At 43.4% G+C, this 71007-nt stretch overlaps 6 protein-coding genes and 2 pseudogenes across 7 annotated transcripts; 7 read left to right on the top strand and 1 right to left on the bottom strand.

The window, feature by feature from the left end:
• Positions 1–3431: 3431 nt before the first annotated feature.
• LOC127777624 (cytochrome P450 CYP72A616-like) lies at positions 3432–6596 on the top strand. Of its 2 annotated transcripts, none has more exons than XM_052304228.1 (4): positions 3432–4048; positions 4818–5062; positions 5523–5907; positions 6016–6596. In XM_052304228.1, exons 1-4 carry the CDS (start codon positions 3500–3502, stop codon positions 6439–6441), a joined length of 1605 nt encoding a protein of 534 aa, XP_052160188.1. In that variant the 5' UTR covers positions 3432–3499; the 3' UTR covers positions 6442–6596. The 2 variants fall into 2 exon arrangements, with proteins under 2 accessions (XP_052160188.1, XP_052160194.1); XM_052304234.1 differs by having other exon boundaries at positions 5523–5879; positions 6016–6110.
• Positions 6597–9673: 3077 nt separating this feature from the next.
• Positions 9674–12833, top strand: LOC127777616 (cytochrome P450 CYP72A616-like). Its single transcript, XM_052304216.1, has 4 exons — positions 9674–10263; positions 10768–11012; positions 11758–12142; positions 12253–12833. The coding sequence occupies exons 1-4, from the start codon at positions 9715–9717 to the stop codon at positions 12676–12678; spliced, it is 1605 nt and encodes a 534-aa protein (XP_052160176.1). The 5' UTR covers positions 9674–9714; the 3' UTR covers positions 12679–12833.
• Positions 12834–23167: 10334 nt separating this feature from the next.
• LOC127760260 (receptor-like protein EIX2) lies at positions 23168–26617 on the top strand. The gene is made up of 2 exons (XM_052284487.1): positions 23168–24479; positions 25720–26617. Exons 1-2 carry the CDS (start codon positions 23245–23247, stop codon positions 26576–26578), a joined length of 2094 nt encoding a protein of 697 aa, XP_052140447.1. The 5' UTR covers positions 23168–23244; the 3' UTR covers positions 26579–26617.
• Positions 26618–31729: 5112 nt separating this feature from the next.
• Positions 31730–34284, top strand: LOC127756470 (uncharacterized). Its single transcript, XM_052281801.1, has 2 exons — positions 31730–33174; positions 33874–34284. The coding sequence occupies exons 1-2, from the start codon at positions 31772–31774 to the stop codon at positions 34058–34060; spliced, it is 1590 nt and encodes a 529-aa protein (XP_052137761.1). The 5' UTR covers positions 31730–31771; the 3' UTR covers positions 34061–34284.
• A 7954-nt stretch (positions 34285–42238) lies between these two features.
• On the top strand, positions 42239–43335 carry LOC127760337 (receptor-like protein EIX2; annotated as a pseudogene).
• Positions 43336–54652: 11317 nt separating this feature from the next.
• Positions 54653–58287, top strand: LOC127760407 (receptor-like protein EIX2). Its single transcript, XM_052284660.1, has one exon. The coding sequence runs from the start codon at positions 54739–54741 to the stop codon at positions 57634–57636; it is 2898 nt and encodes a 965-aa protein (XP_052140620.1). The 5' UTR covers positions 54653–54738; the 3' UTR covers positions 57637–58287.
• Positions 58288–65912: 7625 nt separating this feature from the next.
• Positions 65913–66511, bottom strand: LOC127760408 (uncharacterized; annotated as a pseudogene).
• A 1261-nt stretch (positions 66512–67772) lies between these two features.
• Positions 67773–69172, top strand: LOC127780787 (receptor-like protein EIX1). The gene is made up of 2 exons (XM_052307793.1): positions 67773–68155; positions 68832–69172. Exons 1-2 carry the CDS (start codon positions 67936–67938, stop codon positions 69170–69172), a joined length of 561 nt encoding a protein of 186 aa, XP_052163753.1. The 5' UTR covers positions 67773–67935.
• Positions 69173–71007: the final 1835 nt, after the last annotated feature.

Raw genomic sequence — 71007 nt, 5'->3', positions numbered from 1 at the left:
ACGCATAATAGCCTTTGAAATTAAAATCGGATTAGGAAACTTAATTTACTGACACAAGACAATCACGTCATGTCCGCATAGCTAACCTAATTTACATGCACAATTGACACGCCCTGTACAAAATCATGTGCAGGGGAGGCAAACCAGCTAGGCATCCAAACTCTTTCAACCACATTCAAGTTTTGCACTATCGCATAATCTCTAGAGATAGTATGTTTTTTTAAAAAGAAAATTCTAGGTAACAAGATTCCCTAATAGTTTTTTCTATATTTAGGGTCCATATGTAATAGCTCATACTCCACAGATAAGGCAGAGCTGAGAAGCGGCGTAAATTACCATATTAATCAAAAAAAAGTGAAATATTTAAAGGATCTAGATTTTAATGGTGTATATTGATCGATATAGTTTTATACACATAAAATATATCTATGTTTGCTCTTAAGGCTTACAAATTCTCAGATTATAAAAATCTAAATGGTTTGATCATGGTCATACATGTAAAGAAGCAGAGTGGTGATGGCTGATGGGACATCTAAAAATTATAAACAAAATCCCAAATAGAATCCCAATAACGATTAAGAGGAGGGACGACGGACAGGCCATTAAGCAACATGATCATAGCGGTTGGCGGGACTTCTAGAAAGTAAAAAAATAAACCACAATGACAATCGTATTCATTTTTTAAAATATTAATGACAGTAAAGAGATTAGACAGCGGGAGAGCTGTAGAGGAATACATTGGCAAAGCCACAGATGGTTTGGCACGGCTTCTAGAAAGTAAAAAATGAACCAAAACAATAATTATGTTCTTTTTTAAAATCCCAATGATAATAAAGAGAGTAGGCAGTGGACGGGTCGTAGAGGAGTACAGTGATGTCAATGACGGGACTTCTAAAAATTATCGACGAATTCACGTAGGAATAGAATTAATAAATAAAAAATATCAGAATAAAAAATATGGAATTTTCCAAAAACAAATCCATCTAGAATACAACGATGACAACCGACAATAAAAAAGGGAGAAGCAACATGCCTGTAAAGAAATAGAGCAGTGACGGTTGATAGGACATCTAAATATTATAAATAAAACCCCAAATAGAATCCCAATAACGATTAAGAGGAGGGACACGGATAAGCCGTTAAGTAGCACTGTCACAACGGTTGGTGGGACTTCTATAAAGTAAAAATAAAACACACCAAAAGATAATTATGTTCAATTTTTAAAATATCAATGACGACAAAGAGAGGATGCAGCGGATGAGCCATATATACTCTAAAAACTACAAGTTCCAATTTTTAAAGATTTCAAAGATAATGAATAGAAACAATGGTAGATTGAGGAAGCAAATAAAGGAGATGTGACAAAATAGTAAGTGGTAGTGACTTACGTGACTTTTGTATACTATAACACTAAAAACATCGGGATGATAAGGTTCGGTCTAAAGTTCTAAGACAACGAGATAACTATTTAACAAATTTTAAGTAAAATATATGTAAAAGATAGATAATTTTGTATATATGCTAGCCGCGCAATTGCGCGGGCCACCCAGCTTATATAGTAATCCAGGGTTTAGCTGTACTACATACTATATAACACAGGTAGATGCTATATGTAGCCAAAATCAGTACACTTGTCAAGATTAGATTGGAACAACCCATTCCATCTTTTAGTTGTGTCGATCATCAATTTGATAACTGGAATCTCATAAGCTGGATTTGGCATCGATTCTCAAAAAACAAAATAAAATGCAAAAAGAATAACATCGATTTTCGCTATTCTAACGTGTCGTGAACATCCGCATGTCACGATCTAAATGTGTCGTCGGTTTAACTCCACGTATTTTCTTTAGGTATCCACACAGACCATATTCTCATAATTAAAGTACATAGAGTACCATAAAATTTCATTTATCTTTTTATTAGAGTTACCTACTTAAAAATAATATCAATATTTTTATTCATCACATAAATTCCCATCAGTCGTCTTCTGCGCAAACACAATTACATTGTTCTTCCATCCATTCCTCCAACACTACAACCATTTGGACCACATGTTAGAAACATTATCCACGTCCCGCACATGTAGGCAAAATTAATTGTTCAAAATCAAACACGACCTTTTGTCACCGAACATATCTCCAATGATTATGATTATGCTTGGGTGCTTTGTTAAATTGTTAAAATCATACTTCAGTTATCCCGCCATTACCCAGTGCAACGCACGGGTATTTTTGCTAGTAATAAAAAATAAACAAGTGATACTAAGATATTTGATAAAAATATTTTACTATATTTTTTTCTTCTGTCCATAGTAAAGCTTGAGAATTTTGCCAGTAGTTGAAAATAATAAGTATAAAGGGTAGAGAAGAATTAATGAAACAGGTCCTAAAGAGTGTGCAACCTTGAATATAACTGAAAGAAGCTGGTGACCTCCATCTCAAGGTGATGCAGGCATAAAATCCTCCCTGAATGATGTTTCCAGGAATTTCATTGTGGCTAAAACATTCTAGAAGTGAACCATTCCACGTGTATCTGTCCATAGTCCATAATCCATAAGACCATAACCAAAAGGTGTTGCATATGAAATGGCATAGCCAAAATTTCCTTTAAGGGTGGTCCAACTTGACATTTTGTTTTTATAATTATTTATTTCATGTTCTTAGCTCTTGATTCTTTATTGCATATCACTTTTTTATTCAATTCCACACATATATTTTCTCAGTTATTTCATATATAGACCTTTGGGACAAATGAATTTTTGGATGGTCCATGGACCTACTGGTTCACCCCTTGGAAACGTCGTGCATATGTCCATAGTTGTATCCATAGTTGTATTTAATATATCTTGAGCCTTTACTCGCAAAAAAAACATGAATTAATTTTTCAAAATCATGACCATTGGTAATCGGTATAGAGCTAAATATAGCTTGAAGCAGGGTACTTAAATAGGCAGAGATGAATAAAACAAAAGGAAGCAGCAACGAAGCACCACCTCACACACAGCAGGCAACGTAAGGACTCACACTGCCACAGTCACACTCACATGTACAGCAGGAAACATCCGGGTAACATCCGTCGCTTCGTCATATCAGACTCCCCACCCTGGAATTTTCTTCTCTACCAAGTTCCTTGCGACCTTAGCGCTTATTGGCGCCAACAAGGTAACTTAATTGAGGCTGTGTTTAGTTCCTGAAAAAAGTTATGTTTGAGAAAGATGGAAGTTTGAAAAAAAATTAAAAATTTATATATGCACGAAAATTTTGGATGTGATATGATGTGATGGAAAGTTGGAAGTTAGAGTAGTTGGGGGTGAACTAAACACGACCTGAGTTACTTACCTTAGCTCAAGTAACTAATGCATCTAAAGCATCCCTATTTAACCTGACACCCAGCACAAGCTGTACCACATCCATCTTCCACTGCATCAGCTTCTTTTCACTTCACTCCCCTGTTCACTAGCTTATACTTACAAGCTGATCACGGCCAGTAGTAGTAAGTAATGGTTCTTGGAGGGTGGCTGTTGATGTGGGCTCCGGCCTCATCGCCAACAATCCTCGTGGCGTTCGGTCTCCTCTTCGGCCTCGTCCTCGCGTGGCAGGCCGGCCTCCAGCTCCACCGCCTGTGGTGGCGGCCGCGGCGGCTGGAGAAGGCGCTGCGGGCGCGGGGCCTCCGCGGCTCGCGCTACCGCTTCCTCACCGGCGACCTCGCGGAGGAGAGCCGGCGGAGGAAGGAGGCCTGGGCGAGGCCGCTGCCGCTGCGGTGCCACGACATCGCGCCGCGCATCGAGCCGTTCCTCCACGACGCCGTCGTCAGGGATGAGCAGCACGGCAAGCCGTGCATCACCTGGCTCGGCCCGACGCCGGAGGTGCACGTCACCGATCCCGAGCTGGCCAAGGTCGTCATGTCCAACAAGTTCGGCCACTTCGAGAAGATCAGGTTCCAGGCGCTATCGAAGCTGCTGCCCCAGGGCCTCTCCTACCACGAGGGCGAGAAGTGGGCCAAGCACAGGAGGATCCTCAACCCGGCTTTCCAGCTCGAGAAGCTCAAGGTACCATTTCTTGCAACCAATTTACATATTGAATTTGAGAGAAAAAGTTGCACTCTCTTATGCATGCAAAAATATTAAGGGCCCCTTTGATTCAAAGGATTTATGTAGAAATTTCATAGGATTTAAATCCTATAGGAAATTTTTCTATTTGGCCATTTGATTCAAAGGATTGAAGCTTTCTAAATCCTATGAAATTCCTATGAAATGGCACATTGCATGTGGATTTTAGAGGAAATTTAGCAAGAGCTCCAACCTCTTGGAAAATTTCCTTTGAGTCTATCTCTCTCATCTGATTTCTGCGTTTTTCCTGCGCTCCAATCAAACGAACATTCCTGTGTTTTTCCTGTGTTTTGCAATCCTCTGTTTTACACTCCAATTCCTATCAGAATCATGTGTTTTTCCTATTTCTTCGTTTTTTCTACCCTGCGATTCAAAGGGGCCCTAAATGTTACATACTGTTCTAGTAGTAGCTATTCTTATGTTTCATCGTATATTATAAGATGCGTTGATTATTTTTAAGTCCAACTTCTCTTAGCTTGATTAAGTTTTGAAAAAAACATAACATTATTTTCAACACAAAATGAACAAAAATATATTTAATGTTGGATTTAATAAAATTAATTCAGTGTTATAAATTTTGCTATAACTTTTTATTATTAAACTTTAAAAAGTCCGATATAGAAAAAAAACTTATAATATAAAATAGATGTATATTAGCCAATTTTTTTCTTTGTCTGATCATTGAAATGTCGTCGGAGAATGTGTGCAGCTCATGCTGCCGGTGTTTTCTGCGTGCTGCGAGGAGCTGATCAGCAGGTGGATGGGGGCCATTGGTTCTGATGGCTCGTACGAGGTGGATTGCTGGCCGGAGCTCAAGAGCCTCACCGGAGATGTCATCTCGCGCACCGCGTTCGGAAGCAGCTATCTTGAAGGAAGAAGGATATTCGAGCTGCAGGGCGAGCTATTTGAGCGTGTAATGAAATCCGTCGAGAAGATTTTCATCCCGGGTTACATGTGAGAATTTAATACTTAAAAGTACCGACTAATTTAATTTCCCTGGTTCTTAACTTAATATCGAGAGCATATTTATTTGGTTACACTGAGCAGTCTTAAGTACGTATCTTATTTCTCTCAGTCAAAATATCCCCTATCATTGGAAATATATATATCTCCTCGTTACTTGCGGGATACATGATCTCCAAAAAGAGAGTAAAAAAAATAATCGGATTGAAAATCCAGTTTAGTATTTGATATTGAGTTTTTCTTTAGTCTTCGAGAGCTATGGGTAATTAATATTAGTCGGGAGGGACATATCCCTCTCTAGTCTGTATACCTCCTAATGGTTAGAAAAGTTTTGACATCATCGACCATACAATTTTGTCCTAATCCGTTCAGCTAGTTTAAATTTTTAATTACCACTCAAATAAGGATGTGACAACCTCAAATTATTGATTGGATATATTCTCCATTTCAGGTATTTGCCTACTGAGAACAACCGGAAGATGCATCAAATTAATAAAGAGATCGAATCGATTCTAAGGGGTATGACTGGGAAAAGAATGCAAGCTATGAAAGAAGGTGAAAGCACAAAAGATGATTTACTTGGCATATTGCTTGAGTCAAACATGAGACACACGGAAGAGAATGGTCAATCAAGCCAGGGCTTGACAATCAAGGATATCATGGAGGAATGCAAGCTGTTCTACTTTGCAGGAGCGGATACAACATCAGTGCTTCTCACATGGACCATGTTGCTATTAAGCATGCATCCCGAGTGGCAGGATCGTGCCAGGAAAGAGATCCTAGGACTATTTGGGAAGAACAAACCTGAGTACGATGGCTTGAGCCACCTCAAAATTGTCAGTATCTTGTAGGATTTAATTGATAATACCATTTCGTTCACATGAGTTCAGATAGATGTAATTAACTTGTAAGTACTAAATCTCATTGATTTGTGCGTCATGCAGGTGACAATGATCCTCTACGAGGTTCTTAGGTTGTACCCACCGTTCATCGAGCTTAAGCGGAGAACATACAAGGAGATGAAGATAGGAGGCGTCACTTACCCTGCTGGTGTCATCATTAATCTTCCCGTGCTGTTCATCCACCATGATCTGGAAATCTGGGGAAGTGACGTGCATGAGTTCAAACCAGAGAGGTTCTCTGAGGGGATCTCTAAGGCGTCTAAGGATCCGAGTGCGTTCCTCCCATTCGGTTGGGGACCGCGAATCTGCATTGGCCAAAACTTCGCGTTGCTTGAGGCCAAGATGGCGTTGTGTCTGATTCTTCAACGCTTGGAGTTTGAGCTTGCGCCAACGTACACTCATGCGCCACATACTATGGTAACTTTACACCCGATGCATGGTGCACAGATTAAAGTTAGAGCTATATGATCGTTTCAGATCTTAGCATGTTTTTTTCGAGGACCTAGCGTGTTGTATTAGTACAACTCTTGGTTGTGAGTTGTGATATTTGTACCTTTGGAATAAAAGTGGCATAGGAGATATATCTAATACTCCCTTCGTTTTTTAATGTATGGCGTCATCGATTTTTGTGATACGTTTGACCGTTTGTCTTATCCCCTTCGTTTTTTAATGTATGACACGGTTAACTTTTTACAATGCGTTTGACCATTCGTCTTGTTCAAAAAATATGTAATTATTTTTTATTTTATCGTGACTTGATTTATGATCAAATGTTTTTAAGCATAATTTAAACAATTTTTATATTTACACAAAAATTTTGAATAAGACGAATGATCAAACGGTGATTAAAAATTCAACGGTGTTATATACATTAAAAAAACAAAGATAGTAATATATTATTACTATATCTGATTGGTCGCGTTCCGTATTCAATGCTCTTTTCACCTTGCCGTGTTTTACATGCCCAGACACTGTTATCAACCGGCCACATCTGTCGTCTGTTTGCCTCTTCAATCAACATCCTGCAATAATGTGTCAAGACCGTGCGTAATCTATCTAAATAGGGCTCGTATCCTCTGCATTTGGGACCAAAGGCAAAGTTTGCCGTTGGTTCCATACGTCAATCAACGGTTCTATAGTTTAGCAGTTAGTACCCTTTTAGTAGGCTGAGATATCTCAAGTTGTGCAGCGAAGATAGGAACTCTGGTACTTGCAGGGCACTGAACGTGTTGCAGCTGAGGTCGAGATACTGCAGGTGATGTAAATCATACAGTGAATCACTTATGTGTCCTCCCATCCCCTGCTTACTGATACGGAGTAATATTTTGGCCGCAATCGGAGCCTTGGAGAGCGAGCTTGACGATGCGGCCGGCAAACCTTGCCTTTCCTTCCAAAGGCAGAGAATAATGACCCATCTATCCATTATATACTGAAAGTCTATTAAATTTCTTTAAAACGTTTTAATGGTCTCATGTGGCAATTCTTAAAATGCTCTCAAACTGACATGCGACGTTAATAAAATCCGATCCTCACTTTTCATTTAACTCGGTAGATTCAATATTATGAGCTGTTGATTTGGTTGAGATTAAAACAAACCAGAGAGCTATCCCGTACATCTGGAGCAGTACCCGGGCCGCACGTCCACGACGCCCGTGGCGTTCGCGGAGAGCGGCACCGCGCGGGTCAGTATTGTCTGCCTTTGGGAGGAAAGGCAAGGTTTGCCGTTGTTCCATCCAGACCATCCGTACTTCAATCAACGGCAGTATGGTTTAGCACCACAAAGACGATTAACAGCTAATTAATTAATATAATTATTTCTATATATTAGTCCAATTAATTAACAAGATCGGTTCTATATATTATTTTTTATGATAAAATACTCTTGTACAACAAAAACAGTTTAGTTTTTTCAAAATAAATGTTTAATTTTTTGGAGGATTTTAACAGTAGAGTTGCTAGACTTGGGATAATTATTTTACTACTGTATAAATAAAAGATTTTCTTATCCTGAGATTGTTTGCTTCTTGATTTTTATCTTATTTTTTGAGTTGGTTTCAAAAGGCGAGGGAGGTATTACTTGTATTTGATTTACCGCTGGAGTTCGTTTCCTTATTTTTTTTAAGATTGAACAAACTCTATTAGTTAATTAGCTACTAATTAGTCAGTAAAAGGGTACTAACTGCTAAACTATAGAACCGTTGATTGACGTATGGATGGCCTGGATGGAACCAACGGCAAACTTTGCCTTTGGTCCCAAATGCAGAGGATACGAACCCCTGACGGGTCTCGAGCTTCATCGGGAGGATACCACCGTAGCTCGGTAATCTCTCCAACCTGCGTCATTTCAGTATTGACTTTTTTTTTTAGCCGGGCCGGCCAAAGATTGATCGACCAATTTCATTAAGATTTAGAAAAAAAATACAGTAAAATGTTACAACGATATTACCAGTATTGATTCCATTTTTGATGACACATATATACTCCACAGATATTACCTGGTTGTCACTGTTAAGTTCCCTTAGGTATCTGGATATGAGTTGGGTGAACCTCAGCACTATTGTGCAGTGGGTTCCGACGGTGAACATTGACAAGATTTTTTTTTTTAAAAAAGAAAAGATTGGCACATAAGGTGAAACGCCCTTTCACTCTATTCATCTCACAAAACTGGGACTTATAGAGTTACCAAAATAGTTTAGAAAAAGTTATCTAAACAAAATTTTAGAGATATCATACCTCAAAAAGTGTGGCATCAATAATCCGGAAGATATTGTAGCCTAGATAGATGCTGGCGTATTTGTGCAGGATATTGATATACTCCCACCATCCTAAAAAAGTCAAATTTTGGGGTCGAATGTTTGTAAAATAAAAAACTGATTCCCACGCAGAGATCAATAAATACTAACTTCATCTTATTTTTTCCCTGTCTCGTCTTATCACTTGTCTGGTACCGAGGAAAGAGCTGGGAACGATTTAGTGTTCACAGGGATTTTTTTTAAAAAAACAAAAATGCTAAACATGGTTACACTTGATGAGAGTGTTTTGGTCTTTCACTGCTTGGACTAAAACTACATGGGGCTTCTAGGATTTGATATTTTGTGATACGCAGAAAGTAAATAACTAAATAACTTGAAAGTTACATAAATAGGCAGAGATGGATAAACAAAACGAATCGGCAACGAAGCACCGCGCCTCAAACAACAGAGCAGGTAACAGACCTCACACTGTCACAGTCACACAATTAGTAACATCCGGCGCGTCTCATCATATCCGCGAGAGAGCAGACTAATCACTCCCCACCCTGGAATTTTCTTCTCTCTAGCAAGTTCCTTACGACATTAGCGCTGACCGGCCCCAACAAGATAACTTAATTAAGTTATTACCTTAGCTCAAGTAACTAATTCCTGATGCATACAAAACAGAGTAGCTTATTAGCGTATGATTAATTAAGTGTTAGCTAATTTTTTTTTAAAAAATAGATTAATACAATTTTTTAAAACAACTTTTGTATAGATTTTTTAAAAAGAAAATATATTCGTTTATCAGTTTAAAAAACGTACGCGTGTAAAAGAAATAAGGTGAGTTGGGAAAGAAGGGAGAAAGAACTTTAAAATAAGTGGCACCCCTATTTAAGCTGACACCCAGCACTAAGCAGTACCGCATCCATCTTCCACTGCATCAGCAGCATCTTTTCACCCCCTTCTCACACTGATACTCACAGGCTGATCACGACCGGTAGCAACAATGGTTTTCAGAGGGTGGTTGATGTGGGCTCCGGCCTCAGCGCCAGTCCTCGTGGTGTTCGGTCTCCTCTTCGGCCTCGCCCTCGTGTGGCAGGCCGGCCGCCTGCTTCACCGGCTGTGGTGGCGGCCGCGGCGGCTGGAGAAGGCGCTGCGCGCGCGGGGCCTCCGCGGCTCGTCCTACCGCTTCCTCACCGGCGACCTCGCGGAGGAGAGCCGGCGGAGGAAGGAGGCCTGGGCGAGGCCGCTGCCGCTGCGGTGCCACGACATCGCGCCGCGCATCAAGCCGTTCCTCCACGGCACCGTCGTCAGGGAGCAGCACGGCAAGCGGCGGCAGCCGTGCATCACCTGGTTCGGCCCGACGCCGGAGGTGAACATCACCGATCCCGAGCTGGCCAAGGTCGTCCTGTCCAACAAGTTCGGCCACTTGGAGAGGGTCAGGTTCAAGGAGGTGTCGAAGCTGCTATCCCAAGGCCTCACCTACCACGAGGGCGAGAAGTGGGTCAAGCACAGGAGGATCATCAACCCGGCTTTCCAGCTCGAGAAGCTCAAGGTAGTTAACCTACATAGAAATGTGACAAATTTCCTTTTTTCTACACAGAAATGTGATAAATTTCCTCCGTTCCAAAATAAATTAACCAGGAACCTAATTAGATACAACCTAATTTTCATCGTTCATACTATTAGTTTGTATCTAATTCGATCTTTGGTTGTTACTCTCTTTGGGTTGCAGTACTTATTGTTTTGAACAAGCATGATATTAAATTTTAAAATATTTGACTATGAATAATTTCTAAATTATTTATCTTAGAAATATGTAAGTCATGGATATAGATTGGTTTTAACCAGTATTTCAATAAATAACATATTTATTGATATTTATGTATATATTATAATAGAAAATAATGATCAAAGTTATTTTTTTTTAAGACCGTATCCATCTTCAAATCGATAAATATTATAAATTGAGGGAGTTCTTTAATAGTACTAGCTAGCCTTTTTTATTTTCTTTCTTTATCGGATCAATATAATGGAATGTCGTCGGAGAATGTTGCAGCTCATGCTGCCAGCGTTTTCTGCATGCTGCGAGGAACTGATCAGCAGGTGGATGGGGTCCATTGGCTCTGATGGCTCGTACGAGGTGGATTGCTGGCCGGAGCTCAAGAGCCTCACCGGAGATGTCATCTCGCGCACCGCGTTCGGAAGCAGCTATCTTGAAGGAAGAAGGGTCTTCGAGCTGCAGGCCGAGCAATTTGAGCGCGCAATGAAATGCATGCAGAAGATTTCCATCCCGGGTTACATGTAGGAATTTCTAATACTTAAAAATACCGAGTAATTTAATTTCCCTGGTTCTTAACTTAATATCGACAGCATATTTAATTGGTTACACCAAGCAGTCTTAAGTACATTTTTTATTTCTCTCGGTTAAAATATCCCCTATTATTGGAGAGCTATGGGTATTTAATATTAGTGTTTGTTATTGAGTTTTTCTTTAGTCTTTGGGAGCCATGGGTATTTAATATTAATCAGGAAGGATATACTACACCATAAGGTACATATACCTCTCTATACCTCCTAATAGTTATAAAAGATGGCATCATCGACCATACACTTTTGTCAATCCGTTCAGCTAGTTTAAAATTTTAATTAATTACCAATCAAATAAGGATGTGTCAACCTTTAAATATTGATAGGATATATATTTTCCATTTTTTTCAAACGGCCAATCAAATTGATTGGCTTTATATTAATAGAGGGGAAGAAAGTTACATAACCAAAGGCTAACATAAAGAAGAAAAATGTTGTACACGCCTTACCACAAAGAAAATGTACACGTCGGTCCTCCTTACTTCTCATGACAGCAATCTCCCAATGTATTTTCCATCCGCCAAACCCAAATATCTTAGCTTGTAATGGATGCGAATAATTATTTAATTTGTTGGATTGTGGCTTCCTTTCCTCTAAAGATTATCATATTTCTTTCATTCAATATTTCTCAGGCGATGAGCAAACAAAAAACTGATTTAAGATATATTTTCCATTTCAGGTCTTTGCCTATTGAGAACAACCGGAAGATGCATCAAATAAATAAAGAGATTGAATCGATTCTAAGAGGTATAATTGGGAAAAGAATGCAAGCTATGAAAGAAGGTGAAAGCACAAAAGATGATTTACTTGGCATATTGCTTGAGTCAAACACAAAGCACATGGAAGAGGATGGTCAATCAAGCCAAGGGTTGACAATCAAGGATATCGTGGAGGAGTGCAAGCTGTTTTACTTTGCAGGAGCGGAGACAACATCAGTGCTTCTCACATGGACCATGCTGCTATTAAGCATGCACCCGGAGTGGCAGGACCATGCAAGGGAAGAGATCTTGGGATTATTTAGGAAGAACAAACCTGACTACGAAGGCTTGAGCCGCCTCAAAATTGTCAGTATCTTGCATAATTTCATAATTCTATTTCGTTCATCATGAGTGCAGCTAGATCTAATTAACTCGTATGCGCTAAATTAAATCTCACTGATTTATGTGTCATGCAGGTGACGATGATCCTCTACGAGGTTCTTCGGTTGTACCCACCGTTCATCGAGATTGGTCGGAAAACATACAAAGAGATGGAGATAGGAGGAGTCACTTACCCAGCTGGTGTCAGCATTAAAATCCCCGTGTTGTTCATCCACCATGATCCGGACACCTGGGGAAGTGATGTGCATGAGTTCAAACCTGAGAGGTTCTCTGAGGGGATCTCTAAGGCGTCTAAGGATCCGGGTGCATTCCTCCCGTTCGGTTGGGGGCCACGAATCTGCATCGGCCAAAACTTCGCGCTGCTTGAGGCCAAGATGGCACTGTGCCTGATTCTTCAACGCTTGGAGTTTGAGCTTGCGCCATCGTATACTCATGCGCCGCATACTATCGTAACTCTGCATCCAATGCACGGTGCACAGATTAAAGTTAGAGCTATATGATCATTTCAGATTATAGCGTGTTTTATTAGTACAACTCTTGGTTGTGAGTTGTGATATTTGTACCTTTGTAATAAAATTGGGATAAGGGATATCTATATTATTAGTATACTAGCAAAAGTGCCCGTGCGTTGCAATGGGAAGAAAATGCGAGAAAATTGAGGAACGGTTGAGAAAGATTTACATTATCTAATTAATTGAAAAACATATTTTCCAGAATATTTGAGTATTTTTTAAGTAGGTAGGTATATAATTAAATTAATATACAGGTAAAGTAAGTGGGAGAATAGAATGATATGGTTGGATTTAATTTTTATTAAATTCTCTATATTAGTTACACTCTTTGAAATTTTCTTCGAATTTCCAGAGCTTAGTTGCTAATTTTGATAATACAAACATCATGTCAGCATTTATTTAGATAAAAATCCTCCTTTCTCTAAGGGCCATTTTCAACCCATTTTTCTTCTTCAGCCCGCAACCGAGCCGACCTTTCCTCAGGCCGCAAGCGACCAAAGTCGAATTGAAGTCCACCTACTCCTCCTCACTTGTTGTGTGAGCCGTAACCGAAAATCTAACCACGTTTATGTTGGACCGCCGCCCCGGGCGCGGCCCAGCAGTGTTGCGGTCCAGTGATGGAGGCTAGCCCGACACTCGATCGATCTGAGCCGTTCGTTTTGATGGACGGCTTAGATCAGTTCCGAATCAATCAAAACCCGGTGCCAAAAAAACCCTAACCCTAGATTAATTCCCCCCCACTGCCGGCCGCCTCCGCCTCTCCCCCTCCCCCTCCTCCCACTGGTGCCGCCCCTTCCCCTCTCCTTTCCTCCCATCTCCCCACCGGCGGTGCTGTTAACAGTGAAATTTGGTAATCCCAAAGTTACCATCGGTTTAGAGTCAGTATCGGCTTTAAAGTTCTAGAATCAGCCGATGGGAGTCAAGTCGCCACGATGTCATGTTCTTGGTGGAGTCGGATCAATCAAAGGAAGCTTATCTAGAAGAGTTCGAGTTCAAGAAGGATGCGACATGACAGTTATCTATTAATTAGGCATAGTTTATTAGTTTTCTTTTATCTTTAGGAAAGTGTGCTTAGTGTCCGAAAAAGACTTTATCTTTTCCTTTTTAGTTTCTTTCTTGTCCGACAAGGACTAGTATCTCCCTATAGGTATAAATATGTACACTCGGGGTCATTGTAATCTATCAATCTATCGATCAATAATACTCTCGGTGCATCGCCACCCTCTTCCCTGAGGTTTTTACTTATTTTCCGGCGGAACTTGGGCACCTGACGCAGGGCTGCATCGGCTTTCGATCTCCAGCGAAGGGGTAAGTCCTACGTTCTGTCGGGCCCTGGTGAATCTGTCGGCTACGTTGGTGTTGTTCAAGGCTGCATCGATTCGATCTCTTGGATCGCTCTGGTTTGGTTGATATATTTGCCTACCTGATATCTCAATTATATCTCTAATTGCATTGTGTTTAGGGACACAACGGTTTAGTTGGGACTGTCTCGGTTAGGTCTGATCTCCTGTCTTAGCCGATATATCTCTACAATCATAATGCTGTTCTAAATAGATTTGTTATATCCATCACATTAGACAGATCTATCGGCTCATCGAGTATTAGATTATCATATACAATCTCGTGCTGCATCGGTTAGGTTCGATCTACTAGATTGTTGTTGATAATATAAGTCTTGTTAAGCCGATAGGTTCATGCTAATGTTTTAACGGGGTGCTAGCCGATAAGTTATCTGGATGTTGCATCGGCTTGTAGGGATTGCATATACATATAAGTTGGATTTAGCCGATGGCAACAAAGGTTTCACTGTTTAATCTAATCTTGTGGATCTTATGACATCGGACCTCTAGCTGATGTGTGCTTTAACCTTCGGATCAATATTTGTTCTACTATTTCATATTGTTAGCCGATTGGTTTCTACTGGATTATATTGCTATATTATATTATCATCAGCCGATTGCCTTTATATCATTATCCACATTGGACATATAGCCGATTGCTTAAACCCTATCGCTATCGGCTGGTATCGGTATCGGCTATTATCGGCTATCGGCTGGAACTACTCCATCGGCTTGTCAGCCGATCAGCTGTTTAGATCTACTATTTGCATATCTTGTCAGTTGCAGGATCAAACTGACTAGCACGCCTGCATGTCATCAATCTTTGGACCTGCACAGGAGCTAAGCAGATCTCCTAGGCCGGTGTGTTCGATTTTTTTCGTCAACAGGTGCCGCTCCCTCTTGCCCTCTTCCTCCCGTCTCACCTGCACGACGAGGTACGGCGCGAAGACGGTGGCGACGACTGTCCCTCCCCCTCTCCCTCTACCCGTCGGCCTCGACGGCCGTCCCTCCCTCTTGGCCTCTTTGTTTTTGTCGGCGACAGCGCCCGCTCCACCCTCAAGATGCAGTGGCGCCCTCCCAACGGCGGCGATGACAGCGTCAATGGCTTCCTGCGGGTGGATCTGGTGCCGACGACTTCCCGCGGCTGATCCAACCGTGACGTAGACATCGCAGATCCGGCTTCGCCAACGGTGTATGCAACTTCCCGTGGATGGATCCGGTGGCGACGATGGCGTCGGCGGCTTCCGGTGATGTTTTTATTCTTCTTCCGTTATTTTTTCTCAGTCACTGGATTGTTATTGGTATTTCTTAACGTCAGATAGAATCCGCAAGCGCACAGAAGATACCGATGTAGCACTTCACTCAGGAGTATTCCAAGGTATCGATTTCCACAGGGAACGTGTGTCAGCTCTTCTCCAGGTTCATCAAAGGACATGAAGCTAAAATAGGTTAAGGGTAGAGCGGATTTACTAGTGAGAGTGTCTACAAAAAGCTCTATTTAATCCTAACGCGGTATTTCGGGCGTTGGCTAGTGCGCTGCTCCTAGATATGGCTCTACAATGTACCCGGACAGGGAGAACTTTTGTGTACTTGAGGGCTGTCACCACCTCTACACCCACCTCTGTAACATCCTAAAAATTAACTATTTTCTAGTCCTGCATCATGCCGGTTCTTATATTCTTCATATCCTCTTTAAACCTAGGACATTAGAGGGACCTCCTATAACTAACTTGCATAAAATCTCTCTCTCTCTTTGGTGTTTTCCCTTTTTAAAGTATATTTGGTTAATTGAGGCATTTCTTGATTTGGTATAAAACCTTGTTTTAACTAAAATCCTTTATTCAAATTTAGTTTGAAAACTCTTTTTATTTTCATGAATTATGGTCCAAGAAACCCTCCAACTTTACCCTTGAACCTAAACCAAATCCTTGTAATTCCAATTTTATTGGAATTAATTGTCGACCCATCCTTTGATCTTAAACCTATCCTTAGACCCCTTTCCAAATTCTTCCTTTTGATCTAGCCGCTGATTTAATTCCTGTGGCGTGATTTTCGTCTCGGCACAAGAATAAAATTATTACAAATATTGTGAATAATTGCTCTTGTGCTAGGAAAATATATTTCATCCTTCCATCCCAAAACCAAAACCTTATTTAGCCCATAATTAATTCTCTAGTTTTCTACCACATATTTTGGGCTAAAATTCTTTCTATTCCATTTTCCTTTCATCTTCTCGAAAATATATTCAAATTAGAAATCCTATCCTACTATTCATATTCGTATATATTTCTCTCTCTCATTTGAGTGCATTAAACAAAATCCATTATTTGCCACTTCTAAAAGATTGCACTCAAATAATTAGGAAAATATCTATTTCGGAAATTATCTCTAAATATAATTTCCCTTTCCAAAATAGCTGTCTAAAATCCCTTCAAATACAAATACTTCTCTAAATCCAATTTATTCAAACTTTAGACTTTCTTCCTTTTAAGATTGGGCCGAATTCCCCCTTTTCCTCCTCTCTTTCATGCGGCCCAAGTCCGAGAAAGCTAATCCGCGACCAGTCGCGTGCGCCCTCCCCCGCGCGACTGGACGCGTGTCGCACGTGGAGAGGGGGGGGGGGGGGGGGGGGGCGGCGACGGCGCGTGGTTTTTTTTGGGAGCGGTTTCTTTTTTTTTTCTGTTTTCTTTCCGTATCTGTAGTTTGCAATTTTCTTTTCTTTTTCTGTTTATTCTTTCCGTAGTTTACGATTTCTGTTTCTGTTTTGTTGCTTTTCTTTTTTTCTTTCCGTATCATTATCAGTTTTTTTCCTTTTTAATACGTTATACATGTATAAATACATACTTTGTATACACATGTATAAACTTTGCATACGTGTGTACAAACTTTATATACGCGTATGCAAAGTTTGTATACGCGTATACAAAGTTTATACAAGTATATTTTTTTAAGTTTTATACGTATGTAGACAAACATGGTATACATGTATACAAAGTTTATATACATATATTTTTTGATTTTTATACCTAAGCACACAAATTTTATATACATGTGTATATTTTTTATACAATAAAGTGTATATATATAAAAAATTATATATATACACGTGTATATATACTATATAAACATACGTATAAACTTTGTATACATAAATACAAAGTTTATATGTATGTATATATTGTATATACATAATGCATATATACATATTAATCCTGTATAGGAGCAGAGACTATAGAGGGGGGCGCTGATCGCGCGTGCGCGGCCGCGCGACTAGTCGCCGATCAGCACCGCCCGCCCAAGTCGGCCCAGCCTCAGCTGAGCCGCCTCCTCTCTCCTCCCTTCCTTCTGTGGGCGCCGCCGTGCGCCATGGGAGAGCGTGCGCGCCGCCACCATCGCCGCCCACAACTCGGTGCCGCCGCCGTCGTCTCGCCGTCGCCACCAAGGAACCGCCGCCGACGTCAGCCGCCACCTCACCTCACTGACGTCATCCTCGAGCAAAACCGACCTTGTCGACCAATCAGAAACGGAGCCGGCGCCGATTTCTTCTCCTCCACCCGCTGGCGCCGTGTTCCTCTCCTCCTCCTCCTCCTCCAAACCGACCTCTCACCGCCTATAAATAGCCGGTGAGCCGGCCCCTTTTTCCCCACCATTCGATCTCTAAGAGCTCTGTCTTTTTCTCTCTCTTCCTCAAGACCGGCTGCCACCACCGTCGGCCGATCTCTCTCTCCGGAGCACCACTAGCCAAATCCTTGGACCACCGGCTTCGCCTCCCTCCGGCGAACTCATTTTTCCCATCTCCCCCTTCTCTCCCACTTCACTTTAAGCCATCACCGGAGTTCCTTCTCTCATGTCGGGCCGAGCTCTTGTCATCGGTGTTCCCATGTCCTCCTTCCTCTCCCGCAGTGGAAACCGCCTCCTACGGGTGCGCCACATCCGGGAACACGCATGGTCGCCGGGGTCGCAGCCTGTTAGCCACCGGAGCGCCGCCGCCCCAACCGCCTCCTCCTCTCCCTTCTATCGGCTGGAGGAAGAAGACGACGAGAAGAAGGAGAGAGAAAGAGAAAAGAAGAAGGAAAAAGAAAAGGAAAGAAAGGCTGACAGGTGGGCCCATAAATAGTACCTTTTCATATTTTCTAGATTTAATTCAAATCTCAATCTTTAGAAGCCTATATCTCCTAAACCGTAGATCCGATTCCAGTGAAAATTGGACCTAAATTCATCTAAATTCAAACCCTATCTTTTGACACCAGTTTTGCTATTTTAATATTTTATTTGAATTTATTCAAATACCGTTTGAATTTATGTTTGCCTTTTCAAATATTTCTTTTAAACCCAAAATACCCTTTAGCCATTAAAAAGCCGCCGGTTGGAACTTTACGCCTTCCATGGGGACGTTCGTACGGTCTACCGACCCCGACGTCGGACCGTTGGTTGTAAAGTCCGGCAAAACCAAACCTAAGGTCGAAGTGCTGCTCCTGGCACCCCACGCCTCGATGCGCATAGTGGTCGGAGCTTCACTATTCCCTCGACCTCCACAGCACGCCGCACAGTTAGCTCTCGAGCTCTGTGTGATCCTAGCCGCTCCGCCGCCACTCACGGTTGTCGGAGTAACACTTCCGCCCCACCAAACCTACACCAACCTCCTATTCCTCTAGCCGATTTGTTGTCAGTCGACACCGGCTAGAAAAGACACTAAATCTAGTCGTTATGATGCCAACCCTAGCAAAGACTAGCAAACAATCAAACCCTAGCCGATACCTTGCTAGTCAAATCCCAGTTGTCATCTAAATTCCATACCCTCTACAATACCACCTATCCACCATACTCTCAGCCACCTACTTTCTGTCTACCAGAACCTATATATAGAATATAGAACATGGCCGATATATTGCCCTACTCCTCAATCAGCCTAAATATAACCAAACCCTAGGTATAATCCTACCTAAATCCTAGCCATTCTTCTACCAAAGCCCAACCTCGACCAATGTTAGGACATAATCCATATACCCTATAAAGGAGATATTATACCCTGAACCCTAGCTCTCCTAGCCGCTTACCGATCTTTTGCTATCTTATGGATTTTATTGAATTTGGCTCTTCCTCTTCTGACAGTAGAGTCTATTATATTTTAGAGGCAACCTGTGGTATTTCGAGGATCGGATAATCAGGTTGCCTATCTCGGATTTATTTGCATTGGAGCAAGGCAAGTTATTATTCCTTCCCTTTGAGCATAATTATCCTATATTCTTATATCTCTATTCTATGTATTAGTCATACATGATTTTGAATGCATAACCTGAACATATAGCAAACCAGATATGCTAACTTTTGCTTAGCCCTGCCTAATTAGATTGCATAAAATATAATGAACTTAGATTGGAACAGTACGGTAGAAATGGTTGATTTCCGGGTGGCTAGTACTGTTCCAACCGACATAAGACTGCCAAGTACATGTGAAGAACATACGAGTACGACCGCAATTCTCATATGGGCATAGACCTAGATGATTAAGTTATCTAGCAAAGGTGGTACCTCTGTATAGTGGTTCTTCTTAAGTCCTCGCGCAGGAGGCAAATTTATGCCGCGAAGGGCAATTGTGATATTTACCGAGGCGCAGGTAAATATATGAGATTTATTAATGTCATGACTTGTTTGTGAACCCTGATTGCGATGACATGGTGTCATACAGTCAGTTCTCTCTAAAGACCTCGGGAACGCCAGAACTCCTCTCGCTGCTGATAACGTTACATTCAGAGCGCATGAGGACAAGAGTTCATGGAATAGGTACCACTGATGTTAGTAACCGAAAAGCTTTGCCATGACAAGGCTAATGTGTTTGGCACGTCATGGATTGCGGGTAAAGCGTACATCTACTGCAGTATGAATATTCTCAAAACTATTCGAATAGCCGTGCTCACGGTTATCGGGCATTGGGACTCACAATGGCATCTTGGTTAGAAACTTAATTCCAAACTTTATTAAATACTGTTGCATTTGAAACATTACAGGCTTTCTTCCTCTATATTATCTGCTTTCTGCAAATAAACCTAGCCCTATACAGTTATTACCATTTCATGCATTCATTATTGATTAATATAATAGCTTGCTGAGTACGTTGTACTCACCCTTACTTCAACCCCTCTTTTTCAGAGTCTATTTGGAGTTTTTGCCGAAGCTGGGAGTTCAATCATATAAGTTAGTCTCATTCTAACTTAATTCTCAAGTATAGATTAGATAGATGGTTTAAGTCTATAGTAAAACACTAGAGTTGAGTCATTCTATAGCCTCTGTTGTATTAGTTAGCCACAAGTTTGTAAATACCCATATATTTTGTAATAACATCCCCCTAGAACCTTGTTCAAATGTATGCAATGAAGATACAGATTGTTGAACCTGTATCAATCTACTGATTCAGGACTTGGTATAGTCTAAACATGTCGGTTTCCGAATCATTAGTTTTGGGACCCGACAACCTCAAACCTACTGTGGAAAACAGAGCAAACACCGGAAATTAACTACACAGACACGGCGTCTGCGCAGTTAATAACTACTTTAGCGTTTATAACTCACTAAAGCAATCACTATATTTTAATGGACTATAGTGAACAATGATCTCGTACGTTGATTAGGAACTAACTAAGAGGTAACTCTCACAGAATAAATCTTAATTACCCAGAATGATATTCAATTAAAGCATAGTAGTTAACAAAGTAAAAAAATAAAAAGAGGATTATCGACAACTCCAGAATACCTCCGACTTTCTCTACTCTACTCTCTTCCTAATCTAGTATACAATAAAGTACAATAGAGCCTCTTGTAATTCAGCTCAAGCTTTGATGTGCGTGAATGAGGGAGAGGAGAGGGGTATTTATAGGCTAGAGGTGCCTTGGAAATGTGGAGATGCTTAAGCATCCAAAGAGCATCTCTTCTCTCCTCTTGACAAGTGTGCATGATGGTTTCTTTAGGTATAACGCTCACAACCGTCATTGAGAGGTCGTTATCCACCGAATGCAACTTGGGCTTGGGCCAGCGGCCTCCGTCAGGGTTCGGACGAACTCAGTGTTCGGCTGGCTCTGTTGGCTCCGATTTTTTGCCTGGACAATCATTTTGGGCCCCTCATTTTATTGATATAGGTGTTTGGCCTATTTGAAGGTGTTTAATTGGGTTTTTGGGTCCAAAACTTCATAAGTTCGGATATGAGTTTGATTCTCCTCCTCTTTCATGTATATTTCTTCTCAACCTAGGTAGTTTGTCACCTGCATACGAATGTACACCAACACTCGTGGAAAGTGTTAGTAATAAACCTTACCACTTTGTTGGATGTTTTATATTTATGGTCTTATGCAGGTATTGACGCGATAATTTGGTACTTAACAGCCATCATCAATTGTCCGATTAGATTTTGTATCTTTTTTTGTTTTTTTTGTTTTTGCTTTATCCGCCTTGCAGTCGCACAGACCAAAAATAGTGCCGTACGGACAAAAACGAGATGACGATCAGAAAGTTACTTAGGCCTGGTTTAGTTCCCAATTTTTTTTTTCAAAAAACGTCACATTGAATCTTTAGACACATGCATGCATGGAGCATTAAATATAGATAAAAACAAAAATTAATTAGTCCATGATGAGCCATAAGTGCTACAGTAACCCATATATGCTAATGACGGCTTAATTAGTTTCCATGCGAGTTATGAAATTAGTTTTTTCATTCGTATCCGAAAACCCCTTCCGACATCCGATCAAACATTCGATGTGACACCAAAAAATTTTCTTTTCCCAACTAAAGGGGTGTTTAGATCCATGCGTATAAATTTTTGGCGTGTCACATCGGATATACGAACACACATTTGAAGTATTAAACATAGGCTAATAACAAAATAAATTACAGATTCCGCCTGCAATCTGTAAGATGAATTTATTAAGCCTAATTAATTCATCATTAGCAAATATTTACTGTAGTACCACATTATCAAATCATGGAGGAATTAGACTTAAAAGATTCGTTTCACAATTTACACACAATCTGTGTAATTACGTATTTTTTCGTTTATATTTAATACTCCATACATGTATTAAACATTCAATGTGAATTTTACCAGGTGATCTAAACAGGCCCTAATCATGGCCTTATTTTTAAGTAGTTAAGATCTGATTGGTTGCGTTCCATATTCAGTGCTCTTCTCACCTTGCCGTGTTTTAAATGCCCGGACGTCGTTATCAACCGGCCACTACTGTCGTCTGTCTTCCTCTGCAATCATCATCTTGCAATAATGTGTCGAGACCCAAACCACATCCTGCAATAATGTGTAATTAGTTATAGAGCGACTACTTGGACTACTAAGTCAACAACCCAGAGCACATGCAGACTAGGGGTGTGTTTGCAACCCCTTTTTCCTAACCCATCTCCCTCGTTTTCCACGCGCACGCTTTTCAAACTGCTAAACGGTGCGTTTTTTAAAAGGTTTCTATACAATTGTTTAAAAAAATCAAATTAATCTATTTTTGAAAAAAATTAGCAAACACTTAATTAATCACGTGCTAATGGACCGCTCCGTTTTCCGCGTTTGCTGTGCACGTTGGCAAACTGGAGTAGCGAACACAGGCTGTGTTTAGTTCCACGCCAAAATTGAAAGTTTGAAGAAATTAGAATGATGTGACAAAAAGTTGAAAGTTTATGTGTAGGAAAGTTCGATGTGATGGAAAAGTTGGAAGATTAAAGAAAAAAGTTGAAATCTAAACATGGTCTAAGGTTGTGTTTAGATTCCAAAAAATTTTGGCCAAAAACGTCACATCAAATGTATGGATACAATCATAGAGCACTAAATGTGGACGGAAAAAAAAACAAATTGCACAGTTTGCATGTAAATTGTGAGACGAATCTTTTGAGCTTAATTGTGCCATGATTTGACAATGTGGAGCTGCAGTAAACATTTGCTAATGATGGATTAATTAGGGTTAATAAATTCGTCTCGCAGTTTACAGGCGGAATCTGTAATTCGTTTTGTTATTAGTCTACGTTTAATACTTCAAATGTGTGTCTGTATATATAAAAAAAATTTTGGCCAACGAACTAAACACGGCCTAACTCAGTTCAAGATGGAGATGAAACTGATTCAATAACATCAGGAGTCATGCAGAGCTGTTAGTACCAGTTAGCCAAACAAAGTTACTGATCTGCACCAGCTCGAGCAGAAATCCACAGAAAACAGCAAACAATGCACAAGCTCCATGTCTGCTGCATCCAACTGGCCATAGTGCTGTTCTTGCTCGCTCAAACAGAGTGCTCCAATGGAACATCTGCCTATAATCCCAATGAAACGGTCATCATCACCAGGTGCATCACCACCGAGAGGTCAGCTCTTCTGGCCTTCAGAGCAGGGTTATCAGACCCTGCAAACCTCCTCCCGTCGTGGGAGGGTGACGACTACTGTCGATGGAAGGGCGTCGGGTGCAGCAACAGAACCGGCCGCGTCGTCAAGCTCGATCTCCAAGGCGATTGTGGCAATAGTATTATCAGTAAGCAGGTGCTGGGAGGAAGCATAAGTGATTCACTGCTTGATTTACATCACCTGCAGTATCTCGACCTCAGCTGCAACAGGTTCAATGGCCAGCAAGTACCTGAGTTCCTGTCGTCGCTGCACAGCTTGAGATATCTCGACCTATCAGAGTCGAGCTTCAGTGGAAGGATACCACCGCAGCTCGGTAACCTCTCCAGCCTGCGTTATTTCAGTATTGATTCCATTTTTGGTGACACAGACTCCACAGATATTAGCTGGTTGTCACGATTAAGTTCCCTTGAGCACCTGGATATGAGTTGGGTGAACCTTAGCACAATTGTGCACTGGGTTCCGACAGTGAACATGCTTCGGTCCCTTAAATTTCTCAGTCTTTCCTTCTGCGAACTTCGCACTAGCCCAGATTCTCTTCTGCATTCAAATCTGACATCTCTTGAAACACTTGACATTTCGTGTAACCGATTCAACAAGTATGTTTCGTCCAATTGGTTTTGGAATGTGACGAGCCTTAAGCATCTTGACGTCTCATCCTGCCAACTTCATGGCCGGTTCCCTGACCAACTAGGGAGTATGACCTCCATCGTACACCTTGATTTATCAGGAAACAACCTTGTAGGAATGATCCCGTCGAACCTGAACAACCTGTGTAACCTGGAAGAACTGTTTTTGTTTGAGATCAACATCAATGGGAGCATAGCAGAATTTTTCGAGCGCCTACCTGATTGCTCACGGAGTAAATTACGAAACTTGTTTCTACCTATGAGCAATCTGACAGGAAGCTTGCCAGCCAAGCTAGAAACTTTCAGCAATTTGACGTGGCTTGATCTCCGTGGTAACAATCTCACAGGTCCTGTGCCAATATGGATAGGAGAGCACACGAAGCTAACTGATTTGGACCTTAGCTACAATAATCTGGTTGGGATCATGAGTGAAGACCATTTATCTGGACTAGTTAGCTTGGAGAGATTGTCCTTGACCGATAATTCCATAGCCATTGTGGTGAATTCAACATGGGTTCCTCCTTTCAGTCTAACAGATGTTGAACTTAGATCATGCATTCTAGGGCCTAAATTTCCAATGTGGCTTAGATGGCAAACACGTATATCGGATCTTGATATCTCCAACACAAGCATATCTGACAAGGTTCCAGATTGGTTTTGGAAAATGTCCTCCATGCAATTTTTAAATATCCGAAACAACCAAATTAGTGGTTTATTGCCATCCACAATGGAATTTATGGCTGCAATAGCAATGGATCTCAGTTCTAACCAGTTAAGTGGTCCAATACCTAAGCTTCCCATTAATCTAACCGGTTTGGATCTCAGTAGAAACCGTTTATCTGGACCATTACCAGCAGATTTTGGAGCACCGGGCCTTGAAACACTTCTTCTATTTGACAACTACATCTCTGGCACCATTCCATCATTGTGCGAATTCCAATTCCTATGGCTGGTAGATATATCAGGAGGGACTGCCTATACTTTTGTCGACAAATTTTTCCCAAAAAATTTGACAGATGTAATTATAGTACAATCGTAGTGTAATTACACTGTAACTTATATGTAATTACACTGTAACTTACATATAACTACAGTGTAACTTATATGTAAGTTTCACATAATTTTGAATCGTTAGATCTATTATAAGATTTGTTTTGGTGAGAAAGAAAACAAATCATAGCACACACATATATGAAAGATTTTGTTCCCACGACCTCCATTTTACCGAAATAACATGTTACGGAGAGATTTTTGAAAGTTACATACAAGTTACACTATAGTTACAGTGTAATTACATGCAAGTTACAGTGTAATTACAGTACAATCATTACACTACGATTGTACTGTAATTACATCTATCAAATTTTTGAGAAAAAAATTGTCGACAAATATATAGCAAAATCGTATCAGGAAATAAGCTAACTGGGTCAATTCCAGATTATTCTTTCAATACATCAACTAAGAACACAAGTCTGAATATTGTTAATCTAAGCTTGGGAAACAACAAGCTCTCTGGCAAATTTCCTTCATTTCTCCAGAACTGCCAACAACTCATATTTCTTGATCTTGCAAACAATCAATTATCTGGTCCTTTGCCGGTATGGATTGGAGAGAAGCTACCATCTTTGGCATTTTTACGGTTGCGATCTAATATGTTCTATGGTCATATCCCAATCGAACTTACGAAACTAGTTAATCTGCAATATTTGGATCTTGCTTACAATAATATATCAGGGAGCTTGCCGGAATCTTTTGTGAACTTCAAAGGGATGGTAATAACGAGGGGTAATGATGGCGGAATTTATTCGCCATTCTTTTCTACTAGTATGTCATATGGTGGTGCTGAAATAATGGACGGGTTTAATGAAAGTTTCAAGGTAGTCACAAAGGGTCAAGAGCAGTTGTATACAAGAGAAATAGTATATATGGTGAACCTTGATTTATCTTGTAACAATATCATTGGAAAGATCCCTGAAGAGATTGGTACTCTTGTTGCATTGAAGAATCTAAACTTATCTTGGAATGCCTTCAGTGGGAATATTCCTGATAAGATTGGCGCCTTGTTGCAGGTGGAGTCTCTCGACCTATCACACAACGAGTTGTCTGGTGAAATTCCTAACAGCTTATCTGCTCTCGCATCTTTGAGTCACTTGAACTTGTCCTACAACAATCTTTCAGGAAAGATACCATCTGGGAATCAACTACGAACACTCGATGACCAGCCATCAATCTATATTGGTAACCCGGGTCTTTGCGGTCCTCCTCTGTCCAAGAGTTGTTCACAAACTGAGCCAGTTCCTTTTGTTCAAAAAGATCAAGAGGATGAAAATGAGAAGGTTTTCTTTTTCCTTGCCATGGGTATTGGATATGTGCTGGGTATATGGACAATACTCTGCATCTTCTTGTTTCAGAGGAAATGGAGAGCTATTTGTTTCTCATTCTATGACAGCATGTACGACCGTGTTTATGTGCAAGTGGCTGTTACCTGGGCTTCGTTTAAATTTTACAAGGAAAAATGGGCAGAAACTAATTAAGATCGCTGGGAAGTATTCTTCCACATCGCCCCGTTATGTATGCCACATTGCCAACCTAAGCAATCTTACTGAGGTGTACTAAATTTATGCTGTACCCACTTCCTTTATTTACCACACTATATTTGTATGTAGCAAATAATATGGTGTATTTTTCTTCTGATTCATGGAGATCGAATACAGATGTACGTTTGTTCAAAATGAATATTGATCAGACAGAGCTGCCACCATCTTATTTAGATGATTAAACTTTTGGCATTCTGTTACCTTCCGTTACTTATTTTGGGTATGATTTTTTTTCCTGGCAAACGATCCAATGTAAAAGACATTTGTGATCCTATAATTGTTTTTTTAACTCAAAATATTATTAAGGACTGGGAATTTTTTTAACAACTCGCACCAGACAGTGCAAAGTTTATATTGATAGAGCAGAAAAAAAATTACAAGATTACAACTATTGCCAGCACCCGCACATCGACAGCTCCAACACGGACCCAGGAGATGGTTAGCACCGGATCGGCCGCCGCCAAGCGTGATTGGCCACCTTTAGGCCAACAAAGAGACTACAGCCGGGATCGCCCAAAACCCAAACCTAACAACTGAAACCGAACTACACTCTATCCACGTATTTGGGATTGAGGAAGAGAGGGTGAGAGAGAAGATGGAACTGTTCTCCCCCTAGGCCCTCCGACATGGCCACCTTGTATAAGCTAGGGCGCCGACACAAGAGGACCGAGATCTAGAGCGAGTTTGCACCAGTTGTTTGGGAGGTTTCGACCAGGGGTTGCCTAGACAATGTCTCCAAGGAGAGGAGCGATAGAAACACCGCCGCTGCCGTCTGTCACCAAGACTGGGTTTTCACCCAGCAAACTCCCTAGAGGCGATAGGACAACACGACAACGCCCTCAAGTTGGAATGCGATGCAAACTCCGTTGTTGCTAGCCCGACCAAAACCAGGCTAGGTTTTCACCCACCGTCAGCCTCCTGCCTATCCACCGTTGATGCCACACTGCTCCTCCCCCATCAAACCTCCGTCGGCGCATGGGTACTAATGTGTCGGCACCCACCGCCGCCCAGCCTCACCAGCCTCGCTACCATCTCCACGCAGGCCACATTGTCGTAGCCACATCAGCCATCCGCGCTATTGCTCGGGCCGGCCTCCCTGTCGTCGCCCATACTGAACCTCCTATTGCCTCCACGCCGCCAGCCATTCCTCCACGGCGCCTCACCTCCACGCGCTCTAGCCGCGCCTCCACGCCAGCCACGGCCTCGTGTCGTCGCTGGCTGCTCCCTCCACCGCCAGTTGCCTGCTCAGCCTACTGACGCTGCGCTGGCGCCACCTCACGCCCCCTTGCTTGTATTGGCCGGCTGTTGACTCTGGCCGAGGACCAGATCCGGCGGCGCCCGCCGTAGCCGCCGCCGCTACTGCAATCCCGCTGCCTGCCGCTGCTTCCTCCCCTGCCTCCACCTTTGCCGGCTCCAGATTCGGCGGCGCTTGCCACGGTTCTGGCCTTGCCGTTGTCGCCGCTGCCGCCCCCCACGCGGTTCGCACTCCGCTGCGTGTATGTGGAGTGTGTGTGATCTTGACCATGAAAGTATGAAAAGCACCTCACAAAGGTCACAATATTTGACAACGCTCAATGTAATAATAAGCGGTGTATGTAGCAAGCTAATCATGAAAGATCAACTTATGGTTCTGGTGGGAATAAAAATATCAATGAGGAGTTTAGCATCATTATTTATTTTTCTTTTATAAAATTCCCAAGTGTGCAACATGAAGAGCAGGATTTCTATCATTAGACTATATCACATTCATCAATTAGCTAGATATTATGGGGTCCCTATTAGATATATCACCACAAGCAATAAGTAATGAGCTAAGAATAATAGGCATGCATGTTATTTTTAAGGAGATCATGAACTCTAATTGTACAATCCCTAGCTTGAGTTTAATTATCTTCGATATTTTTACAATTGATAATTATATTAAACTCAAGATAGAATGGATGTCCAAAGAAAATTGTGCAAACCTGCGCTCTGTATAAAACAGAGGACGATTCATAGTAGAGGTGGTTCAGCCGAACTGCAGGTTTGGCTGACCCCTCATTGGGTTTGATTGCATCAATTTCCCTTGTGTGGTTTGTCATGACTCATCACTTCTAGGGTGATCTTGCAATGGTTATGGCGTTGGTGTGCAAGATCACCCCCACACTTGTCTTTGCACCTGGGACTCTTTATTGGACGAAAAAAAGAGAAAAACAAAGACAAGAGTGAAGCAAAAAGGGACTCACTTGGTTGGAAGACCAAGGAGCAAAATTTATTTTATTTTATTTGCCTTTTTTTATGGCAACAATGGATATGGTGGGTATCCTGGCAGGATGGAGATATGTGACGATGACGCATAAGGTGTTACCAAGCTTTGAACCGAATGCAAGAATGCAAAAGGTTTTGCATTGTTCTGCTTAGTTCCATGTGCATCTCTTTTCTCAAAGACCAAGAAGCATGATATTAGTGTTTGAAGTTATTGTACACTACTCCGTGATTGTCAATTTATTCCCTTCAAAAGATTAGTAGACAACAAATACCCGAGGGACTATAAAGAATTGAAAAGATTTTATCGTAGCCTTAAGATTAGTTGTTCACATCCATGCTAAAGAGAAATTGGATTCAAAACATAAGAAGCCTGGGCCCCACAAATTTGCCATCATTTTATCTTTTTTTTTGAGAGATTATTCTAAAAACATTTTTTTTCAAATTTTTTATTGTTCATCAAATTTTTATTTAAGCAAAAACTCATACAGGGCTGAGGTAAAATTGCACGAACATAATCAAAGAAGTATTTGACAATATACTCACCGTGCACCTAGAAAGGTGATATGTTCCTCCTTTGCATGTTAGCAATTTATTGATTTGTTTCCCAGGCCCTGACTTACCTCCAGTAAGAATTGAACTTGATGACTCACCCATGGATTTGAAAACTTTCCTGCAGGGGTTATTCCATAGAAGGTATACATCCAATATCCATGAAAGTGCTAGCTCTAATGCTTCATTAATCAAATTTGACACCATGTCTAATTTGATTAAAGCATACTATTTCAACCTAAGCACCATGCTTAATTCAAAAAACCTATGGATGTACATCGATAATACACCCAAACCAGGCCATACAAAAATGGATGAGGCATAACATTTATGATCAAGCCATATTCACATGGAGAAAAGTAGGAGTAAAAGAAATGGTGAACCTATTTTTTATTATTTTTCTTTTTAGCAAGGTGAGGCTAACACCAACATTAAACCATGATGACCTTGATTGACAAAACTTGTCATGAAAAGCTCGTCAACCTCCCTCCCCCACACTTGGACTTTTGTGTCACAAGACATAAAAAACTAAATGTGTGATGTCGAAGTCTCCTGTAGAGTGTGTTCCAATACCAAAAATCACCATAGTGTACAGTTGATGTGGCTCCCGTGTTCTCAGGCATTGTATGACCCTCGTTCCTAATTTCAACCTGAAATGGTTAGCGACCAAGAATACCCGAAGGTGCATATTACCCTAAAAACTGGTTCTTGCTTTTATTAAAAAAAAACTTACCATGATAATTCGGGCTATCTCCCGGTAGTACTTTGTTAATGGTCACAAGCTCGGCCATAGGGATATCATGCTGCAAGATTTGTGCCACAAACAAATACGAGATTTTTTGTATTTATGAAAAATATAAGCCTCCACAACCACACTTCGAAACATCTTAGAAATGAGGACCATAAGGTGGTCGTGGTCCTCGCACAAGTAAGCGATACTAATCGGACAAGACTTTGGGGATTCCTTATGCGAGCATGAATCCTGTGGAATTTTGAAATAAAAACTCTCATGCTTATTTGCGGAATGTTTTCTCTCATCCTATAGAATCGATGTCTCAAGCTTGTCCGTGGCCTGAAGATTCTCCTTCTCAAGAGATGCATCGCGCAAGAACCGGGTTGTTTCTTGATGATAAACAAGATCAACATTCTGAGGACCAGAGGGACAAAGCTTGATCGAGGGCGAAGAGAGTCGTTAAGTTTCATGAAGATACAATAGGTTCAGAAGAAACAAACGAACATACAAACATCACCTCCTCAAACAGCTCATGCTTGGGATGAGTCTTTCTTTTGCTCGAATAATTTAGGGTGTTTCCATAATTTTCATAAGGATCATCCCTGAATTGGAAGGGAATTTCCGGAGGATGAATTTCTTCTTCCTCCGGCTCCAGTGCCTAGAATGAGGATTCGGCAGTTGAGTCGGATTCCGACCCCACGTGCAGAGGTTCCTCATGGATAATCTTGACCTCCGGGACGGCTTCGCTTCGGTAGAAAGGAGGGGATGATAACTTTGGGCCAGATTTTGGCCGAAAGGAAAGAGGGGATTTCGTTTTATCTTTTTCTTTTTATAAACTCTGTTAATTATTTTATTGCTTAATAATTATTTCCAATGCTCTGAGAATTCAAAGTAAAAATTGAGAACGTATTTTGTACCATGCTCGGCGCCACTGCCAGTGACGGGGTGGAGGTGGGTTTCTGCGCAGGTTGCAACTGCTTCTGGACGACGGCTGCTCGGAGACACGTAGCAGCATACGCAGAGTCACGTGTAAGGCTGACGCCCTCCTCTACCGCCGGTCGCTGCTGCCTCTCCGTCGCGAGAGAGGAGAGGGGAGAGAGTTGAAGAGAGGAAGATGGGAGAGGAGGAAGAAGAGGAGGGATGAGAATGACATATGGGGCCCACGTGGGCCCACCTTTTAAAAATAATTTTTTGTGTGAAACTGACATGTGGGTCCCACGAGGTTTATTATTTTATCGGATAAAATTGCCACGTAACTGCGACGTCAATGCTACATCAGATGAAGTCTAAGTCAAATTAGCCACGTAGGCCAAAACTGCTATCCAAACTGCCGAGGGACCTCATCTGCACTAGTTTTGACAGTTGACGACCCGTTGTATCTAGTTTTCTGATTGAAGGACGAAAATCGGAATCGTTGACAAGTAAGGGAGCTAAAATGAACTATTCCTTCAACGTTAACATGTCCACTTTCCCCCGCCCGAAAGCGTCGGCCTTCGCAAACCCTAAGAAATCCTCCACCAAAGCGATCCCTCTCCCCCGGCCGCCGCCTCCTCCGCCTCCGAAACCCTAAAATCCTCCCGTCCCGTAGCCGCTGATTCAACATGAGCTCATGTGAAGCAGCCACGCTGGAGGGATTTCAGCCCCGGATGCCATTGGCTGTAAAACGAGCTCGAATCCGCCGGGAATCCAATCCGGGCTGGGTAATGCTCGATTGCCGCGTCGGCGACATGAGCGGGGACGACGACCTTGGAGCAATAACCATGGCAAAAGGAACCACCTCCACCGGCGACGGCATCACCGTTGCCTTCAGCGCGGCGGCTCCCCCGGCGATTTCCCGACTCTTGTTCACCTTGCATCCAAACAAGAACAGGCAGACCACGGACTCGGACTCGGACTCCGACTCGTCGGACTCGGACACCGACGAGAGCGATTCCTCCGCCAGAGGCAGAGTCATAGCGGCCCACGGCAACTCCGTCCTCCTGAGCTGCATCTTCAACGTCAGGGACCCAATAACGCCGTACGTTGCCTCCCTCCGTGAAGAGCTGTTCATCTACCAGCCTGCTGGCGCGGTTGATCTCACGAGGCTCCCCCCTTGCTATCATGGCATCATCAACATTGACGGGAGTAGGAACACCGGGATACTGTGCCGCAACAACGGAGAGTTTGTTGTGGCTCACCTTGGAGGGATGACTTCAGTAGGAGATTATGGTGGCTCGGGTCCGCCGATCCCTCGCCCAGTGGCAGCTGAGCTGTGCAAGTATGCTGGCGGCTTCTGGGGCACTAATTGGTTGCGAATCCATCATGCTGCCGGTGAAGACCAGGATTTGTGCTGGTGGGAGACTGACTTGGTCGTGCCTTTTGGTGATTCTTTGTGCTGGGTGGATTACTTGAGGGGCATATTGCTCTGTGATGTTTTCAGTCCAATCCCTGATTTCCGCTATGTCCGGCTGCCTGTGAATCCTTACCCAGGTTCGTGTGATCAAGAGCTTGCCATGAGAGGATCCATGCATATGTATAGAAGCGTGTGCGTGACGAAAAATGGAGGCATGAAGTTTGTTGATGTGGCTTCCGAAGACACTTGGTTTTCCGCAGGCAACGACATAGAAAGCTGCCCTACTCCTTTCACTATCACCTCCTGGACATTGACCAGCGATCGTCTTTCGTGGATAAAGGATGCCTCTCTAGATTCTAATGTTTTTTCCTCCCTTGCCAGCAATGAACATCTTCCTCAGATTGTACCGGAATTCCCTCTTGTTGACATGGAAGATCCCAATGTCATCTACTTCACATTGCCCCTGGAAGAAGGTTCTAATGATAAGGCAGCCTTCGTTGCACTTGACATGGTAAGGAGGACTCTAGGCCTGCGAAACACTTATACATTAAGAAGCACCTTGAAACCTGGTGACGACAACAGCTCAACAACCTCCTGCAACCTCTTTGGCAATGAGCCATTCCTACCTTTTGAATTCTCCAACTACCTGAATTTGGATGCGGCTTACAACAGGTAATGATGCGGCGCTTTTGTACTTTAACTTTTCCTGGTTGTGCATCACCTCGCTGTCTAATGGCTAGTTGTGTTAATTTTTCTAGGCATTTCCTTTCATGTCAATATATTGGAATTGGACAGTACAGATGTATATTGGGTGGACCGGCCCAGAGTGAAACTAAAATTGCAGCCCTTAGTGTAGGATAAAAAAATTGTTGCTCGGTGGACATGACATGATACCAAGTACAGGCTAATAATAGAAAAAAATACATATTAGCGGTCAGACACTAACTCAAAAATACAAAATGATAAAAAATATATCATATTAATTAAAACAATCTTACCAATCATTATGTTGAACTAGCAAATCGATCACTCACTGTAGCATGTATGATTGTATGCTTGATTAATCAATTCATCCCTTGATGGCTTATTGTAATTAATTATGTGAAAAACAGATTGATCATCCCTTAGTTTGGAACTCTCACTAGACGGCACTGACCCTTTTGGTGGTTCCTAATCCCCTCACGCTGATTATCACATATATGATTAGCAATCCCCAACATGAAGTAATGAAATGGAATTGAAATCCGACTCACTCTGCAAGATTAAAACACTGACTACATGTGGACAAAATGAAGAAGCAAGATTGTTGTTTGGAGCCTTGGACGTGGCAGCCGGTCAGGGCTTGATCACTTAATCCCAGGTATTCCACAGGGGGACGAGGAGCTCGATCGCGGTGATTCAACCGGCAGGGTGGCACAGAGTTGTGATGGCCTATGCGGTCATGCGGCGCGCGGTGGAATTGGGAACAATGCGTGCAGCACTGAAGGCGCAAAAACCTACTACACGCCGCAAGACGATAAGGCCATTCACATTGCAAGCACCGGTGGTAGGGTCTTAGCTTAAAAAATTGGTCCAAAGATACCGTTCCCCACAGTGTAAGGATCCTATTTTACGTGACCTAGTTGGATTTGGGCACTGTACAAGGAAACCGGCGCTGACAGCGCTCGTGACTTGGTGGAGGGTAGTGAGGGGACCAAAGGAAATTAATTTCCTCACCTACCCTCTTCTTCTCCTCTCTTTCTCCTCCATCGTCTTCTCCGCTGCTTCCTCCCACTCCGCCTCCACCGCCGTGCCTCCTCCTCTCCCACGCCGCCACACCGCCACGCCTCCTCGCCTCCCACGCCGCCGCGCCTCCTCATCTCCCACGCCTCCTCGCCTCCTCTCCCTCGATCTTGGCGGCGGCTCGCCGGTGCACGGGCGGCCGCCGGTTCTTGGCGGCGCGGGAACGCCGGTTCTTGGCTCGGCTGCGGCTTTGACCAAAGACGACGCGCCGATGCAGCCCGGGTTTGGATCCGAGTTGTGGTGGCGGTCAACGGCGCGGGGCACCGGATTCGCGGCCGGATTTGGGGGTCGTGGCGGCGGATGTGGTGGCCGCGGCGGGGGCGGTGGCGGGGGCGGCGGCGGGAGCGGACGGCGCGATGCCGACGGGAAGCCGCGGTGCGGAGGAAGCGGGCGCGCGGCGGCGAGTTGCCTCCTCGCGGATGATCTGATGATGGATTGGCTCCAACTACTGTACAACTTAGGGAATTATTGTTTGTTGTTTTTGTGCATGTGAGATATGTTGTTCATTGGTTAATATGAGATCTGGGGCCCTAGATTTCTCTTGTGTTCTTGGGACGGATTGAGTTTTCTTTGTTTCTTTTGCTTCTTGGTGATTCCTCTTGTGTTCTTGGGACGGATCGAGTTCTTTTTTCTGCGTTCTTGCTTGGGATGTTTCGGTGGCGGGAAGAATCATGGGCAAATCGGGGTTTTCTCCACTCGATGTGGCGCGAGGGCACGGCGCGGCCAAGAACCGCACCCCACAGCGTACGCACCTCGCATCTTCCTCTCCTTCTCGCGCCCTCGTTTTGGCGAGGTTTCGCGCGACTCTGCTTGGGGACGAGGAGCTCTGCTAGGGTGTGATTCCTTCTGCCACGTATGCTTCAATCCGAGCTGGCACCGTGTAGCACCGGTCTAGCTCACCGCACTGTGAGAGACCTAAGGCCCTAAACTTGTTGACCTGACGACCTGCGCTAGTACTAGGTGGTCCCGTGATTTCTGGGGGTCAGAGTGGGTCCCCCTCTTGCCCCCCTCATGGCTGTGCTGATATCGAGTCATGTTTTTTGGCACTCGCATGGCCCTACAGCACTATGTTGCTTGGCTCCTCAAATTCTTTGGTGGTGCTACATTGCTTTCTTGCTGCTCTATATATAGTGCTTCTTAAGTGATCTCTTTAGAGAGGCAACATTTTTTTTTTTTGGATATGCACTATAGGAGGTGAAAATTATGTATACAAAGTAAGGAAAAGAAGAAAAGATCTTCCATGAAACATACTTGCGGTTTTCCCCCTCACAATTCACTTCTTATGGCATATTTCCGTTAATAAATGGTAGTATGCCTTTGTTAGTGCTAGAGAAATTTGTTGCATGTATGTTTGGCTGATCTGACTTGCGAGTCGTAACCAATGTTTGTTCTGATAGTTCAAAGGCATATATTTTGTTACTGCTGCTGCTGCTGCTTGTTATATACATTTAAAACAAATAAAATCAGGTTAGCTGGCAGAATATGACCCTTTTCTTGTTCCCCCCACCCCTTCCTCTCTCTAGATACCTTAGATTCTAGAGCTGTAACTACAGGAGGGTATTTTATCAGTTGGCATCAGATTCTGGAGGAGGCTACATCCTTGAATGACATCTAATTGGACAGTACACAATCGATTAGTTGCCATCTCAAAGTATTCTTCTTTTGACCATCAATTGTATCATGATTTCCCATGCTTCACGGTAGGCTGCTTTGTAGTAGCCTAATTACAGTAAGCTAAAGAGAAGCCTTGTAAACAAGCGAGTCCTTTAATAATCCCCGGGCCAGTTATGTACTTAAACACCTCTACAATGATATGCTTGTATTTAGGATATCCAATGCAATGATTTTCAGTGAACCCTATGCTGTGTTATGAATGTCACGCACACTTGGTTCTCAAAGTCCAAATTATGTCAATTCCTAGACTCCAAAAAAGAGGAACATGGTGGAGTCAGGGTTTGGATCTGTACTGTCACACACAAGTGGAGGCGTGGAGCTTCCAATGAATTCTCTTGAAATTTCTTTCCACCAGTTGATTGTACAGCACACTTCTGCAAGTGCTTGTCCTAATGGACCTTTCCAAAGGAACACCACAATCTAAACAACTGCTCACGGGTTGGCCCCCACGTCACCTCCCGCGTGGGCGACACGGGCGGCGGAACCCTAGCCGCCGCCGCCGCCCCACCCCACCTCTCACCCCTCCTCGCCGCCGCCTGAGCGAGTGGCCGGCAAAGCCGGAGGCTCGCGAGGACAGCGGCGGCGGGGCTCGCGGCAACGACCACCACCAGAGCAGGCGCAGGCACCCACGGTGGAGGCCGGCCGGAGCAACACCGACGCCGAAGCCTGCGCTCAGGAGGAGGTGGAGGCAGGGAAGGAGGAGGCCGGCGAGCTCGAGCAGTGGGGTCTGGCGAGGAGCGGGGGCGCGGCCGGCGGTCTGAGGTCGGCGCAAGAGGGGCCGACGTGGATGCGCGGCCGGAGGCGCGGAGGCCCACGCTCCTTGGGATGGCGGTGCAGAGGCGGCTGGCTACTGTAGCGCCCGTTCCGTCGTGGCGCCTAGCGGGAAAACTAGCTCTTAAAAATCCTAATTGCGAAATCCGTTTCTTTGCTTGTTGTCTAGTGCCGTGCCATCTCAGATCTCAAATCCCCGATCTATCGTCGAGTTCAATCCCGAATCCAAATCCTTCCCAAATCAAATCCCTCCGCAAAAGTCTAATTCGCCTCCCTAGGGTTCGATGGGCCGAATCCCTCTCGGCCCATCTCCCCCTCCCCTCCCCGGCTCTCTCTCTCTCTCTCTCTCTCTCTCTCTCCCCCTCTCCCCCGCTCTGCCCGTGCGCAGCGCACGCGTGCGCGTGAGCCGCGCCGAGCCGAGCGCTCCCGCCCCCGTCGCCGCCGCCGTCAGCCTCTGCCGCGCCTGCCCGCGCCTGCAGCCCGTGTCGCCGCTCCGTTCCAAACCGCCCCCGCCGTCATCGCCGTCGTCATCGGCTCGGCCCCGCCACTCCCCGCGCGTGCCTCCATGGGACGGAGGCAGAGCCCTCCGCCCCCTCTGCCGCGTCGCCCCCCCTCTCCCTCCTCCTTTTCCCCGAAACGGCAAGGAGGCAAGCCCCCTTTTCCTCTCCTCCTTTTCCCCTTTTTCTCACCCCGCCGGCGTCATCCTTCCCCCACCTCTGCGCCGCTTGACCGCCGAGCGCTGGCTCGCTCTCCTTGACCGCCCCAAGGTCGGTTTCCAAACCGACATCGCCGCCCTATAAACTCAAGAACCCTCCCATCCTTTTCCCCTCCCAAACCTTCCCCGTTTTCGCCCGCGCCATTGCCGTCCCTCTCGCCGACCGCCGCCGACGCGTGTGCCGGAGGGGCCGGCACGAGCAAGGACGCGGAAGGGGACTCCGGGCGCGCCCTCTCCTTCCTCTTCCCTAGCCCGAGGCCGGAGAGATCGCTCCCGTGCCGTCGGCCCATCCTCACTGCGCCCTTCCTCATCGCGGTAGTGCCTCCCCCCGTTCTCCGTCCTCAATCCATCCCTTCCCCTTCGTTTCCGGTAGAAGCATGTGTAGCCTCCCCGTAGCTAGCCGGCACCGCCCCGACCGTTGCCGCCGCTCGCCGCCGTCGCCGCCCAAGCTCCGTAGCGCCCGCTCGTCGCCAGCCTCGCTCGGCGTAGCTCCGCGCAATCCGACGCTAGCAATGGATTCCCGTAGCCGCGTAGATGCTCTCACCGCCGGGAATCGACCCCTCGTGACCTCGTCGCCGTTTCCCCCTTCTCCCGCCACCGGTTGCCGCCGCCGCAATCCGCCGCCGTCAAGCATCCCCCGGCGAATCCGAGCCGTTGGCTCGTCTCCCCTCGTCCCGTGCAACCTCCCGATGTGCTCGCTTTCGCTTGTATCGCCGTGGTTCGCTCCGCCGATCGCCACCGCCGTCCGCCGTCCGTTCCGGCCGTCATCGTCGTCTACCTCCCGCCGGACCGCGTGGCAGCCACGTAGGTGTCACGTCGGCGCCACGTCGGCCGCAACCAGGCCGACTGACCCGGCCAGCCGCCCCCTCCGCTTCCCTCCCCGTGCGCGCGGTCCACCGCGAGCCGTGAGGCTGCGCGTGGGCCCGCCGCACCGCGTCCTCCGCAAGCCGCGCGCATGCGCCGCGCCTCCCTCCCAAAACCCTAGCACGCCCGCGTGCACCTCGCTCACGGTGAGCCGAGTCGCTGACAAGCGGGTCCCACCCGGGACCATGCGAGGTGAGCCCGGTCCACCGGCTCCCTCTCTCCTCCCCTCCCGCGCGCCCTACTGGGCCGAGTCCTCTTGGGCCGGCCGGCCCATTAGCTCGGCCGAGCCACGCCTCCTCTCTCGGGCCGCGCCCTAGTCGCCCGAGGGAAGTCTACTCCTCCTCCCTCTTTCTTTTCTTTTCAAAAGGGTTTAAATAAATCCTTTTTCCTTTAGACCAAAAGTCCAATAATCTTAGAAATTCAATATCTTCCCAACCGTAAGTCCGTTTGACTCCGTTCAACTTCCAAAAATCCTCAAATCTCGAGATCTATCTAATGGCACGCTTAGGGGTCAGTAATAGGGCCTTATTTTCGCCGTTTGTTGAGTTGTCCCGTTTCGCGTGTAGTTTCGGAGCCCGAAGACCCGCAGTGCGAGGATTTCGAGGATCAAGCTCAAGATCTCGAGCAAGGCAAGCCACCTTTGAACATCATGAGCCTATATTTGAATTTAATTATGTTATTTGAAAAATATTATGCTTAGGTAGGATTGCACTTAATCTGTTTACACCGTCTGCAAGGCAGACCGGTGTGCCTACCTAACTTGTTGCATCTGATCCTTCCATTGTAATTGCTATACCATGTTCCCTTGTAACCACCTAGTTGCGCCTCGGTAATCGTGCACCCTGCACGGGTATCAACGGTCGCCCTCAAACTTAAAATCTGAGGAAAATCTTGGGTAAAACTTGGGTTTTACAAAAGACTTGGAAAACCCGACACCTGGGTCGGTGCTTGCGAACTAAATGAATTTCCAAAATCACGGACCGGGGAACGTACCGGGTGTACGGTTTCCCGCTCTTGCACTTAAGGACCGTTTCCTTGGAATTTCATCCGAACATAAGACAAGTACGACCACATGGGTGGAGTGGGACACCCCTGGCTGAGTAATTAGCTAATCGGGGGAGCCTTGATGCCAAGAGACATGTGGATTCGCCGGGGTGGTGTCGGGGAGGACCCCTGGGCTTCCTGGCACAGTATGGTCTGGGACCTAATCTGGTGTTGGTCTGGAACCCCTCTCGTTGGCATATGGTGAACCTGTGTCGGCTTTCGAAATGCCTTGTCATGAAAGCCTTATGGTCTCCAGTCGTGGCCGTTCTGCACGGGCTGGATGATCCGGGTTAGTAATGTCGTGTGGGTAAAGTGTACCCCCCCTCTGCAGAGGTTATTAAACTGTTCGAACAGCCGTGCCCACGGTCATGGGCGGATGTGAGGTGATTCCTAGCGTAGTTTTGTTTGACTACTGCCTTGTGAAATTTGCTGTTGTGAAATGGGTTTGATGTTTGGAAAATCTGCGGCTGATGGGATTAGCCAGGCCCGGGTGGCCGTTTGAAAGCTGTTGGCCGGGTGCCAATCTTGATCAATTCAAAAGACTGGTACATTGCACATACTCCGACCGGACGAGACGCACTGTCTCACCCGTGTCGTTTGAGAAGCACTCACTTAGTCGTTTCAGAAATAAGTTCAAATAAAATCAATTGCAAAAACAACAGCCTTTCCTTGAAGCCTGCATTAAACACTTATTTCCCATGGCTTGCTGAGTACTCCCGTACTCACCCTTGCTCTATATAAATAATCCCCCCCCAGTTGCTGAAGAAGATGAAGCGGATCCCGCCGATGAGGAGTTCTTCCAGGAGCAAGCCGGCTACGACGAGTTTTAGGGTTTCGGCCTAGTTCCCAAGTCGCGCCTGTGATATGTGGTCCAAGTCTTGGCTTCCGCGTTCCTTTTGTAGTGCAGTTGTGAGCTCGGGATCTGTCCGCAGCCCAACATGACTGTACCCCTACTCTATAATAAAGAGACCTCTGTTGCTGTGATATTCTGTCTTCCTGTTATACTAGCACTGTTTCCTGGGACTGGTATCGATTAACAGGTTAATTTGGAGCGTCACGGGCTAGTTCCGCTCGGGACTAGTTCGGGGCGTGACAGCTACGCGGAGGCCGGAGCAGCGGAGGCGCAGTGGCCGACGTGGAGGCTGGACTGTGGGGGGGGGCGCTGGAGCCAGAGCGGCAGCGTTTCCGGCGTCCGCGCAGGCCCAGATGGTAGTGCAAAGGGAGCTGGCGGCAGTGGGTCGCCTTCCTCGTTGCCGGTCGGCACCCTCGCCCTTCTTAGAGCTCCCTCCCTTCTTTGCGGGGAGTTTCTAGGTTGGATTGAGGCGGCAGGTTGTCAGCGGGGAAAGGTCAGGATGCCGAAGCAATGCCGCCTAGTCCCAGGTTCTTTTTCGGCCAGATCTGGCAAGGAGGCCGGCGGGTGGTGGAATGGAGGGGTCCTGGGCCAACTCTTAGGGATGGTGGTTCGATGAAGTCAGCTGGCGGTGGGGCGTCGGTGCAGTGTGGTGGCAGTCTTGTCGTTGGCAGGACTGGAAGCTGACCGGCGAAGGGGCGTCGGTCGGGTATGGCGGAATCCATGTGCCACCGATGTTTAGATGGTGGTTTCGGATTGGGCGACGGACCACGGCGGTAAGGGGTTTCGAGCGAAAGCTTAGCCCAATTTCTTTGGGCCAACAGTGATTACGCCTTCGGGCGTGGTAACCCTCCTGAGGGCATTGTTGAGGTATCCCTCCTCCCTCGGCAAGGAACTCTGGGTGAAAACCTTGTCCAGCTTTCGACGAATGACAACGGCGTCTTTTGGCGTCGCAACCCTCGTGAGGGCGTCGTTTTAGAGTCTTCGAGTCGTAGTGGTGTTGTTGGTCTGGTGGCGATCGGTCTCGCATAGTGATGGCCGGTTCGATGCTTGGCTTCCCTTTCTGTAGCGTGTGTTTGGGCGGTTGGCATATGGTTCGGGGCGTGTGCTCTGGTGCACATCCTTCCTCGACAGCCAACTGTCGATGTAAAACTTTTCTTGTAACCTTTTCTTCCTATCTTAATTACATTGAATGACCTCCTTCGGTCATTCCGGCAAAAAAAAAAAGTGCTTGTCCTAATAAAAGTGAAATTGCAGTGCCTCTGCTTAAACAGGCCCAATGAATCCCGTGTGGAAACTTGTTATTATCCACCCCAACTATTATTGCTATCTTACCGACTTACCGTGTGCTACGGGCTTGATTGTTGCAATCAATCTTTTGTCTGTTGGATGCACGATGAATCTCAACTATAACAAACAGAGGACCTGACCGGTAGGGAAGACCTGGGCTTCATCTTTGGATGAAACAAAAAGAAAGACAGAGAAGCGGTGATCTGCAGGAGTTCCAAATCAAAACGATAAATCCCAATACATCCCGTTCAGTTCATTCAAGTGTACACGAATAGAACTGGAATAAATGATCAGGCTTCCTACCTACGACTGTAAGATCATCAATAATAGAAATTCAATCGTTTACCCTTCAGTTTATAAGCCCCAGCTAAAATTTAAATTTCAAAACATAATTTTAAATTTATGTTTTGGGCCTTTTCATCGTAATTTGTTTTCCAGCATTTATTTTTAAATTGTTAAAAACACATGTATACTGTTTTATTTATATTTTTTTTCTGATAAGTAGTTGCGGCTTATAATAAGCATAAGTGAAACGATCACAGTGTAAATCCTAACATTCAAAAGAGTGTGACTGTTCTTTTTTTTTTTCTAAAAAAAAAAAGAAAGCGTGTGACTATACCAGACGAAGAAAGAGGAGAGCTGACCGTGGTGGGACGGTGGAAGACCTGGCTGTCGTCTTCAGACGGAAGAAAACAGAGAGATGGAGACGACATGGACTTGTAAAACCAACGATAAATCGCAGTGCATCGATCCTGATGATCAGTTCATGATTCAAGTATAAATAGAGTTATAGAGGTGAAGATGACAATGTAGCACAAAATTTTACACAATCTACAGCTCATTTGCACCGAGATGGTAGCAGATCAAAAGCCTTTCAACATGACTGCACCTCCCAGGCTCCTTGCACAAGGAGCCACTGCTACGACTGCAGTACTCCTGTTCTTTCTTGTCTTCCAAGCACAATCCGCCTCTCCCTTTGATCGAGCAAACACAACGACGACGCCAGGCGCCGTCGGTGGGATTTGCGTTCCAAGTGAGCGGAAGGCGCTCACATCCTTCAAGAATAGCTTCTTGGACCCTTCTGGCCGTCTTTCTTCGTGGCGAGGGGAAGACTGCTGCCAGTGGAAGGGAATCCGGTGCGACAGCACAACTGGGCATGTCATCGAGCTCGATCTTCGCAACACTTTCGTCACAGAGAATGGGGATTGGTGTGGTGGTTTAAATGAAGGCGGTGGGCATCGGTTGACCTTGCAAACAGATGAGATGAGCCCCTCCATCGTTGAATTGCAACACCTGAGGTATCTTGACCTGAGCAACAATGACTTCAAGGGTACAAGTTTACCTAGTTTTATAGGTTCTCTCAACAACTTGAGGTATCTCAACATCTCCCTCACATGTTTTGGGGGAACTATACCTTCCCAGCTTGGTAACCTCTCGAACTTACATTACCTTGACATTGGCTCTTCCATTTATGAAAGCGTGTCAGATCTTTCATGGCTGCTAGGTCTCCCTTTGTTAAGGTATCTTGATATGAGTGAAGTGGATCTCAGCTCTGTAAGGAACTGGGTCCATGCAGTGAACAAGCTTCCTGCTCTTCAAGTCCTTGTCTTATCTAGCTGTGGGCTTAACAGTACAGTCTCTACTCTACCTAATTCCAACCTCACAAATCTTGAGGTCCTAGATTTATCAGACAACCCGTTTTGCTCTCCTCTCCAACACAACTGGTTTTGGGATCTCACGACACTTAAAAAGCTTGTTCTATCTGATTGCGGATGGTCTGTAGGGCCCATTCCTGATGCATTAGGAAACATGTCCACCCTTGAGGTCATAGTTCTAAGTAGCAACTATCAAATCTATCCATCAAATAGCTATCTATTAGGTAACATACCAACAACGTTGAAAAATATGTGTAATTTACAAGTGTTTGATTTACATGGCATTAATATTGATGCACCCATATCCAAACTGATGGAGAGACTACCAAAGTGTTCATGGAATAAGTTGCATGAGATGGACCTGCAAGATGCAAATTTGACAGGGGAGCTACCATTTTGGATAGGAAATCTGACAAGTCTCAGTTATCTTGATCTTTCTCAGAATATGATTGGTGGCTCTATACCTGGTGGAGTGGAAAAGCTGACAAGTCTCAAATATCTTGATCTCTCCCAGAACATGCTAGTTGGACATTTACCTATTGGAATGGGATACCTGACAGGTCTCACTTTTCTAGACCTCTCTCAAAACAGGTTGGTTGGTCATTTACCTGTTGGAATAGGAAGCCTGACAGGTCTCACCATTCTTGACCTCTCTCAGAACAGGCTGGTTGGTCATTTACCTGTTGGAATGGGAAACCTAACAGGTCTCACCATTCTTGACCTCTCTCAGAACAGGCTGATTGGCAATATACCTGTTGGGATTGGAGCACTTGGCAACTTGACTGAATTGAGCTTTTTCCAAAATAGATTAACTGGTGTGCTTTCAGAACATCATTTTGCAAATCTAAAGAGACTGGAATTTCTCGACCTTTCAGGAAACTCCCTAAAATTAGATTTCATGGAAGGTTGGATTCCTCCCTTTAGATTAACGACAGGATATTTTACATCATGTGACTTGGGGCCTCAGTTCCCTACATGGATAAGATGGGTAACCGACAAAGCTAACCAGCCTACCCTGGATATTTCAAATACAGGAATAAATGATGGCCTTCCTAGCTGGTTTTGGACTTTTTTGTCTAATGTTTACAGGTTGGACTTGTCAATGAATCAACTACGGGGATCTTTACCAGAGAAGTTACCAGCAAACCTCACAATTCCCATTCTAAAGGTACTGCGGCTTCACTACAATCAAATCTCAGGCACCATTCCAGCATGTTTCTGTCAATTCAGTGGTTTGGAAGAAATAAATCTGTCACACAATCGACTAACTGGGGAAATCCCACAATGCTCAATCGATACATTTGGTTCGTCATTCGGTGTTATAGATATGAGTAGTAACAATCTATCTGGTAAATTCCCTAGCTTCCTTCGAAAGGCTAGATCATTATCTTTTCTTGATTTGTCATATAACAAGTTATCTGGAAATATGCCGACGTGGATTGCAGAGAGAATGCCCAGCCTGGAAGTGTTGATTTTAAGATCAAACATGTTCTGTGGTAACCTTTCTATGAATTTTAGTGAGCTTAATCAACTTCATTTTTTGGACATAGCACATAACAACATATCAGGAAGTCTACCTTCATCCGTAAGAAACTTGACCGCCATGAAATATTCTAAATCAGATTATCTAAATTACACTGGGGCCAGCATATCCATATCCATAAAAAACCAGGAGCTAAACTATACCTTTCAAAGCACAAATTATATTGTGTTGATTGACTTGTCATATAATAGTTTAACTGGACATATTCCAAGAGAAATATCTGAACTCAAGGGCCTTCAAAGTTTGAATCTCTCTGGCAACCAACTTAATGGAAAAATTCCATATAATATTGGTGCTTTAAGGAGATTAGAGTCCCTAGACGTATCCTACAATGAGTTAATTGGCGAAATTCCCTCAAGTTTATCAGACCTTACTTTTCTGAGCAGTTTAAACATGTCCTACAACAATTTATCAGGAATAATCCCCTCAGGACAACAGCTACAAACACTCAACAATCTTTATATGTACATCGGCAATCCTGGTCTCTGCGGCCCTCCTCTTCCCACCAACTGTTCCACGAACAAAACAAATCAAATTGTCCATGGTGAACATGATGATGCCTCACATGATACGATATATTTGTACCTTAGCACGAGCGCAGGATTTGCGGTGGGGCTCTGGGCAGTGTTCTGCACCTTCTTGTTCAAGAAAGCATGGAGGATCGCCTACTTTCGGCTTAATGATCAGATATATGACAAGATCTATGTGCAAATGGCTATCAGTAAGGCTACTTTGATAAGAAAATTCTGATGAGGAACCCTGGAATTTTTGTTTCCCACTGCACTTCCTTTCATACTCTTTGTGCTGTTTGTGTAGTTTTAATACAATGCGCCCCTCTGGGTGGCATAACAGTGTGTAACAGACTAATTACAGTAAACTAAAGAGAGATCGATATTGTAAACAGGCTAGTCGTTTAATATTACCTTTGCCACTCATGTACTTAAACATTTGTATCATGATGCTTTGATATTTAAGATATCCCATGCAATATTTTTTAGTAAATCATATCCCCTGTTCTGATTGTCACGCACGCTTTGGTTCTCAAAGTCTAAAATATGTAAATTCCTAGACTCCAAAAAAGAGGGACATGGTGTATGTTCCTAATCAACAAGTGGAGCCCCCAAATTAAGTCGCTTGAAATTAATTCGATTGTTGGCGCAAACTCCGTAGTGCTTGTCCTAATAAAAAAATGAAATTGCAATGACTAGAAAATAGTTGGGAAGACCCCTCCTCTGATGTCACTTTTTTTTTAAACGGAATCGGCACGAAATTATGCTTTTTCATTAAATATAGCAGGAGAAAAATACAACCCCTAAAAGCAAAGGAAAAGCAAAAACCAGGAAAATCTATCTGTCTATTATATTATTAAAGGAATAGAAAAAGAAGCCTCCACGTTCGCTCTCACAGCCTAGAAATTCTCACATTAATCAGAGAAAAAGAAAAAACAGAGTCCATATAGGAATACAATTTAATAATAGCTGAAATTCGGAATTAAGAATAAGAAATATAGGAAGGTAAGGCTAGAGTCCATATCACTATACAATAGAACTAATGGAAATTCAGAATTAAAAAATAAAAAAAATAAATTAGAGGTTAGAGTCTACATATAAATACAATTAGAAATAATAAAAATATTAGAAGAGGAGGCTAGAGTCCATATAGAAACACAATTTAGAAATAGTTCAAATTCAGAATTAAAAAATAAGAAATATTAGAAAAGGAGACTAGAGTCCATATATAAATATAATTTAGAAATTAAAAAATTCGAAATTAAAAAAAATATTGGATGAAGACTATAGAGTCCATATAGAAATAGAATTTAAAAATAATTAAAATTCGGAATTTAAAAATATTGAAAGATAAGTTTAGGATCCATATATAGAAATACAATTTAGAAATAATAGAAATTAGGAATTAAAATAAGAAATATTGGAAGAAGAGTAAAACAAAGCCCCCACATTCGCTCTTATGGTCTAGAAAATCCCACATTAATTGGAGGAAAATAAGAAAACAAACAAAACACAATCTGAGACGGTATCACATTAACAACAGAAAAAAAAGAAAAACAAAAAAAAAATCAATCGGACACCAAGTCTGAGACGGTATCACATTTTACAAAAAAAAAAACAAAAACAAAAAAAAATCAATCGGACACCTAAGTCTTTATTTAATTTGGAAACAATATTTTAATTTGAAAAAAAAAACAGTCATATATGGTCTATCAAAGTGAAACCAATTAAAAACTGAAACATAATAGTGCATGTCTATGTTCCGTATTGTACACACTACATTAATGTCAAAAAAAATACATAGACTGAGCAACCAAAGCAAAATACAAATACACAAAACAATCAAAGCTGGCACGTGGGAAATCGTCTCGCCAAAATTAGCTTCGTCAACAAATTAGATAATAGAAAAACAAATCACCATGTTTACTCTCAACGCCTAGAAATTCACACATCTATTATATTATTAAAGGAATAGAAAAAGAAGCATCCACGTTCGGTCTCATGGCCTATAAATTCTCACATTAATCGGAGAAAAAGAAAAAACAAAGTCCATATAGGAATACAATTTAATAATAGCTGAAATTCGGAATTAAGAATAAGAAATATAGGAAGGTAAGACTAGAGTCCATATCGGTATACAATAGAACTAATGGAAATTCGGAATTAAAAAATAAGAAAAAATAAATGTAGAGGTTAGAGTTCATCTAGAAATATAATTTAGAAATTAAAAAATTCGGAATTAAGAAAATATTGGATGAATACTATAGATTCCATATCGGTATACAATAGAACTAATGGAAATTCAGAATTAAAAAATAAGAAAAAATAAATGTAGAGGTTAGAGTCCATCTAGAAATATAATTTAGAAATTAAAAAAATTCGAAATTAAAAAAATATATTGGATGAAGACTATAGAGTCCATATAGAAATAGAATTTAAAAATAATTAAAACTCGGAATTAAAAAATATTGAAAGATAAGTTTAGAATCCATATATAGAAATGCAATTTAGAAATAATAGAAATTAGAAAATAAAATAAGGAATATTGGAAGAAGAGTATAGAATCCATACAAGAATTTAAAATTCAGAATAAAACTTATAAAATTAAAGTAGAATTTGGAGTACTAAAATTAGAAATTTAAAAAAGGAATATTGGAAGTTCGCTATCATGAGACACGCAAAATTATGTTGTCATTTTAATATATTTGAATAATACATTGAGAAAACATATATATTATTATAGAAAATATAATGATGCTAGCCGCGTAATCTGCGCGGGCCACCATGCTAGTTGTACACTATACAAGGCGCGGAATAAACTCTCTAAGGCGCTTAGCGCCGGCTAGGGCCCACATTCCAGCCTCTTCTTTTATCTTTGCTCTGATGCCACTTTTGATTCATACGAAACAATTTGACTCCATTTGTTCATAACTCACTTTAGACTCTATTCGTTCGAGCCAATGATTTCCACAAGTTAGAGTGGATGCAAGAAAGCACTTGAAACTTTGAAACTCCTGTTTTGTCATTTTGTTTCATGAGCAAATGATTTAACCTTAAACTCCTGTAATATTACTTTTTATCCATACGGAACAATTTGACTATAGTTGCTCGGAACTGACTTTAGAATATCAGTGAGAACGTCGCATGTTTCTGTACGGCTTACAACAGTATATATTATTGGAGATAAAAGGAAAGACATATAAATGGAGAAGACATACAGTCCTAGGACTAGGAAACTAATTTGAATATATTATAGGCCTAAATTCGGATCACACATTTAATATTCCAGTGCATCCCGTTCAGTTTATTCAAGTGTACACAAATAGAACTAGAATATAAGATGAGGCTACCTTGTATGACTGTAAGGTCAACAATAAAAATTCCATCGTTTACCCTTCAACTGGTAAGCCATGATAAAAATTAAATTTTAAAACTTAATTTTGAATTTAATTTTAGGATTTTCCATCGTAGTTTATTTTATAGCATTTATTTTAAATTACTAACAACATATATAAAATAGTTTAATTCGCAATTTTTTTTGGATAAACCATTTTGGGCTTATAATCAGCATTGTCCCTATAAAAGAAAGGGGGAAACGATAACTGCGTAAATTCTAACGTGCAAGAGCGAGTGACTGTACCAAACATCACACATCTATCGTCCAGCCAATCACACAATTTATGACAGAGGCACACAATTCCTCTGCTGACCTAGCAAACTGCCGGCAGATGCAGCATTTTCTTTTCCGGACCGGCGACGGAACACGGAGAAATTTTAATAATGTAATAATGGGACTATGGGAGATTGCAACATACAGAACCAACAACAGGGTTGTTGGGCCTGCAGCATATTTTTGCCCATCACAATTGCAGGTTGCAGATGGCCTAGAGAAACAGAGTCGTTGCAAAGCAAAAAACGACATGGACATAGCTTAGAAAAAAAAGGGTCGATGTGGCAGGCAGGCCAACACGGCATCACAACCCCTTCATGTGACGCCGGTATATTGTTGAAAAAAAATTAAAAATAGTACATCGAATTATTGATGCCAAGGGATTATGGGGATAATATATTTTCAAATTTAATTCAATTGGTGAATTGAGCGTACCTCAATTGGTTAGGTTCCTTGTGACGGAACCAGCCAGTCCAGGCTTAAATCATATATTTCATACGTGTATTTGCATTTAGGGCTAATTATTCTTTCAGTGGTAAGCACCGAATCCATCGACATATGCTGGCCCCTGATATATTAGTTTTACCTTTGTCTATGCTTATCAGTTATCTCGGCCCTTGCTTTGATTGCTTCTACGTTCTTAGCTAGGGTTTCTATATCAATCACAATAAATAGCATCAATCGGCAAATTTAAACCTGTCTAGCTTATATTTAAATCTCGAACTGTCTTGGTTGGGTCCAATCTTCTGGGATTTAGTCTGTTGTATAAGTTTACTTGAGCCGATAGGCGCTAATTATCGTTTCATCGGAGCTTCAGCCGATGAGTTATTTGCTTATCATATATTGATCTACTAAATATGTTTGCTTGTGAAGTTTGATATAATCGGCTTGTTATTGTTCTTACTAGTTTTAATCTTATACTGTGTCTCGATTAAGTCTGATCTATCAAGATTGAAATTAGTAATCGCAACTTGCTAACGATTATACCACAATTCATTGAAACTGATTTTTGTTTATTTGCTAACTAAGAGCTTTGGTAAGTTTCATTCATGGATAAAACATATCGGCCTACATCTGGAATCGTACATATATTTTAGATTTAGGCTTTATTATTGCTCAATCTTATACTGTCTCGGTTGGATCCAATCTATCAAGATTAATTATAATAAGGTCAAGGTTATCAAATACTGTTTGATATTTTACTTGTACTGTTTGACCACTCATCTTATTTAAAAAAATTTGTGCAAACATAAAAAAAATGAAAAGTTGTGCTTACAGTACTTTGGATAATAAAGTAAGTCAAAAAAAAATAATTCCAAAATTTTCTAAATAAGACGAATGGTCAAACAGAGCTAGCAAAATGTCAAAATCCCTTATATTATCGAATGGAAGGAGTATATATTGATTCATATTCCGCCCAATACTGTTTTATACTTAATTCTTATTTACTCCAATTATAGCCGATCGAACCGAAATTATCATCGGCATCAGCTGGGCATATGGTATATCGTATCGGCTGCAAAGCCGATTGGCCCAAGGACTAATATTTCCATTGTTTTCTTGGTAGTAGCAGGATCAAATTAACTGGCACGGTCAGAACCCGATTTGATAGGACCTGCACTAGAATAAAGCAAACCTCTTAGGCCTTCGTGTGTGCGATGAATTTCACGTCAACACTTTCAAAGCACAAATTATATCATGTTGATTGACTTGTCATACAATAGTTTAACTGGATATATTCCAAGAGAAATATGTGAACTCGAGAGCCTTCAAAGTTTGAATCTCTCTGGCAACCAATTTATGGAAAAATTCCAGATAATATTGGTGCTCTAAGGAGAATAGAGTCCCTAGACCTATCCTACAATGAGTTAGTTGGTGAAATCCCTTTAAGTCTCTCTGGCAACCAACTTAATGGAAAAATTCCAGATAATATTGGTGCTTTAAGGAGATTAGAGTCCCTAGACCTATCCTACAATGAGTTAGTTGGTGAAATCCCTTCAAGTTTGTCATGCTTTTTTTTTTTTTTGCGAGGAAGTTTGTCATGCTTTAATTGTTAAAGGTTCTTAAACTTATCCTACAACAATCTGTTGGGAAAAATTCCATCAGGACAACAACTACAAACATTCAACAATCTTTATATATGTACATCGGCAATCCTGGACTTGCGGACCTCCTCTTCCCACCAACTGTTCCATGAACAGAACAAACCAAATTGCCCAGAATGAACATGACGACGCATCACATGATATATCATATCTGTACATTGTCACTTGTTTGGAGATTGGCTTTCTGACTTTGACAAAAATATGAAGCAATTGGTAGTGGCTGGAGTGGCTGCGGTTATTTGGGCCATATGGAAACTATAAATAGGTATTGTTTTTAGAAAAAGCTACCTAATGACCCCACTGATCTTATCCTTGGCTTGCAATTGGACTGAATCCTAGGCTGTATTGTAGAAACTGGAAGTAAACCAAAGAAGATTGCTGCTGGGGGCCAGGCTCATGAGACAGGTGGCAAGTGAAATTTTCAACTCCAGGTTTGGGTGGAGGGCCTGCACAAGAAGACTGGAGAACTGAAGACTGTCCTTCCTGGGAGTTGCTGAGTGCTGATTGGGTGTAACCCTAGTTGCCTGTCCTTGTTTTGAGTCCTGATCCTGCAGGAAGTCTTTCTTTTGGTAGTTGTGGTAGTTTGTAGTGTAAGCTCTTGTTCAAGAAACTGCAGTCTTGATTTGGTTGGCAGGCATGTCTGTCAGTTCTTGCTTTCCTCCCGTCTCTAGCTTTGTTTGTTCTCTTGCAAGAACCTTTGTAGCATCGTTCGTTTCTGGTAATGGAAATGGGGGCTATCAGCTCTATCTCTAAAAAAAACATCATATTTGTACATTAGCACAAGCGCGGGGTTTGCGGTAGAGCTTTGGGCAGTGCTCTGCACCATTTTGTTCAAGAAATCATGGAGGATCACTTACTTTCGGGTTTTTGATCAGATATATGACAAGATCTATGTGCAAGCGGCTATTCGTAAGGATGTGTTTTGATAAGAAAATTCCTGTGAGGAACTCTGGATGTTTTATTCCACTTTATTTATTTCCGTACTCTTTTGTGATGTTTAAATGTCTTGTGTTGTGCGCATCATTTGTTCTTGTTTTTGTGACAGACTAGTAGTTATGCTCTTTAATAATACCTGTACCAGTCATGTTAATTAAACCGTATCATGGTATGATCGATCTTACTTAAATTGTATCATGGTATGATCTAATATTTGTTCTTCTGCACCTTTTTGTTTTTGTGAGAGATACAATACATGTTTTCACTATAGGTCTTTTACATATATACTACCTCCGTTTTTTAATAGATGACGCCGTTGACTTTTTCTCACATGTTTGACCATTCGTCTTATTCAAAAATTTTAAGCAAATATATAAGATATAAATCACACTTAAAGTACTATGAATGATAAAACAACTCATAACAAAATAAATTATAATTACGTAAATTTTTTGAATAAGACGAATGGTCAAACATGTGAAAAAAAGTCAACAGCGTCATCTATTAAAAAATGGAGGGAGTACTTTACAAGAAATCTCAGTTTGTTAAAACTGTGGAATGAAAATCAAACATATCAGGAAAAAGAACAAAATATGTACAGTACGATGTGCTTCCATAGTTCCATTGCCATCGCTTTCTGCCTTGTGCTACGAGCGGGATTAACGGTGAGAGTAAGAGGATTCAGGGAAGAGTCTATGAATGTATCAGAGGTAGGGGTGGTAATGGATCAAGACTCATAGGTCCTTTCATAACCCATCCTATCCCTTAAGGGTCCCTTTAATCAAAGGATTTATATAGGAATTTCATAGGATTCAAATCCTATAGGAAATTTTTCTATTTTGCCATTTGATTCAAAGGATTGAAGCTTTCCAAATCCTATGAAATTCCTATGGAATGGCACATTGCATGTGGATTTTGGAAGAAATTTAGCAAGAGCTCCAACCTCTTGGAAAATTTTCTTTGAGTCTATCTCTCTCATCTGATTCCTGCGTTTTTTCTGCGCTCCAATCAAACGACCATTCCTGTGTTTTTCCTGTGTTTTGCAATCCTCCGTTTTACACTTCAATTCCTGTCAGAATCATGTGTTTTTCCTATTCCTCCGTTTTTTCTACCCTACGATTCAAAGGGGCCCTAAATATTTTTAGCACACAAAACTACTAAATTTCAGTCTAACCTTTTTTAGACCTAGTCCTTACATTTTGTAGGCTTAAAATGTTGGGTCCATTACCACCCCTAATCAGAGGGCCTCCACGACAGCCACAGGTGACGGTGAAGCCGAGGATAGTTCACCCTCATCAGATCACCTGGGCGTTGGTGTTTGGTTGGAGGGACTAAAGTGGGGCTAAACTTTAGTCCCTCTCACAAAACATAAGAGACTTATGCTTTTGTGAGAGGGACTAAATTTAGTCCCTACCATAGAGACTTATGCTTTTGTGAGAGGGACTAAATTTAGTCCCTACCATAGAGACTTATGCTTTTGTGAGAGGGACTAAATTTAGTCCCTAGTTACCAAACACCACCTAAATCTGGGAGCTCTCGCTAGACGATTTACAGTACACCACTTGCACTCCAATTTGTCTATTGGTGATGGGGACTAGTGCTAGCTACCACATCTACTGTCCCAATGGGTTGGAATTAGTCAGAGCTTTATATGTTTTTCCAGTGTCTCAATCGGTTGGAATTCCAAGCATTCGTCAATGGTGTGCTCCGTGCCAGCACTTCCACTGACCACTATAGTACCAGTTTGCGATAGTACTAAATCTTATTTTTCTGCAATTTACAGTATTAAAATTACTTCCTCTGCTCCGTAATGTAACGGCCCCATCTTTTCGCTTATACTTATATTTATCAGCCAAAATTTAAATTTTCAACCTTTAATTTGGAGTTGATTTTTGGGTTTTTTTCATCGAAGTTTATTTTTCAGCCATTACTTTTAGGTTGCTAAGAACACATATATAAAAGTTTTATTCACAAATTATTTTTCATTTGCAAATATGCCATTTCGGTTATTCCCCGGATAAGCGAAATGATGGAGCCCTAAGTATTTTTGAGGTTGGCATGGACATTAAGAGCAAGTTTAATAGTATAGCCAACTACTAGCTCCAAATCATCTAGAGCCAATGTAATAGCTAATTCATACAATAGTTGCTTACTATACTATTAATACCTGGTCCCACCTATCATACACACGTTACGTCTTGGAGTCCGTGCTGCAACTGGCTATAGATCTGTAGCTCGCTGCTCTTCTCTCTCTTCATTTATCTCTTTAAAATATGTTTATAGCTGGCTTATAGCTTGCTATTGTACCTGCTCTAAGAAATTAGGTAGAGATGATCGAGGAAGATTGTGATTGGTGGAGAAGAAAAGATAGGTGAAAAGAATGGTTGTGGTTGGTTGAGAGGAGAGGGCAGGTGAAGAAATAACATTATTTTGAGATAAATTATTGAGCTAGAAATAGTTACTCCCTCCGTATTTTAATGTATGACGCCGTTGACTTTTTGACAAACGTTTGACCTTTCGTCTTATTTAAAAAATTTATGTAATTATAATTTATTTTATTGTGACTTGATTTATCATTAAATGTTCTTTAAGTATGACATAAGTATTTTTATATTTGCATAAAAATTTTGAATAAGACGAGTAGTATTTTTATAGTCTGCAGCACGCAGTATAAACTCTATCAACGACGAAAGAGATCCAACACAACATTTTTCAGCTGGCAAATTAATTATCTGATCTCTCCCCTTCAATTCTTAATGAAATTCAATCAGCCTCCTTCCGATCCGGCTATGATTGTCTACCTCTGAAGAAACATCATCACCAGATCGATGGCCCCGCTAAAGCTCCTCGTCCTTCTAGCACCGTTGTTTCTCCAATCCTCATCCACCACAACAGCTGTTCCTCCGCCATCCTGGGGTAGCCACCGCTGCATCACCGGCGAGAGGGACGCTCTTCTTTCCTTCAAGGCCGGCATCACCGACCCCGGCCACTACCTATCATCGTGGCAAGGCGAGGACTGCTGCCAGTGGAAGGGCGTCCGGTGCAGCAACCGCACCAGCCATGTCGTAGAGCTCCGGCTCAACAGCTTACACGAAGTCCGCACAAGCATAGGCTTCGGTGGAGGTGAGCTGAACTCAACCTTGCTCACTTTGCCGCACCTGATGCACCTAGACCTTCGCGTCAACGACTTCAACGGTGCGCGTATCCCGGAGTTCATCGGTGGACTGAACAACTTGCTGTACCTCTATCTCTATGGTGCAAACTTCAGTGGGCTGGTGCCACCCAATCTTGGTAACCTCTCCAAGTTGATCCATCTTGACCTGAACAGCATGTCTAATTATGGGTCCGTTTACTCAACTGATCTTGCATGGTTATCACGCCTCACAAAATTGCAGTACGTTGATATCAGTGGTGTGAATCTTAGTACTGCAGTGAACTGGGTTCATGTCGTCAACAAGCTTTCGTCCCTTGTCACCCTTAATCTACGTTTTTGTGAGCTTCAAAACGTCATCCCATCTCCTTTGAATGCTAATCTGACATTGCTTGAGCAGCTTGATCTCTATGGTAACAAATTTAGCTCTTCTCTTGGAGCTAAGAACTTGTTCTGGGATCTTCCCAATCTCCGTTACTTTGATATGGGGGTTAGTGGACTCCAAGGATCAATTCCTGATGAGGTGGGGAACATGACATCGATCATTATGTTGCATCTTCATGACAACAAGCTGACTGGTACCATACCAGCAACCTTCAGGAACCTATGCAAATTGGAAGAGCTATGGCTATCTACGAATAACATCAATGGTCCCGTGGCAGTATTATTTGAGAGATTACCTGCCAGAAAGAACCTGCAAGAGTTACTTTTATATGAGAATAATTTGACAGGGAGCCTACTTGATCAGCTAGGTCATCTCAGCAATCTGACCACTCTTGATATCAGCAATAACATGCTTTCTGGAGAGATACCTACCGGGATATCAGCACTAACAATGTTGACAGAATTACTACTCAGCTTCAACAGTCTTGAAGGTACAATCACTGAATCCCATTTCGTGAATCTAACTGCTCTAAACCATCTAGATTTATGTGACAACTCATTAACCATGGTGTTCCAACAAGGTTGGGTTCCTCCATTCAAACTAGATATAGTTGATTTACGATCTTGTATGCTAGGGTCAGATTTTCCGGAGTGGCTCCGATCACAAAATAGTGTATATGTTCTTGATATATCAAATACTGGTATAACTGATTCATTGCCCCATTGGTTTTGGATAACATTTTCCAAAACTCAGCATTTGGTTTTGTCAAACAACCAAATCAGCGGCATGTTACCACCAAGAATGTTCAGAAGAATGGAGGCAGAGACGATGGATTTTAGTAACAACATTTTGGTAGGTCCCATGCCAGAGCTTCCTAGAAATTTATGGTCCTTGGACCTCTCAAGAAACAATTTGTCGGGGCCACTGTCATCATATCTCGGAGCTCCATTGTTGACTGTGCTTATTATATTCGAAAATTCTCTATCTGGTAAAATCCCTAACTCTTTTTGTCGATGGAAAAAATTAGAATTTCTAGACTTGTCAGGAAATCTACTAAGAGGGACATTACCCAACTGTGGGGTACAATCAAATACAGGGAAGTTACCATATAATAACTCTTCAAGAGTCAATCAACTAAAAGTTTTGAACTTGAATGGCAACAATCTTTTTGGAGAATTCCCGTTGTTTCTGCAAAAGTGTCAAAACCTACTTTTGCTTAATCTGGGTCATAACCAATTTTATGGGAATCTCCCAACATGGATTGGAGAGAAATTACCAACATTGGCATTTCTAAGCCTGCGTTCAAATTTTTTTTCTGGCCACATTCCACCACAGATTGCCAACCTTACAGAACTTCAGTACTTGGATATTGCATGTAACAACATGTCAGGCAGCATTCCAGAATCATTTAAGAAGTTGAGGGGCATGACTCTCAGTCCTGCAGACAATGACTCACTTTCATATTATGGTAGTAATTCTGAGGGGATTGATGAAATTGATTTGGACGTTTTCCCCAACACCTTGCCAGTTATTACAAAAGGACAGCAGCTTGAATATTTGACAGGAATCATGTATATGGTAAATTTTGATCTGTCATGCAACAGTTTAACAGGGCAAGTTCCTGCAGAGATCAGTAAGCTTGTTGCTCTGAAAAGCCTGAACCTGTCATACAATCTTCTAAGTGGGATCATCCCTAACAGCATTGGTGGGTTACATGCACTAGAATCACTTGACCTATCAGATAATGAATTCTCTGGTGAAATTCCTGCAAGCTTATCGTTTCTAACATCATTAAGTCACTTGAACCTATCATATAACAATCTGACAGGCAAGGTGCCATCTGGGTATCAACTGCAAACACTTGATGACCAGCCATCTATTTACATTGGCAACCCAGGACTATGCGGTCCTCCTCTGTCCAAAAGTTGTTCAGAAACAAATGCAAGTCCAGCTGACACAATGGAGCATGACAATGGAAGCGATGGTGGTTTCTTTCTCCTTGCTGTGAGCAGTGGTTATGTAACTGGTCTCTGGACAATCTTTTGCGCCATCTTATTCAAGAAGGAATGGAGAGTTGTTTGTTTCTCATTCTCCGACTTCTTATTTGACTGGATTTATGTGCGAGTTGTAATGTGCTGGGCTTCCCTGGCAAGGAAAAGAAGAGCAGTAACCTTATCTGGAAGCATCTAGGTACAATCGAAGATTTGATCCACAAAAGTATTCAACTACTTGGAATCCCTTGACGTATCTAACAATGAATTATCTGGTGAAATTCCCTCAAGCTTGTCAGCTCTAACATCTCTGAGCCCCTTGAACATGTCATATAACAATTTATCAGTAATGCCATCTGGACCGCAGCTGCAAACACTCAATAACCAGATTTATATCTATGTTGGAAATCCTGGTCTTTGTGGCCCTCCTCTCTTGAAGAACTGTTCAATTAATGGTGCAAAACAAAGTGACAACAAATATACAAATCATATGGAATCTCTCTACCTTGGGATGGCATAGGATTTGTAGTAGGTCTTTGGACTGTGTTTTGTACCATGTTAATGAAAAGAACTTGGATGATTGTTTACTTTCAGATCATCGACAACTTATATAAGTTCTATATTATCTAAAATAATATGATAAGTTGTATGTACAGCTGATTATAAGCTGGACTCGCTTTGGTGCATAAAACACAAGATAATGCAGCATGAAGAGCCAGTGTTTGCTGCCAGTGAATTATTCACAACTTGTATCTAAACACATCCTAATCAATGAATAAGTTCTACTGTTCTACAAGGTAGAAGATGTACTCCATAATCTTTTTCTTTCAAGGAAAAATATGTATACTCTAATGGCAACTACACTATGCTGAGTGAGGGTCCTCTGTAGTACTGCTCACTGATATGTGGGCCCACAGACCCTCGGGCCGACATGTCAGTGAGCAGTACCGCATGCCAAATGATCTGGATTGCACTGTGCCTTCCTCTTTTTCCTTTTTTTTCTTTTTTTTTGTAATCAGATTCATTTTTTCTCGAGTAGCAATGCAATACAGTACTACTTATTTCCGTCTAACCATTTGGATATCAAAATGCTATTTGTAAGACACTGGTGTGTAGAGACCTCAGCATATCGACACGTCTCATTAATTCTAACAGATTTGCAGGTCCAGTACTGGAGTTTCCAAGGGGAAGTTTCATACCTTGACTTGTGCAGTAATCAATTGATGGAGATATGGGGAGAAGTGTCAGCCAAACATTGCTGTTTTAAGCTACAGACACCTTGAATATGGAATTTGTAGAGCGGATCAGCCTCTGGAAGGGAGCCCATGGCAGATAGGCGACCTGACCGCCTCACCGACCTCTGAATCGTGAGGTTCTCCAGTCTAAGCCGGGCAACTTGGGGCCCGCCAAGCAGCGCTGCCTCTGCGGTTCGAGTTCCCAGCGACCGTTGATGCATCACGCTCCGGTCAGGCATAAGCTCGAACACCTCGAGGGGATCGTCGTCCACCGCCTGCCCTCCCGGCAATCCGCCACCGGAAGGGCGGCCCAGGCCCTTCTGAGTAAGCAACCGTGGTGTTTCCTGACCCCTGTTCCTCACCGGCAGGATGCGGCACGCGCTAGCGCTGAACTGCAGGGCGCGTGGAAGGCCGGCGGCGGCGAGTCCGCAACTCCCGCTGGCTCGCCGCGAACAACCGCATGCGCAGGGGGCAGGGCCGTGCGGGGTTTGCAAGCGACGGCACAGTGGATGGGCCACAAAGCGGCTGGTATATGATCCACTCTATATTCCAGCCCACCCAAATTCCAGATGTGATCCATGTTTCAGAGCAAAAGCAAAGGTGCGAGTGGGCCGTGTTTGAGAATGAGCCAGATTTCGTAGAGGGCTTGTTATGTTTTGGGGCTTCCAATTGGGCGACGTCCTCCATCGGCTCCTCGAGTCATCGCTGCTCGGTGGGCGCTTTAGGCCCTGTTTCTTCGGCTTGGGATTATTATAATTCAGATTATTAGAGGAAGCGGAAACAAACAGACAATTTATTGAAGTAGCTTATTATAATCTGTAGCCCAGCTTATTATAATCTGATAAGCTCATTTAGGTGAGCTTTTTCAGATTATTGGGTGAAAAATTACCCACCATGCCATCCGACTCTCTCTTTAGACTTGCAAACCCAATAATCTAAGCTCTAATAATCTAGAAAAGAAACAACTAACCGCTTATTTTACTACAGATTATAACAATCTAGCTTATAGTAATCTGACTCAATAATCTAGATTATAATAATCTTAAGCTGAAAGAAACAGGACCTTAACCGCTGAATGGATTCTTAACAGTAATGATAGTACATACTCCCTCCGTTTCAAAATGTTTGACACCGTTGACTTTTTAGTACGTGTTTGACCATTCGTCTTATTCAAAAAATTTAAGTAATTATTTATTATTTTCGTATCATTTGATTCATTGTTAAATATACTTTCATGTACACATATAGTTTTATATATTTCACAATTTTTTTTAAATAAGACTGTCAGGGTTATAGATACCACATACCTAATAGTAGTTGACTAAATCTCGGCAGGACCCACCACATACCATGTCCTATACGGAAACAACCTGTGGATATAGGAGGAGTTCCGGATAAGGAAAGACAACCAGAGTTCTACATGGAAACGACAAGGACTACTCGGATTGTATCCATATTGGTTTCCCTAGTTCTACTTGGACAAGGGGATACCTATGGATATAAATACAAAGCCCCCTAGGAGGAGAGAGGACACACGACCACCTCAATCAACACCCACCATGGAAGAGACCCACCATAGAAGACACAAGATCAACATACAAGCCTACATACGTCAAAACAAGCCATCGGATATCGGCTTCAGGGATAAGCACGGCTAGTCCCCTACGGTGTCTCCGGATACTATCAGGAGAGACGAAAGCGCTATCTTTGATCTCGCCAGGCACGGATTCGAGAACGAAGACTACCCTGTTGTCGACTATGAGTCAGACCTTCAGACCGCCATGTCGACGATAGTTAGATAGGTGTCACGCCCAGAAATTCCTGAATAGAATTCCAAGCAGAATGTGCATTAAAATCCCCGTCCAGGACCGGCCGGGGTACACAAACGACAATGTTGACATACAGATCCACGTCTTACAAACATTGTAAAAGTCTTACATAAATGCAGCGGAAAAACGAAAGATAACAGGAGCTAAGCCTTGACTTGAACTGCAGCGGGAACACCACTCCACAGGCATACTCGATGGCACGGACGAAGCCTACTCCTCGGAGAACCAGCCATCGGACACATACTCATACTCTGGGGTTGGGGGAAAATAGAGCAAGACTGAGTACTATCCACTGTACTCCGCAAGTCATACCGGAATAGGAGTATGATGTAGGGATTTAACAAGGGATAGCCATACAGGTTTGTTTGCATAGTACTGGCATTTATAAACAGAAGCTGAATGCGGAAAAACAGTTGAAAACATTAATCAATATTAATCATCCACTGTCCAACTCTACACCACGTTGCAACAGGCCCAACCATCCACCTATACCATCCAATTTCATTAGACTAAGCTAAGGTGAGTCTAATCATGGTGAATCTGGTTGACCGCCCATAACCGCGGGCACGGCTATTCGAATAGTTTTACTCTGATCAGAGGTGTACAACTGTACCCACAAGACACAGCCCCACGACACGTTTCCGTGCGCCGACATGCCACCACGACATACCGGAAAGAGGCCGTGACAGGACCCTTCGCATAACCCCCTCTAGCCAAGCACACCACACCTCAGGTTTCACCCCCGTCCCTAGCGGGCGACGGGCAGTCCCCTCTCATGCCTAGGTGAATCCGGAAGCCGCATAGGCCGTCGCAGGACCCATCCAAACTCCATCACGCCCACCCTTGCCTGGATGCGTCAGCTAAAGAAAAGTTACACTACAAGCCCAGCCGTTGCCCACGCTGGCTTGTGGTAAGCACGATAAATTCTTTCAGGGTTTCCCGTGAACCGGTCCTTAATTGCCATGGATGCGACTAGCAAAACCATGCACCCACAGCCCACCATGTGATTCATTTTAATTAACCAACACCAAAGCGGTGGTACTAATCCAACATTACCATTTGAACTTACAGTCTATATTTTAGTGAGACTTCCCCATTGTGTGCTAGTTGAACTAAGCATGGCTAAGCAATTCCTAGTCCAACGTCTATTCATGTTATAACCCAAGCTAACAAAGGAGCATGGTACCAAAATAGCATGGCTGTAACAATAGGTAGACATCCCATAATATTATTGCAAAACAAATGCAGTATTTGAAAGAAAAACATTAGGACATTTGCAATATAGGATCAACATGATCAAGTGACAAGCATGACTTGCCTTGCTCTGCTGCTAGAGGAACCTCGGCGACTATCTCGAAGTACACCGGAGCGTCGGAAGAGCCGGAATCTAACGACATACAAGGCAAACAATGCAAACAGGCTATAAGACTACTGAAACAGAGAACAAAACCATTTTTAATGGATTCTACACATTTTTCTTGATTTACTGAGACTTGAATGGGCTTAAACGGAGCTCGGATGAATTAGTTATGAATTTTAGAAGATTCACTGTGTTTATTACTATAACAAAAAGTCCTTAAATAATTTATTGCGCAATAAATTCCCAGGGCTGACGTCATCAAGGGGGGTGGCGCCGACAGGCGGGTCCCACAGGTCAGTGGCTCGGGAGAGAGGGGAAGGGGCGCCAGCAAGCGGGCCCCACATGGCAACGGCTCAAGGGGGCCGGTCCACCGTGGACCGGGACCACGCGGGTGGTCCACCGCTGGTCCACGGGACCGACGGCCCAGATCGGCCCCGAGCCGATCGGGCGGTGGCGGTAGAAGCGGCCACCGGGCTCGGCTCGGCTCCAAAGCCGGCCGGCCGGCCATGGCTAGCGGCGGCGGCACGCGGTCGACGGCGACGGCGACCGGCGGCACGGGAGGCGGCGGCGGCCGAAGACGACGGCGCACGATTTGAAGCGGCGGCTCGGCACTAGGAGGGAGAGGAAGGGGAAAAGAGGGAATGAATGCCTCACCGCGAGTGGCCGGCGCGGAGGGAGACGACGGCGAACGGCGACGGCGAGCCACGGGAAGACGGCGGCGACGGGCGGACGAGCTCCGGGATGCCCTAAGGGAGGAAAAGAGAGAGGTTAGAGGGAGGGAGACGAACCACGGCGGCCGGCATCCATGGCCGAAGGCGGCGGTAGAGGTAGGGCTCACCGGAGCGCGAGGGGATGCGGGTTCCGGCGACGAATCTCGACGGAGGAGAGGCGGACGAGGTGGAGTTCGGCCTCGCAAACCCGACGGCGGTGACGGTGCGGTGCGGTGGCGACCCTAGCGGCGGCTAGCGGCGACCGGAGTAGCGGGAGTGGCGGCAGCGAGTGGTTTCACGGCGCGGGGGCGATGGAGAGCTCGGGAGAGGCCGGCGGCAAAAGGAAAAGCGAGGAGGAAGACGCGGGGATGGATTTTATAGGGGCGGGAAGGTCGGGAACGGCCCGGGCGCTCCCGATTTCGCCGGCGACGTGGGAGGTGGGAGGTGGGGAGAGAGAGAGAGGGAGTGGCGGGATTCAAAAAACGAATCCCGCCCATCTTGGTTGAGGGCGCGGGTGGGAGAGAGAGGGGTGGGCGCGGGGAAGACGGGGAGCACGCGCGGCGTGGCCGACGTGGCCCGGAGGAGGCGGAGACGTGGGCGCGGCGGCGGTTGCGAGCGCGGCGGCGCGGGCGCGAGGAAGGGGACGGGCCCGATAGGTGGGGCCCACCTGTCGGCGTCCCGGGGAGAGAGGGAGGGGCGGCTTGGGCCGGCCCACAAGGAGGAGGGCGCGCGCGGCGGTGGGGCGGACTGGGCCGACGGCCCAAGAAGAGGAAAAAGAGGGAAAAGAAAAGAAAAGGAGGAAAAGATTTTTCCCTGGGATTTAAAATTGCACGTGCTCAATTTTAATTGGTTACAATTATTTCGAGAGCTCTGAAAATTCCACTAAAAATCTTGTTAGTGTATTTCGACATGTAGAACTCCAGAAAAATTCCACATGCCAAATCCGATTATTATTTGCATTGATTTAATAGGATTTACTCTTGCTTTACACCAGTATTTTCTTGAGACCATTTAAGACTCCAATTTAGGCTTGGGAAAGAACTTCAGGGTGTGACAATAGGCTACCCCACATATTGTACTGGTGTGATTATGGTGAATAAGAGCAATACCGGCTTCGGCCAACAGGATGTAGGGTTATTACCTGACAATTCAGGGGCCCGAACCTGTATAAAAATCCATGTCTCCCTCTCTTTTACCTCAGTCTCGCGTATACCCTAGCACCGACGATCCACATACTATGCAAATACCGGAATCGCGACATCAAACGTCGACAAAGACGAACGGTCAAACATGTGCTAAAAAGTCAACGGTGTCAAACATTTTGAAACGGAGGGAGTAGTAAATAGCTATTTTTCATATAGAAAAATATATCATAGAAAAATAAAATGGTAAATATTCAGAGATAGCAATGAAAACAACTCTCTGAATTCTCGAATTAAAAACTCACGAAACTGCTAATAGCCGATCAATCGCGCGTCTCACCTTATGATTTATTTCCAATTTAAGTTTTAATTTGTATGTTAAACTTTGATCTGCATACAAACTTTGCACACACATATAAAATTTGGACGTACATAAACTTTTTCATATAATTTTATGTACATACCTATATACATATAAATAAAAATTTTATATCATGTGAACGGGCTTGTAGCTTAGAGGTTATAAGAGCCTCAGTACCACCTTAGGTCATTGGTTCAACTCCCCATGGGAACGAATTTTTTAGGATTTAACGGCATTGTGTTTTCCCCTCTTAAGAAATGGGTATCGTTTCGGCCTTCAGAAATGGGTACCGTTTCGGCTCTCCTGTGGGTACTGTTCATTCTTCCCCCTCAAGAAATGGGTCCCGTTTCGGCCCTCCGAATATGGGAGGGCTCTGCTTAGTTAATTGGAAGAGAGTTTGGACCAAAGAATATGGGAGGACTATGTATAACTAATCTTGGTTTGCAGACCAAAGAATATGGGAGGACTAGGTATAACTAATCTTGAACTCTCCGGCCGATCCTAAAGACTACGCTGACTCTGGCAAGAGTATAATTGGGTTTGGACCAAAGAATATGGGAGGACTATGTATAACTAATCTTGGTTTGCAGACCAAAGAATATGGGAGGACTAGGTATAACTAATCTTGAACTCTCCGGCCGATCCTAAAGACTACGCTGACTCTGGCAAGAGTATAATTGGGTTTGGACCAAAGAATATGGGAGGACTATGTATAACTAATCTTGGTTTGCAGACCAAAGAATATGGGAGGACTAGGTATAACTAATCTTCAACTCTCCGGCCGATCCTAAAGACTACGCTGACTCTGGCAAGAGTATAATTCTCAAAAAAAAAAAAGACTACGCTGGCTCTGGCAAGAGTGGACGGCAGATGACAAACCTTTGCAGGGATCAAACCTTTCTTGTGATGAAACTGACAAGCAACTTTTCAGGGCTTCACACTAAGATAACCTTAGGAAATGATTGCAAAACAAAATTCTGGCATGATAGGTGGCTAGATGGGCTATCCCCTTCCCTCTACCAGCTTGCTACTAGAAAAAACAGAACGATGGCACAAGAAATACAAGGAAATCACTGGTTGAGGCAGATGAGAAGGATGAGCACCACGACACAAGTCAAGGAATTCTTTATCCTATGGCACCAAATCCAGTAGGTCGAATTGCAAGAAGAAACGGAAGATAAAGTAACATGGAGGTGGACACCAAATGGAATCTACTCGGCAAATTCGGCCTACAAGATACAATTTCTTGGGAGCATCCAGGACAATAGATCGGATTTCTTTTGGAAGGCCAGAGTAGAAAACAAATGTAAATTCTTCGGTTGGCTTATGGTCCACATGAAGATCCTCACAGCTGACAAGCTTCATCTTCGTGGCTAGGACAACAGCCACATTTGCCCACTCTGTGGTATGGAGCCAGAGACAACCATTTACCTGCTCATGGATTGCTCGTTTGAGAAACAAGTCTGGAGGTCCATTTGGCAGAAATCAGGGCTCCATATACCTTTGTCTTCCCTATTCAATGGAGATATATATGCTAGGGTGGTGGGCAGCCTGTAGAAAAGAGATGGTCAAGGAACAAAGACGGAACTTTGATGGCCTCTTCATCTACACAGCTTGGGGTATTTGGCTTCAACGAAATGACAGGATCTTCAACGAAGCTTATAGCACAATTATGCAAGTTGTTGACTCCATCATCGCCATGTGCAAGGCCTACGATGAGGCACATAACATAGATGAGTAGTGCTCGAATCCTTTGCTAGTTGTTTTGCATTGTCAAAATCCTATCTTTTCCTCCTGCTGCCACTTGGGGGATCCTGGGATCCTTTGTAACCTGAGCATCTTTCCCATCCTTGAGGAGGTACCATGAGGTACCAATCTAATCTAACCGTTCATTTAGGAGGGGTATGATCGGGCTAAACAAATTTAGGGTGGCGCTAATCCCTCACCCTCTTGATGGCGTTTTGCTTGCTTGCTCGTGGTGGCTCAAAGGGACCCAACCATGTCCGCCGCTGGCGGCAAGAGCTGCACGGGAGGAGGCGAGGAGGCGATTGCCGGGCTCCTCGACAGCGGCAGCGGCGTCCGGCGAGTACACGCTCGTGACGACGAGGGCGACAAGATACTCGTCGGCGACGTGCCATGAATGAATGAATCTCTCGTCTTCTCCAAAGCTTTGCCACATCTCTGTGCCGACGTCGCATCGAGTCCGCCGCGGCCGCCGTCGCGTCGAGCTTCCGACGAATCGCCGCCGTAACCATCGTCAAGCTCCCGATGAATGGCCGCTACAACCATTGCCGGCCTTACCCTCTTCCCCTCTCTTCCCTTTGCCGCATCTCCGTGTCGGCGTCGCGTCGCATCGAGCCCGCCGCGGCCACCGTCGCATCGAGCCCACCGCGGCCACCGTCACATCGAGCTTCTTACGAATCACCGCCGCAACCATCGCCACGGCCGCCGTCGCCGATGAATCATCGCCGCAACAATCATCAAGCTCCCGACGCAGCTTGCAGCTATCCGAGTCCTCCCGCCACCCATCGCCGATCTGGGCCGCCGTCGGGTTTTCGATCTAGGGTTCGGGACCTATATGCCCCTGCTCCCGCCGCCATCTCTCGCCGCCAGTTAGTTCAACACTGCTCCTGCCCTGTGAGATGCAAAGACGGAGGAGGAAGAGATGCCGCGTGCGTGCGTGACGCAGAATAAAGACGAAAGTACAAAACTGCCCTCCCACCCACGGTACCGCTTCAATGGGAAGGTGCGGTACCATGAGATACCGACGATTTTTGACCGTAGGATGTTGCCGGATCAACGGCCACGATTTGGTACTACACAACCTCAAGGACAGTAAAAAATCTCTTCTAATAATCAACTGACCGGCAGCATCCCACATTCTATATGTCAGTTGAGTGTGCGGCGGCTGGACCTGTCGAAAAACCAATTAAGGCTGTGTTTAGATCCAAAATTTAGATCTAAACTTCAGTACTTTTCCATCACATCAACCTGTCATACACACACAATTTTTCAGTCACATCATCTTCAATTTTAACCAAAATCCAAACTTTGGATCCAACTAAACACAGCCTAACAGGAGATCTTGAGGAGATGCAGTGTTGGAAAGAAACAGATAACACATCGTCCAGGCCTGGCACAAACCCAGAAAGCCAATTTGTTTCTTCCTTGGTAAGCCTTGTCTTGAACAACAATGAATTCACAGGTGAATTTCCTCAGTTTCTTCAAAGTACCTCGCAACTAGTGTTCCTAGATCTTTCATACAATAGGTTCTTTGGAAGATTGCCAGAGCGGTTACCAGGAAAAATGTCAGGGTTGCAAATCGTCAGGCTGAGATCTAATATGTTCAGTGGCCATATTCCTAAGAATTTCACTCACCTTGACAGTCTTCGCTATTTGGATATAGCGCATAATAACATATCAGGAACTATACCGGAGGACGTAGGAAACTGGAAAATAATGACTGTAACAACTCCGGTCTGGGAAGGCATCAGCTTCACTTTAGAAGAGAGCATAGATGTAATCATGAAGGATCAGCAGCGTGAATATCCATTTAGAATATACAATCAGATGGTAAATATTAGGCTGGTTTGGTTTTAGGCCTAAATTAGGCTTACCAATATTTGACAATTTCAATAGTGTTTAGTGTCTATTTGGTCTGAAGCCAAATTTTGGCATGCCTAAGAAAATATGCCATTTCAATAGTAAATTTAGACTATTTTGACTTCAATCCAAACACAACTTTACCTTACCAAAATTAGTCATGCCAAAACTTGCCAAAATTTGGCACTGACAAAATTTAGAAAGGCCTATTTAGGCCACAAACCAAACCAACCCATTGATTTTTCATGTAACAGTTTAATGGGACATATTCCGGAAGAGATACATTTACTCATTGGTCTTACCAATTTGAATTTATCAAGGAATCAGTTCAGTGGAGCAATCCCAAATCAGATTGGTGATTTAAAGCGGCTGGAGTCCCTTGACCTATCCTACAATGAGTTTTCTGGTCAAATCCCCTCAAGTTTATCAGCTTTAACTTCATTGAGCTACTTGAACTTGTCATACAACAATTTATCAGGCACAATTCACTGGAAGCATACAGGACAACCGAGCTAACTTCATTTGGCAAGCAAAAACAGATAACAAATACAAGTTCTTTGGATGGTTCATGGTTCAAAAGAAAATTTTAACGTCTGACAAACTGCAAATCCGAGGTTGGGACAATAGTCCAACTTGCTCCCTCTGTGGGACAGAACTGGCCTGAAACAGCGATACATCTCTTCATGGACTGCCCCTTCGCAAAACAGGTATGGACAAAGATTTGGTTGAAACTAGGGCTCAACATGCCAAGCTCTTCGTCCTTCAATGGAAACCTGATGGATTGGTGGGAAGCTTGCCGGAGAGAAATGATCAAAGAGCAGCGAAGGAACTTTGATGGCCTATTCATCTACACGACATGGGGTATTTGGCTCCAAAGGAATGCAAGAATTTTCAACAATGACTATGGTACAGTGTCACATGTGGTGGACTCCATCATCAACATGTGCAAAGCTTTCGATGAAGCGCAAATTGTTTAGATGTTAAAATGCCGTCTTTTGATGTTAGTGGCTTTGCACTTTCTCAAAGTGCTATAATTCCTCCAATGTCTAAATCTGAAGACACCACTTGAAGGTGTTCCTGTACGTGAAACTGCTTCTTTCTCCTTTAATGAATAGGCAGAGCTCCTGCCATTATCCCTCAAAAAAATTTATCAGGCACAATACCATCCGGACCACAGCTACAAGTTCTTGACAACCAGATTTATATCTATGTTGGCAACCCTGCTCTTTGTGGGCCTCCTCTCCCCAAGAAGTGCTCAGCTAATGAATCACAGCAAAGTGCCCACAAAAATACAAGTCACATGGATTTTCTCTATCTTGGGATGGGCATAGGTTTTGTGGTCGGTCTTTGGACTGTGCTTTGCACCATGTTGATGAAGAGAACCTGGATGATTGCTTACTTTCGAATCATTGACAAGATATATGATAAGTTCTATGTTCAAGTGGCTATAAGATGGGCTCGCCTAATGAGAACAAACCAAGATGATGCAGCATGAGAAGTATTTGCTTGCATTACAATCAAACTAGCACCTAAATCCTTGTAACTTTAAGAGTAAATCTAAGTAGTCATACAATGTGTATGTACTGTACTGGCAGGTACATAATGGTGTATAAGTTGGTATTCTGTAGCGGCCTTATAACTCTGTAATGTAATGGTTTTAAAAATAAACTTTGTTGAAGCTAGGCAAGGTTCTTGCTAAGACAAAATGTTGTAAACAACGCAATCGCAGTCTTCTTTTTCCTGGTATCCAATTCACTTTTCAGTTAGGAAAAAAAACCTTATTTCTCAGCCTAAACATCTGCATATCAATAATAACATGATGACAGTTGTAGGATGTGTAAAAAAAAGGCACATGGATTAGATTTTCAGGTCCAGTAGTGAAGAGTTTCCAATGGATGTTTCATACCTTGACCTGTCAGTAACCACCCTTTCTCAGAAATCTTCCAGCTAGTGGATTGATATATTGGGACCAGGCCACCATCCCGAGTCCCCGAACCCCCGAATCGGAGGATGCTCCCGTCTCCTCGAAATTGAGTGATACTCCCCTCCCATCTCCGCTTTACACCTGCGTACCTTTCCGGTCGACCGTTGTTGCATTATGCACCGGTCAGGCATAAGGTCGAACATCTGGAGGGGATCGTCGTACCCCACCCACCCGGACCGGAACTCCGGAAGGACGTCCCTGTGGAGGAGCAACCATCCGCTTCCTGGATCTTGATCTCGCCGGCAGCTTGTGGCACGCCGCACGCGCTAGTCCTGCATCTGCAGGCCGCGTGGAAGGCCGGCGACGGTGAGTCGATCCGCGACTACCGCCGGCGACGCCATCAATCGTTGCGCAGGAAGGCGGGGGCGCGGGGCCGTGTTGATGCTGAGGCCAAGCCATAGCTGCTATCAGCACATCCAGCAGATTTCATTCTAATATGTCGGGTTTCCAACTTTCCATACACCAACCGGGCGAATTCGTCCCCATCAACAAATGCGGGACGTTCAACCACGCATGCACAAATGCAACGAGCTATCCGCTAAAACTCCTCCGTGCTGTCAGCCTGTCATGTCCCTCTTTTTTTTTTGGGGGGGGGGAATGCTAAATAGCTGTCGCATGATTTTTGATAGCTAAATCATTTATGTTTCAATATATTTAGAACTATTCCTTCATGCGTTGTAGCAAAATATTTCACGAGGTGATTTAATTGTGTTTCAGCTTTTAAAAAGATTGAAACATTTTCGATCTACTTGGTGAAACATTTACGGTGTTTCAGCTTTCTAAAAGATTAAAACATTTTCGATCTATTTGGTGAAACATTTTTTATCTACTTCGTAAAACATTCGGAACCGTTGTTTTCATATGTTGTAGCAAAATGTTTCATGGGGTGATTTGATTGTGTTCCAGATTTTTTAAAAGATTGAAACATTTTCGATCTACTTGGTGAAATATTTTTTATCTACTTGGTGAAACACTGCATGATGAAAGACTAAAAAATCATGCGAATCTCGTATAGACAATCCTTTTTTTTTCCCTCCGTGCTTCTAAGTTCTGTCCGTTTAGCTACTTTTCTATCGTTGGCTTCGTTGCTCATGTCTGACATGTTTCAACCGGGGTCTTACTTCAGTCACTTAGCTTGGTCATTTGGGTGTAGAAATTTGCAAATTAAAGAATTAAAGAAATAAATAAATAAATAAAGATATATATATATATATATTTGCGCTAAACCGCAACCAAGGTGCGCTTTAACTAAATAAAACGCTCCCCTCACGTACCCCCCTCCCCACCCCTTGTCTTTTCTCTCCCGCACCTTTTTCTGTCCGTCCCAACAGCCACCCCACACCTTT

Source organism: Oryza glaberrima, chromosome 1, assembly GCF_000147395.1.
Source record: "Oryza glaberrima chromosome 1, OglaRS2, whole genome shotgun sequence".
In the NCBI taxonomy this organism is placed as follows: domain Eukaryota; kingdom Viridiplantae; phylum Streptophyta; class Magnoliopsida; order Poales; family Poaceae; genus Oryza; species Oryza glaberrima.
This window is presented reverse-complemented; position numbering and strand designations above follow the sequence as displayed.

Excerpts from the sequence above, each read along its gene's own strand:
- LOC127777624 (XM_052304228.1), top strand. The coding sequence starts at position 3,500 with ATGGTTCTTGGAGGGTGGCTGTTGATGTGGGCTCCGGCCTCATCGCCA. Across the intron at positions 4,049-4,817 it reads TCCAGCTCGAGAAGCTCAAG|CTCATGCTGCCGGTGTTTTC; the intron begins GTACCATTTCTT and ends GAATGTGTGCAG. Across the intron at positions 5,908-6,015 it reads GCTTGAGCCACCTCAAAATT|GTGACAATGATCCTCTACGA; the intron begins GTCAGTATCTTG and ends TGCGTCATGCAG.
- LOC127777616 (XM_052304216.1), top strand. The coding sequence starts at position 9,715 with ATGGTTTTCAGAGGGTGGTTGATGTGGGCTCCGGCCTCAGCGCCAGTC. Across the intron at positions 10,264-10,767 it reads TCCAGCTCGAGAAGCTCAAG|CTCATGCTGCCAGCGTTTTC; the intron begins GTAGTTAACCTA and ends AGAATGTTGCAG. Across the intron at positions 12,143-12,252 it reads GCTTGAGCCGCCTCAAAATT|GTGACGATGATCCTCTACGA; the intron begins GTCAGTATCTTG and ends TGTGTCATGCAG.
- LOC127760260 (XM_052284487.1), top strand. The coding sequence starts at position 23,245 with ATGCACAAGCTCCATGTCTGCTGCATCCAACTGGCCATAGTGCTGTTC. Across the intron at positions 24,480-25,719 it reads GTTGGGATCATGAGTGAAGA|CGAACTTACGAAACTAGTTA; the intron begins CCATTTATCTGG and ends TCATATCCCAAT.
- LOC127756470 (XM_052281801.1), top strand. The coding sequence starts at position 31,772 with ATGAGCTCATGTGAAGCAGCCACGCTGGAGGGATTTCAGCCCCGGATG. Across the intron at positions 33,175-33,873 it reads TTGGATGCGGCTTACAACAG|GGGGACGAGGAGCTCGATCG; the intron begins GTAATGATGCGG and ends GGTATTCCACAG.
- LOC127760407 (XM_052284660.1), top strand. The coding sequence starts at position 54,739 with ATGGCCCCGCTAAAGCTCCTCGTCCTTCTAGCACCGTTGTTTCTCCAA.
- LOC127780787 (XM_052307793.1), top strand. The coding sequence starts at position 67,936 with ATGGGACATATTCCGGAAGAGATACATTTACTCATTGGTCTTACCAAT. Across the intron at positions 68,156-68,831 it reads GTCATACAACAATTTATCAG|GCACAATACCATCCGGACCA; the intron begins GCACAATTCACT and ends AAAATTTATCAG.